The sequence below is a fragment of the Camellia sinensis genome, chromosome 3 (assembly GCF_055761805.1).
Source record: "Camellia sinensis isolate YWXY chromosome 3, ASM5576180v1, whole genome shotgun sequence".
NCBI lineage: Eukaryota > Viridiplantae > Streptophyta > Magnoliopsida > Ericales > Theaceae > Camellia > Camellia sinensis.
Window position 1 is genome coordinate 125,362,050 of NC_138963.1, and position 72,089 is coordinate 125,434,138.

Consider the following 72,089-nt stretch of genomic DNA (forward strand, 5'->3'; position numbering starts at 1 on the left):
TTCAGTACTGAGCTTATACAAGAATTAGAAGATTAAAAATTAAGATATCAATTTCTGTTATCATTAGCCTCCGGTAGATCTCTAGTACATTATAGTTTGAAAATCACACAAATAAATAGACAGATAACTATAAAACAATAAGCCTTACAACTAGCCATTTAACAACTTGAGGATTTATTAGCATAACTGTATAATTAATCAGATAATTCGCAGCCCAGCTTCAAAATAGTGGTAAACCACTAAGCCTTCGTTTGGGAAGTGGGTTGGTTTTTTGGCTTTTTAATTTTTTTAGCTATTTTAGCCTGGGCTACAAAGCTTGGTTTGGGAAGGACTTTTTGGCTTTTTAATTTTTTTTTGTGAGAAAAAAGTGTAATGATTATGGGTTGGATGTGATGTTTTGTTTATTGTGGCTAAATTAGCATATTTTATCTTTTGTGGCTAATATAGCACCAAACCTCCTTATCTTTTGTAACTCACCCTAAAAAAATGTGTACCTTATTTAGACATATCTAAATAGTAAAATATTTGTAAAAAATATTTTAAAATTTTAATAAATATACAAAAATATGAAAAATATATTAAAATTTTTGTATTTTTTAAAATATTTTTGGTATTTAAAAAATTTACAAATATTATAATTTTTAAATATATTTATGTTAAGTATATCCAAAAATTTAAAAAAATTACTTAAAATATCAAAAAAAATAAGAAAATACAAAAAATAAAAAAATAAAATTTTACGAAAAATCGGCCCTATTGTCTACGGATGAGCCGAGTCCTCTCTCTTCTCTCTATCTCTATCTCATGTAGAGATGGCAATTTAAACCCGGCCCGACGGGGACCTGATCCCCCGACCCCGAAATAAGTGATTTTTCCTCAAAAAATATCCCCGCGGGGATGGGGATGGTATTAAAAAATCACTCTCCGATCAATTTCAGGCCGGGGACGGGGATAGGCTCGTCAGCCCCGGCCCCGGCCCCGGCCCCGGCCCTGCCCCGAAATTTCCCCGATTCATCCCCGCCTCTGATGATTAATTGTATTATTAAATATATTTTGTATTATATAAATATTACATGTACTTTTGATCTCAACTCTCTCATTTCCTCTGTGTCTCTCTCTCTCACCGACCGTGCCCTCATCAGGCCAATTTCCCTCTTTGTGCCATTTTGAACATTTTAGTCCCATTTTAGGGTGTGTTTTTATCTTTATTCCCAAAATAGGGTAAAACGGTTTTTCTAATACCGTTTTTCAGAAAACGGTTTTCACAAAACCGTATTCATCGATTAAAATAATAATAAAATTTGAAAATAGAAACCGGCTTTTCTAAAGCCGTTTTTAATTAAGTTTTTAATTATTTTTAATTAATTAAAAACGGTTTTCTAATTTTTTTTTAATTTATATTTTCAACATAAATATTTTTTGTTCAATTTTTTTTTTAATAAAAACCGGTTTTAGAAAAACCATTTTTGTATTAATTTTTTTTAAATAAATATTTTATGACCAAATTTTTTTTTTAATAAAAAACGGTTTTAGAAAAGTTGTTTTTGAGAATTTTTTTTTTTTTAAAAACAGTTTTACAAAAGTCGTTTTTTGATCAAAAATATTTTTAATAAAAACCGGTTTTAGAAATGCAACTTTGCTACAGACTCCACTGGCCCCCCATTCGTCCAAATCACCAAAAAAAAAAAAAAAAAAAAATTTTTTTTTTAAACCAATGGGAAGCCTCCATTCATGACCCAGTGACCCCCACTGGGGTCTGAGGCATTTTTCTTTAGAAAAGCCATTTCATTATATACGAAACAGCTCCCTTCTTCTCCCTTACGAAAGCCGTGTTTGATCCAAACCATTTTCTTCTCCCTCTCTCAGCCTTCTTCCGACGACGAAGAGGCCGTGTTTGATCCAACCCATCTTCTTCTCCCTCTCTCAGCCGAAGAAGACCGACGACGAAGAGGCCGTGTTTGATCCAACCCATCTTCTTCTCCCTCTCTCAGCCGAAGAAGACCGGCGACGAAGAGGAAGCACACCACCGGCGGAACACCTTCATCAAACACCCACTTCAGGTTTGTATCGCATAAATGAGGGATTTCATTTTAGATTTGGGATTTTAAATTTTGAAATTAGGGTTTCAGATTTGGGATATTAAATTTCGAAATTAGGGATTCAGATTTGGGGTTTTAAATTTTGAAATTAGGGATTCAGATTTGGGATTTTAAATTTCGAAATTAGGGATTCAGCTTTGGGATTTTAAATTTCGAAATTAGGGTTGTAAACTTTTCATTCAGAATTTTTTGTATAAATCCTGCGTTGGTTGCAAACCCCTTTTCTCGTCAGTTCCATGATATAAAAATGATGTTTTTGAATAATTTTTCAAATTAATTTGATAGGTTGTGATCATATATATGAAAATAGTTTCCATGATATTTTAAAGAATTTTGTAAGATTGACGAAAACTTAGTTAATATTAGGAGCTGTAATGATGAATAAATCAATCAAATGCCTATATTTAGATGAATAGCATGATGATTCCAACCATTTCTTCCTAATAACAAGCCAATATCTTATTGAAGACCTAACAACCAACTTCAAAATGAAGTATGTCTTGAGACTTATCATACAGAATGTGATTGAAATAGAGATTCAAGGAAAAGAAAGAGAGAGAGAGCTTACATGTGCAAATGTAGTTATATAAATGTATCAAGAATAAGAGCTGCAAAAGAGAAACCCAAAGAAAGAGAAAGCTCTCTCACAGATACAAATTGGTGTGAGAAGCGAAGCAAAGATAAGCTCACAACCAATATAGGAGAGAGAAGTGCAAAGATGATTCTTCAGTTCTCTCTCTCTTTTAGAACAAAGCTCAAGATAATCAACAACAAATGACAGTTTTTCTAATTAATTTGAGAGAGAGAGAGAGAGAATCCATGTGAAAGGAAAGTGAGGTGGATTAGGATGATAGAAGAAGAGAAAGAAATGGATGGTAGAGATTGGTTTTTGTAGAAAAGAGGTAGGGGTGTTAAAGAGGGACAAGTGCACATACAAACCTATAGAGATATAGATAGATACAAAATAGTCAAAAGAGTATTATCGGCCATGTTTTATATTGATTCATTCAACTCTTTATTTGTTTCTTAGCTATTCACACATGCATCCCTACCCTATCATTACACAAATATTTCTCCTATGTTTCTGCCCAACTTTCGGATATGGTAAGAAACACTCCCCATGCAAATATGTCTCCAATCTCTCTCTCTCTCTCTCTCTCTCTAGAACTTACATATATCGCACGTCTCTCTCTCTCATCAATTGATATACGCGGCAAATACAATTCTTAACTTGAGAATTTGATGCATATCGGATACATGCTTGCTATAGAATTTTTGAAATTTAGGAAAAACAAGATAAATGTTAAAACATTAATAGACGTAATACGGCATGTCTTTAGAATCATGTGAAATTTGATCGAAATATGAAAAATGACATGGCCAACAATATTCATTGCTTCGTCATGGCATACGATGAATTTTGAACAATTTTTAATGTTTGTCTTCAATTTTGTAATTTTGCTAGTTTTGAAAATAATTGATTCACATATAACTCAATTTAAACGAATCCAATTGGGACTAGATTTTTTTTGTTCATAACATGTATTTTTCATTGTAATTTTTAGATTTGAGCTTAACGCAAATATTTTCATTTTTGATAATTTTTATAATTCCTTTGATTTAAGATTGATGAGCACATATTGTTTTTTTTAATTTATCTTTTAGCTTAATTTTTATAAATAACTGTCGCATTGGGTCGAACTCGCGACCTCCTCAAATCCAAATCCAAATCCAAATCCGAAGTGGGTTCCTTCTTCTACTATCTACTACGCTCTCCGCGCACGTTAGCATCTACCCGTTTCGTCTCTGGGTCCTTCCCTTCCTTGGCCTTTTTATCTTCTTCCTCATCGCTCTCTCTCTCTCTCACGATCCCCAAATCCACCACCATACGCTATCGCCTCTGCAGATCTGGATTCTCTTCGCTCTCTCTCTTGATGTCAAACTTCGATTTCAGCGTTCGGTCTTGAAGAGGATGCACCAATAAATCCCAAATTAATAACTTATACACTGTTTAGTCCTAAAAGTTTTCTTATAGACTGAAAGGTCCCATTACAATGTTTCAAACATCAGATTAATGTTTCGAACATTAGATTTCGAATATCAGATTAATGTTTCAAACATTAGATTGATGTGCAAATGGGACTAAATGGAGCATAAGAAAACTTTTAGGACTAAATGGTTCAACTTTTTAGAAACTAGGACTTATGGGTAAATTTTCCTTTGGGGGATGCACCAATAAATCCTAAATTAATAACTTATACACTGTTTAGTCTTAAAAGTTTTCTTATAGACTGAAAGGTCCCATTACAATGTTTCAAACATCAGATTAATGTTTCGAACATTAGATTTCGAACATCAGATTAATGTTTCGAACATTAGATTGATGTGCAAATGCGACTAAATGGAGCATAAGAAAACTTTTAGGACTAAATGGTTCAACTTTTCAGAAACTAGGACTTATAGGTAAATTTTCCTTAATCTAATGTTCGAAACATTAATCTGATGTTCGAAATCTAATGTTCGAAACATTAATCTGATGTTTGAAACATTGTAATGGGACCTTTCAGTCTATAAGAAAACTTTTAGGACTAAACAGCGTAGAAGTGATTTTGATATGATTTGTACGATTCTCGACATCAAATCAGGTATTTCACCACGATTTTGTTCAAAATGGTGTTTTTTTTGTTTTTGTTTTTTATTTTTATTTTTATTTTTATTTTTTGTGTTTTTTGTTTTATTTTTCGAGTTTTGGTTCAATTGGGAATATGATTGTTACCTTTCGATGAGAAAATTGGGGCTTTTTTTGTTCTTTGCATTGAAAGATAACAACTTGTTGGTTTCTCTCTTTTTTGTTTTGGTTTTTATCAATTTTCTGAACCATTGATTCGATTGAATTCTGAATATTTGAGGTGATTGGTGTTTTTCGAGTTTGTTCATGCTACGATTCAATCGGGGATTCGATTGGTATTCTCTAATTTCAGAAGATTAGGGTTTTCCCTTTTTTGCGTTTCATGCCAGGATCTCGGTGATTTTTTGATTTCGGTTTATGGTTCAATTGAGATTTGATTGTTGCTCTCCAATGAGAAATTTAGGGCTTTTCCTTTGTTCGTTTCGTTGAAAGATGAAAACTTGGTTGTTTCGTTTTTGGTGTTTATCAATTCTACAAACTATTATATTCAATTAGTTTCTGAATATTTGAGGTGATTGTATGTGGATGATGTTTTTCAAGTTTGTTCATGCTTATACGCTATGATTCAATTGGGGATTCGATTGGTATCCCCCGATTTCAGAAAATTAGGGTTTGCCTCTTTTTTTTTTCGTTTCATGGAAAGATTTATGTGATTTTTCGTTTTATGTCTATGGTTCAATTGGGAATGTGATTGTTACCCTCCAAGGAGAAAGTTGAGGTCTCTCTCATTCTTTTCATCAAAAGATAATAACTTGGTAGTTTCCTTTTTTGGAGTTTATCAAATTTCTGAAACATTGATTTGATTGAATTCTGAATATTTGAGGTGTGATTGTATGTGGATGGTGTTTTTCGATTTTGTTCATGCTTATACATTACGATTCAATCAGGGCTTCAATTGGTGTCCTCTAATTTCAGAAAATTAGGGTTTACCCTTTGTGTGTTTCATGGAAAGATTTTGTTGTATATTGGACGTTGATTGATTGTTTGAACATTTGATTTGAATTTTATTTTTTAATTTTATAAAGTATAGACTCTATTAAATCTGGATTTTTTTTTTTTCATTTTAGAAAAAAATACCAGAGATTTGTTGGTAAAGCACATGCCTTGAAATTTTTAGAAAGTGAAGAAGAGGATTGAATTAAATGTGGATTTTTTCTATACTAGGAAATGTTGATTTGATCAAACCTGGATTTTTTTTTTCATACTACTAAAATATCAGAGTTTTGTTGGAGAAGCAAATGACTTATAATTTATCTCGTGTAAATATTTACCCTCTGATAGGTGATGCTTGTATTGAATGTAATTACTTGTTCAATCTTTAAGCTAGAAGCCCAAAGAATTTGTTTATTGATTTTTCTCCTTTTTATGTATTTGTAATGTTGTGAAGTTATGATAAAATTGCTTGCATTTGGGTCTTTAAATATATTTGTAATCAGGCTTTCAGGTTTTGGGTTGTTGTAGGTGCTTATATCCAAACAATCTCATCTGGGATTCGAAACGGCTATGCAGGGATATGATAGAGATGTAAGCAATTTTGAAGTTCATGTTGATTTCACTCTTCTCCCTCATTATATGTATGAAATTTTGTGTATTTTTACATTGCTTTCTAATAAGTTATTTTTGTGTAGGACTATGAAGATTTGGATGAGTATGAAGAGGATGGTGAAGAGCAAGAAGAGGATGGGATTGGTGAAGGGGAATATGAAGAAGAAGAAGCTCCACAAACCACGCAGGAGGAACTGGAATACCTTGAATTGAGGCAGAGATTAAAAGAAGCTATCAGAAAGCAGATTAAAAAGGAATCTGGTTCTGGCCATGCAAATTCCCAAGAGAAAAAGAAGAAATTGCCATATGATAAGTGAGAACAATCTGCAATTTCATTAGTCTGTTATTCATTTATTTACTAGGATATAATGATATATGTTTAAATTGCATATTAATTACTTAATATACTAAAGCTTTTGTATAAAGTCTTCAATTTGAATTTTAGATGTACATGGTATAGAATCTCATTCATTATATCCATTTTTCCATGTTTTGCAGTTATGGATCCTTCTTTGGGCCTTCACAACCAGTTATTGCTCAAAGAGTAATTCAAGAAAGCAAGTCATTATTGGAAAACCACCATTTGGCACCCAAAGTGTCAAAATCCAATCATGATGTGGGTACCATAGTAAGTCTGTGGTTTTGTTATGGTTGTACATTCCTGCATGCTGCAAATATGATCTTAGCCTTATGTGCTTTGAATTCATCCCTCATTGTTATATCATCAATCCTAATGATAATCAGTAGATCGTTAATTTTAGAAATTGTGAGGATTGGCCTAAAGTTATGGTGGGAGGAAAGCACCTCGATACTCAATTTAGAGGTTAAATTCTAAGTTTTTTGTCTAAAAAAAATGTGTGATCCTTGATGGCACACCTGATACGTTGCATTGGTAGAGTTTTTATCAGTTGGCTTCTTTGCTGTCTTTTTATTATTTTATTTATATTGTTGGCTTCATATATTTTTATATTCATCGCATTTATTTGAATTAAATGGTGATTATTGAGGTGCTATTGTCCATTAAAAATTGTCTCTCGAAGGATTTTGGCAATCAGAGGATAGAAATTTCTATGGACTTCATCAATTTAGTGTCGACTGTCAAGGAGTACTCATTTTTTCATCTAGGGGGTTCTTCTTGGGATTGCAAGGTTTATAATTTTTTGTTATGGGAGTTGTGTTTCTTAACCTTTTGAGTATTGAGGTTTATACCTCGCCTTGCAGTTGCAATGTTGGATAATTAGTTTTGCTTCCTTGTTTTAACAAAATATGGTTGGCACATGATCTTGTAATCTAATATTCCCGGGGATTGGGCTGATTCCTAGTCTGTCTGTTATTTGGGCCAGCCAATGGATCCTCCCCCATATTCCCTGAACCTGCATAGTTTGTGGGGTTTGGAAGACATATAGGATGCAGATGTGCTAAAGAGATAATTTTTCATCGCTTTTAACTTCATTTTGGGATGTAGTCTAATCAATTGATGACCCCACTTGTCCATGTAGAAAAGCAAGAGCCTTGCTTCAACCACTGCTGGATCAAAAACTCAAGCTCGTAACCACCATCCTAAAGTTGTAAATCAGGTTAGTAAAAGAAATCATTTGTCGATTCTTTCCTATAACTTCAATATAGTTTCTAATTTTATTAATTTCATGGTTTTTTTTCCTACTTATTTGTGCAGTTAAAAACGAAAGTCCAGAAACTTAAGGATACGAGAGATTATTCTTTTCTATTATCTGATGATGCAGAGCTTCCAGCTCCCACAAAAGATCCTCCAATTCGAAATGTCTCTGTTCCAAATTCTGGTGTGTTGCTGCTTTACTACACCATATCTGATTGTTGATCTAAAAGCTCAAAACATACTAATTTATTGAGAAAACTTTTTAACTTTTAACTTTCTTTTTTTGTTTTTTGTGTTTTTGTTATGATGTTGAAGAGGCAAGATCAGCTCAAGTGCCACCAAAGAGCAGACAGTGGTCAACTAATACTGGTAGACTAGTTCCCAATAGTCGCGAGGAGAGGAAACCTATGTCAACAGGTAGCCAAACGCATCCTAAAACTGGGCCGCGCAAGTTAATTTCTGCCGGTAAGCCCATTCCAACATCGGTTGACTCTAGAAAACAGCTTGGAAACAATAATGGAAGCGGGCCAGGTCGGCCTCTAGGGCCAAAAGGCTTGCCTTCTAAGATGCCAGCAGCCACCACAGAGAGGAGGGTTGCTGCACCACAACGGCAGTCTTTGGACCAGAAACCTAGTGTGCACAGGCCCCCTTCTTCGAAGTTGCACTCATCTGCTCCAAAGCAAGCTTCTGTTCCAAAGCAATCCTTGGACCAGAAAAAGGAAGTTCAGGGATCTAGCAGAGGAAAGATGATGCCAAAACAGCCAGTTCCATCCTCTAAACCACAGGTCTAATCTCATTTACTTGTGCATGTACAACCGTTCCTGTATATTTTATTACCGAGATATCTCAATTTGTCACTTTTTTCCCTCCTGTCCTTGCATGAATAATGGATACCTGCAGCCATTTTCTGGTTGACATGTCCTTATATCCAGGGAAAGTTGATAACATTTTTTACAATAAAATTTGTCCTTGCTTGACTTACTGACAGATAAACAAGCAACCTGCGAAAATTCCATCTTGCCCTCCGTTGAGAGAGGACCGCCCAAAGAAGAAGCCTGTCAGACCATACGACGATGATGATGTGGATGATGATGATGATGAAGGTGGAAGAGCAATAAGCATGATTAGGAGTATGTTTAGGTAAGTAGCCTTCTGTTTTTTCTTGGAGCTTTTCAATCATGGAATCATTTCTAATGTTGGTGCGCAATAGTTTAACAAAGTTTAAATTTACCTGAATGATAGTGGGGTTTACTTATGTAGTTTGTCTTGTTGGAGATATATACATACTAACATCATTTATTATTCCATTTTTTTAAAATTTGCTTTCTTATTAATCTGGGATGGATGTAGTTGTTATTGGGTCCATTTGGACAGAAGTGGATTTCAAATCAAGGGATTTGAGCTTAATAATACTTAAATTTAGGCATGATAGTTTACTCATGAATTTTAAGATGGAGTTAAATAGCTTTATGATGATGGATTTAAAAAACTATATAAAACTAGTTATTTGAAATCATGTTAAGCTCTCTCTTTTTAGCTATAAGGATTCTACTTGTCTTCTTCCTTTAGGCATGATAAAGTATGTAAAACCCATAAATTTACGATTAAATAGCTTTATTGTGATGGATGTAAAAAACTATATAAAACTAGTTATTTGAAATCATGTTAAGATCTCTCTTTCTAGCTATAAGGATTCCACTAAAAATATATATATACTGTGCCTTCTTCCATTGTTTTTCTATTCATTTAAGCTCAAATCTCTTGATTTGAAATCCACATTTATCCAAACGGAGTTGCTACTAGACCTTGTCTTAGAGATGGCAAATCTTGCCCATACTGATAATTTGATCCAAGATAATTGAGATTCGGTTGGATGCTTTACGAAATGGCTTGGTTCTGGTTTACTCAAATCCAGTTTGATTACTAATGACTTGGGTGATACTAGGGTACATTCTCATCTTAAACAGTCATCAGTAATTTTAATAAACCAAACTAACTAAGCTTTGTATCGCAATCAAGTGGAGTTGGCTAAATCATCAATAATTTTAATGTTGGTGTATTCTTTCTTTCTTTTTTGTTTTTTGAATTTTCTTTAAACTGGATATGGCTGCTTTTTGCACCTAATCTGGGGTTGGCTTAGTTTTACTTGTTTGCTGTTCAAAAAAAGAAAGGTTCTACTTCTCTGATTTGGAGGAGTTGATTTTATACTTGTGTGACTTGGGTAGGTATAATTTCGAGGAGAGATAAATTAACTATGAAATATTATGTTTCCTTGACCTAATTTAATCAAAGTGGTGATCTTCATGGCAGGTATAATCCAAGAAAATTTGCCGACGAGGATGACGATAGTGACATGGAGGCAAACTACGAAGATATTATGAGGGAGGAGCAAAGGAGGTTAGTATGGCTTTATTGAATTTAGCATGAAATTCTTGACCATTTTGGTCTAAAATTTATTATTTTAGATATTGTGCTCTCTGGGCTTACACCATTTGCTTGAGTAGCTTTATGTGCTTGTTTAATGCTTACAACCCAGAACACAATTACCCTTTTTGTGTGCGTGCATGGCGCATTGATCATTTGACCGGTTGTCTTGATGGCTCATATATTTGTGATATCAGCGCAAGAATTGCTAGAAAAGAGGATGAAGAAGAACTCCGCAAAATAGAGGAAGAAGAGAGGAGGGAGCGTTTGAGAAAAGAGGCAAAGAAGCGTAAGCTAAGCCAACGATGATTAGCTGGTACACAAAATAAATTTTGTTTGTCGCTAATTCCTTGTTGTCTAATTAGCTGAAGTAACAAAAAGAAAAAAGGGAATTTTTTTTTTCTCCGACCATCTTTTCTTTTAACTTCTCAGAGTAGATGCTGCTGCTGAATTTTATTGAACTTTTTTCATTTGTCAGGGTGTAGGGAAAATTGTTGAAAAAGTGCCGACTATAGTTTTAATTTTTGTTATGGCCGAGGTGGTTTTTTATTTGATTTATAGATTGATTATTATCTTTTGTTCTTCGGGCAATTAAAAAGAAAAGCAAATTACTCATAAATTTTAATAATTAGATTTAATTTTCATTAAGTCTTATTATTAAAAATAAGTTTTAATAAAATCACTGTTAAAAATATTTTTTGTGACGATTTTTAACACCGTTAAAAAATTGACAATTAATAATTTTTTTGGTTACGATTTTTATAAGTTGTTAAAATTTATAATTAGTAATGTTTCTTGAGATAAATTTTTTAAATTATCGGTGAAAGTTGTCAATGAGTGAAATTTTGTGAATTATCTTTAAAATTTATAATTAGTAATATTTTTTTGTGATAATTTTTAAATTATCGTTGAAAATTAATAATTAGTGAAGTTTGTAATAGTGTGTAATGGAAAAGTGTTATTAATTATTAGAGGATTGATTTATTAGATAAAAATGTACTTATTAGGATCCTCTTCAAAAGAAAAGGCTAGAAAGAAACTTTTAAAGCTAGAAAACTTTGTGAGGCTTTCCGCCAACGCAAGTAATTTTTTATATATTAAATTATGGTTTTTAGTTTTTAGCTAGACACGAAAAACATATGAAGAGAAAAAATTCAAAACAGTAATAAAAAATTAAACCAGAGGGAGTTTTGTGCGAGTGTAAAAGAAATGTTGGTATCCAAATCAAACCTGATTTTGCTTTAGTTGTTTTGGTTGTTTTTAGGGTCGACATGGGTGTGCTGGGCTCGCCTCACATTTCGTACATTGTTTTTCGACTCTGATTCGGCTTGGAGCTTCTATTTTATTTTCAAGTTCATCCAAAAGCAAAATAAAAATTTTTGAAGTCCAGCCCACAATGTTGTTAACAAGTTTAAAATTATTGCCACAGGTCAAAGTGGCACTCAATTTCATACACTCTTGTTTGTTGTTACACTATTGGTTGAAACTGAATTGCATTACGACATGACATACGACAATTCATCTTAATCTTACGTTGAAATAAACTTCAAATATATTTATTAATTTAATTAAATTATATAGATTAAAATGAATCTTGATCTGGAATCAAACAAAGATATTAAAAAACCTTTTATGTTGTAATTTGGAATAAACTAACCCTTTTTCGTTTGGTAATTTTTAATTTTAGTTATAAAGTTAAAGAAATTATTATAAGTTATTACATTATCCTTTCTATTTTTTTTGCACATGTTTTGGTAAAAAATTAAAAAATTATTAAAATAGCATGTTTTCAAATGAAAAGTGAACAAGGCTTTTCATGTACTATCTCAACATTATTGTGTTTCTACCACAAATTAAGATTGCTTATTAAATGGTAATACCAAGCATCACTGTTATATATAATATTTACTCCAATTATAATTGCTTTTGCAGATGCTCAACGGTCCTCCACTTCAATCATAAACGATTAAGCTGTCGTTCGTAAGTTCACCATGAATTTCATTTTAATTATTTAAACGGTTCTTTTGTAAAAATCTGTGTATATTATTTATGAAAATTTAGGTCTATCTAATAATTTTAATTTCTTTATTTTATCATGTTTATTTCCAAAAAAAGAAACGAAAAGAAGAGAGAGTAATAATTGGACAAGGGGTACCTGCTGTGCTTAAGCACAGCAGGGTGTGCCGTGCATGTAAAAACGACAGAGATTTTTTTTTTTTTTTTTTATGCCCTTTTGGCGCACTGCAGTACCTGCTGTACAGCAGGCACCCCTTTCCCGTAATAATTATGTTTTTAAAATAAATTATGATTGTAATTCATTAAGTTTCATTATAATATCTTATTTGAATCAAATCTTTGAAAAAAAAAAGGCTTTGTATTTTTTTGAATATAAACACGATAAAATAAAAAGGGATAATTTGCCAATGGTTCTATTTGCCCAACTAATGTTTCATTACGTCCCACCCACTTGAAACTAGCCCAAAAAGTCTCATCCCAAGTTTAATCAAACCCCTCTCAGTTTAAGAGGGGAGAGAAATGGAAGTTGAACCGTGTTTGCTTTTGTTTTCCACCAAATAGATAGATATATGGAATATGGGGTATCTCCCCTCTCAAATTGAGAGGGGCTGAAGATTTTGCCAATCCACACTGCGATTTTGAAGATTTCTCTACAAAAGCATTCATAATCGAAACTTCTAGTCTACTTTAATTTTTTACTGCAACTAATTTCGGAGTTTCAAAAATGGCCAAAAAGAGTGAGTTACTTCCAATCACACCCTTGAGAGATTTGGACAACAATTTGGAAAGTGAAAAGAAAAATGTCATTCACCCAAAAAAAAAGAAGAAAAATGTGTGTGAAATTAGATAAAATATAGGTATATTTTATTCATATTTTACTTACTTTCTTCTTTTTTTTTTCTTTTTTTTTTTTTTTTTTTTCACTTCAAATCTCCCAACTAAGCACAGTGTTAATCTGTTGTGATTAATCATTCTTCAATATCTTCTTCTTGGTGTTGATTGTATTGTAATTGTTATTTATAATCTTTTCATTACATTGCTTATTTGTTCAGTTGTTGCTGCAAAGTTTGTTTGTTTGTTTTTTTTTTTTTTTTTTTAATTTTAAAAATTAGTTGTAGCAAGTCACACTCAATTATCAGTTTTGTATAAATAAATCTACGAAAAAAAAAAAAAAACTAAGTTTGAGTTTTCTAACAAAATAAATCTTGAATTTTTAATTTTGTTAATTTAAACTCTAATATTTTGATTTTTTTTCATTCTAAATCATTCGCTTATTTTTTTTTTAAGTAAAATCGATAGGAAATAGTATTTTAGTTATTAAATTCAATGTAAATATATATAAAATATCTAATTTATTTATTTATTTATTGAGTTTAAAAACTAAAATATTAATTTTTTTCATCGATTTTATTTAATGAAAATACACAAATAGTTTAGATTGAAAACAAATAAAAAATTTAAAATTTAAATTAATAAAATTAAAGATTCAAAATTTATTTTGTTATAAGAGTCAATTCTTATATATATATATATATATATATATATATATATATATTTATTTTTCAATACTCTGTAAAGTTACTTTACCAAAACTTATTTATTTATTTATAATTTTATATTTAATATTAATCTTATTGATAGATACGTATTAAAAATCGCCCTGCTAAAGGCCTCGAAAATTGAGGCACGAATTTGCCTCAAATTTTTTTTCTATTTTTGCTGTGTGCTGGTTTGGTTTGGTTTGGCTTGGCTTTTTTTTTTTGTGTGGAAAGGGTGGTAATGTGTACCCTAAACCCCTAAATCTTAAATCTTTAAACACTAAACCTTAAATTCTAAATCTTAAATTTTAAATATAAAACCCTAAACTCTAAATCTTAAATCCTAAACCCTATATTTTAAACCATAAAACTCTAAATTATAAATCCTAAACCCTAAACACTAAATCCTAAACCCTAACTCTAAATCCTAAACACTAAAACCTAAACTCTAAACCTTAAATTCTAAAGCCTAAATCCTAAATCTTAAATCTTAAAATCCTTTTTAAAAAATAAAAAAAAAATCAAACCAACACAGCTAAAAAAGAAAAAATTAAAATAAAAAAGACAAGATTCGAGGCATTCGAGTCCTTAATCTTTATTCTTTAAAAATATATATTTTATAAAAAATGAATATGTATAATAGAAATTATGTTATTTTTCAAAAGTAAAAAAAATAAAAAAAAATGGTAAAATAGTCCACCAACTATATGGGACTTTAGGCTAGCAAGGCCTACGCAATGAGGAGTTGTAGGTAATTAATCCTAAAATTAAAGTGGTAACAATTATTGATTCAATCTAATTTTTTTTTTATATATAATATGTATGCATAAGATTTATATATAATTTAAGAGTAAGATTTAATGTCCCGAATTAGAATCATTTTAGGGAGTTCCTGAAAATTTGTCTCGTCATTGACTTAAGAATTTCAAAATTAGGAGTGATTTGGGATGTTCTAAATAAATATAATTTTTGATTTTTTATGAAATATGGGTTAGGTATGGGTTAGGTTTGAAGTGATGTGGTAGAGAAGTGATATGACTTAAATAAGATGATGTGACTTAAATAGAATAGTGACTTTTTGAATTTTTTAATATATATCAAACAAGCCCTTAATTGATATGTTTGTAAATTGATCCAAATATCCAAATATAAAAAAAATACAAAAGCTTTATTAAAAAAAAAATAACTTGAATGATTAAAACGAGAACTATCCAATCTAGTCCAATAATGTAGGAAAACTCTAGGGTGTGGGGTGCACACCATAGGTAATTTATCACAAATTAATATAATTTTATCATAAAATTTTATAATATCAATTATAGAATGTATAATCTTGTCATAAATTAAGATAATAAAAAATATCATAATTAATTCACAAATTTATGTTATATAAAATATAAAATTTTAAATATTTTATTATATTAATTTTTGATGAAATTACCTATTTTATAATTAATATTATAAAATTTTATAAGGAGTAATAAAATATGATATGCACAGGGTGCACACCACACGATGTGCTCTCCCAATAAAAAGAGAGTTTTAATAGGTATTAATTTATCTTCTTTTTTTTTTTCACATTTTGTCTTTTATTTTACTATTTTTTTATATGTGACAGCTCATTAAAATTTTACTGTAACAATTCTAATTAGAGTTCTGCATCACCGGCCGTTTGTTAAAAAATGGGTTTGAATGTAAAGTGGTTTGATATGATGCTGATTTGAAGGTCGCTGCATTTTCTGACCAGACGGTTCAGAGAAAATAGTGCGTCTGTTTGTGGACTTCACAGGCCAGTGGTCACGTTGAGACCTAAAATTTTGTCTATAGTTTTTTTTTTTTTAATGTTTTAATTAAAAAAAAAAAAAAATAGATTCAATTATTTAGATGCGTTTAAAAAATGACATATTTATAATTTTTTCAAAAAAAATTATTAAATACGAAAAATTTTGAAAATTTTTCTCTAAAAAAACTAAACCAACATAGTGCTAGAACTATGAGTCTCTCATTATATTTTATTTATCATTTGATATTGATAAATAAATTGTGATGAAAAAAAACACACGAATATTGTTAAGATATTAGTATTGAGATTGAGGTGAAAAATATTTTGATTTCAATAAAAAGGGTTTCGTATTTTTTACATTTTGTTTTTGTCCTTTTCTTATGATCTGGAGATATTTGTCAAAGACTTTTAACTGCACGAAATAGTAAAAATTCTCAAAATATAAAGAAATTTTGAGATATGGTTGCGCTATGGGAATGGCTTCTGGCCAGTCCTTAATCGGATTAGATCGTGTTGTTGGGTTCGTAGAAGCCCATCACGAGTCTCGTTTTGATAATCTGAACCGTTCAATGTGTAGAACTCGTCGAGTACTATATGTTTGTAAAAAATCACGTTGATCGGATATTGATAGCTATGTGATCAAAACAGATTTTTATCAACCGTTAATTTATTCACCGTCTATTTTTTTTACAAAACTGATTTGATCACATAGCTATCGATATCCGATTAACGTGATTTTTTACAGGCATATAGTACTCGACGATTGCTACACATTGAACAGTTCAGATTATCAAAACGGGACCCGTGATGGATCTCCACGGGTCCAACAACACGGTCCAGTCCGATTAAGGACCGGACAGAAGCCATGCCCTTGTGGTATCTAACATAGATTGAAGACATGGTGCACGAAATTTGAGGACAGAGAATCAATTTTTGTCATATTAGAGATGTTTTTGTGGTGTTTTGGAAAGTTGGTAAAAATTTGATTTTTTAACTTTTTTTAATAACTTTTTTGACAAAAAAAATTAGGTTGTTTTCTGTAAAACAACTCGGTTTTTTGACTTAAAAAAAGCTGAAAAATCAAAAAGCTCACTTGTTACTGATGTTCCCAAAAGAATTGTCTTGAATGCTTGGATTTCTTTGTTAGGTTATCTACGTACATAAAATTTAATTATAAAATCAGAGACAATTCTCTCATATAAAGTGAGATTATATATAATTTTATAATCAGATTTTATACACTTAGAGCATCTTTAAAGGTGAATTATTTTTTTCACTAAATATACGTAAAAAATAGTTAATTTTTTCAACTTGATATGGCTTGTTCCAACGGTGCATCAAAAGGGAATGGTCATTCGGTGGGTCGACCGCCGGGTCGACCGGTAAGATACTTTTTTTTTCTTTTAACCTGTTTGAACCTTTTTACTTTGTTTGAACCTACCTATTTGAAAGGGAACCGATCGACCGGTGGGTCAACCGGCCGGACATCCGGCTAGTTGACCGGTTGACCCCGTCCAACGATATAGAACAATGAAAAGATGAAATCTAAAGCTTGTCGTCAGTTTGATAAAACTTTTGTTTCATTTTCATTTTGATATCAATTTAGTGAAACCATTGAAGTGAGAAAAAGTAATTTTTTCATCAAATTTCAAATCTGATACAAGATTGGACGCACCGTTAGAGATGGCCTTATAAATTTCTTCTTAACAGAGGAATAAAATATGAATCCGATAAAAAAGGATGGTCTCTAATATTATTCATAGAATATTTCAATAAAAAAGGGTGCCAAGAGAGATGGTCTCAACTTGGTTATATTATAGTCTATGCCTATGCTTATGGCTTTGTTTGAGAACTGGGTTAGTTTTTTTATTTTTTAATTTTTTTTAGTTTAGGTTAAAAAATCTAATTTAAGATAGATTTAAATTTTTTTTTTTATTTTTATAAAAAATAAAATAAAATAATAATTATTTAAATACGATATTTTATTTTATTAATCTTTTAACCTATTTTATTTTTTTCTTTGTCTATTTTAACCTAACTTCATATGTCAAACATTGTCTATATATGCTTACCTAGAATATTCTATGTAGAGAAAATAAAATATGAAAAAAATTTAGGAGTAATATGGAGTTTGAGTTGGCCCCCACTTATAATGTGATTTTTGTGCCTTATTTATTTTATTTTAATTTTATCACATCACTAAAACTCAAATTAAAGTTCTAAATTTAATTAGAACACTATCATTTCCCATAAAATATGAATCCGGTAAAAAATTGATGGTCTCTAATCTTATTCATATAATATATTATCCACCCAAAAAATTCATAGAATATTTGGCAAAGGCTTTTTTTAGCTTTTTTTGGTTAAAATTCACAAAATGACAAAAATAGGTTAAAATAGTCAATCAAATAAAATATCACATTTAATTCATAATCATTTTACTTTTTCTATCACAAATATCACATCCAACTACAAAAATAATCTTCCTCTCCAACATAAATATTTTAACCTATTAAAATAATCAAAAATTGAAATAACCTACTAAAATAACAACTTTCTAAACACCCACATTGTCTATATATGCTCACATAGAATACTCTCTGTAGAGGAAATAAAATATGGAAAAAAATTAGGAGCTCCAAATATAGAGACTAATGAGTTGGCCTCCACTAAACCTCTAGATGTAGAACACTAATTAGTATATCAACAATGATTCATCCCACTAAAAACATCACCACTAATAGTTCTAATGCATTAAAAAAGTAAAAAAAAAAAAAAAAATACAACTCCAAGACCAAAACATCACATCATTAATGGCGGGACCCACTGCCACCTAATTAGTGGGAGCACTAATTAGTGCTCCCAAGCATTTTTCTTAGTATATTTGGTTTGAGTTTTTTGAATTAAATTTTTTAAAAATTAAATTTTTTGATTTTCGTGTTTTTTATTTTTAGTGAATATTTTTTAAATTTTAAACATTTTTTTTTTACTTTTTTAGATGCACCTTACTTAGATGTATTTAAAAAATAAAAAAATTATAAAAAAATATTTTAAAAAATTAATAAATACATAAAAATACAAAAAAATGTACTGAATTCTAATATATATTTTTTTATATTTTTGGTATTTAATAAATTTTTAAAAGATTTTTTTTTATAATTTTTTTACTTTTTAAGTATATTTATGTTAGGTATGTCTAAAAAGAAAAAAAAAATTGTTTAAAATATTAAAAAAATTTAATAAAAACAAAAAAATATAAAAAATAAGAAATTAGAATTTTTTAAAAAGTAATTTTAAAAAAATAAAACCAAGCAAAATGAATAAGTTATCCCATCACAAAAATTCAAATTAAAACTTTAAATTTAAAACTCCACATCATTTCCCCTAAAATATGAATCCGGTAAAAAACTGATGGTCTCTAATCTTACAACAATGATACATTTCACTAATTTTGGAGCACTAATAGACCACTAATGAGGTGAAAATTCAAAATTCAAAATTCAAAAAAAAAAAAACTTAAAACCAAAACATCACATCAGTCAATAAGGCCCACTCTTTAGAACTCCTTTAATGCTCCCAATTTAAAACTCCCAAATATTTTTTCTAATCTTATTCGTAGAAAAGTTGAGATTCACACAAGACACAGATTACCAAGAGAGATTGTCTCAGTCTGGTTATAATAGCTAAGCCTATGCCTATATATGCTTATAGAGAATATTCTCTGTCATTTGGATTTGGGATTTGAAACCGTGTCTTGTTCTTCCCATTGGAGTCTGGACCAAATGCAAAGAAACTGAAATAATTTTCACCAAGTTTCTTTCTTCTAATTAAGGCTTTTGATTGTTTTGAAAAGACAGTTGAAAATTAATTTTTTTTAATTTTTTTTAAAAATATGAGAAATAATATAACACAAAATAAATTAAAAATTAAGAAGTGATTTGTAACTTACTTCCTAAAAGATCGTTGTATAGTTCTTAATAAATGAATTTATTATTTAATAAATTTTGTAAAAATTAATAATTTTTTTATTAAATATTATTAATTGTTAATTTTTAACTATATTTTGAAAATTTTATCACAAAAAATATCACTAATTATAAGTTTTAACAATATAAAAAAAATCACTAATTTTAACTTTCAACTACAGTTTAAAAAAATTGTCAAAAAAATGTCATTAATCATAAGTTTAGCGATAATTTATAAAAATTGTGATTAAAAAAATTATTAATTATCAATTTTTAGTAACATATGTAAAAAATCATCATAAAAATTATTTTTATCTATAATTTTATTAAAAATTATTTTCAATAAAACTTAATGAAAATTAAATACAACTATTAAAACTTATTAATAATTTATCCCTAAAACAACTAGTTTTGAATATTGTCTTGTAAATATATATATTATATTTTTTCCATTTTTTTTGGTTTGAGTGCTTGAACAATTTGGTTGATGCTCTGCTGATGTTTTATTTGATTCACTGTCCGTGAACACTGCCGTGGGCACAGACATAATTTTTTTTTTTATACATTAAAGGATAAATTATTAATATATCTTAATAGTTACACTTAATTTTTATCAAGTCTTATTAAAAATAAATTTTAATACAATTATCATTAAAAATAATTATTTGTGACAATTTTTTACACATATCGCTAAAAATTGATAATTAGCGACTTTTTTATCATGATTTTTATAAATTGCCGCTACTAATAATTAGTGACGTTTTTCTATGACAATTTTTTTGAACCATCTCTGAAAATTAAAAATTATTGATTTTTTTTTGTGACAATATTTTTAAACTGTCGCTAAAATTTATAATTAATAACATTTTTTGTGACAAATTTTAAACTGTTGTTAAATATTAATAATTAGTGACTTTTTTAATAGAGTATGATGAAAAATACTATTAATTATCATAGAACCTATTGAGTAATAAGTCTACTTAGTAGAACTTACACATAAGTCTCCTTAAATTGATAGGTTTTTGCTTAATCCAAAATGGCTACAAATGTTTAATTTTAAGCTTTGGGGCCTGCCCCGGAAGGTCTTAGATCATTGTCCTATTTTGTTGATGGAGGATGAGAGAGATTGGGGTCCAACTCCTTTTCGATTTCTAAATGCTTGGACCTTACATCCAAAGTTCAGATCTTTTGTGGAAAATACGTGGTTAGAAGCTAATGCGGTGGGATGGGCTGGTTTCAAATGTCTTCAGAAGCTCAAAATACTAAAACTGGCTTTGAAACAGTGGGCTAAAGAAGTCTTTGATGATGTGGAGCATAAACTTAAACAAGTTGAAGAGGAGATTCATGCACTTGATTTAAGTGCTGAAGAAAGACCATTATCTATGGTAGAGCAAGCTAGCAGAAGAGAGGCTAAAGGTGTAGCTTGGAAACTAAGTAAAATGGTGGAATGGACATGGATACAAAAATCCAGAATGAAGTGGTCAACACAAGGGGATAGGAACACAAATTTTTTTCACATTATGGCTAGCTCTAGGAGAATCAGAAACTCTCTGTGCTCAATAGCAGTCAATGGAATTGTTAAGGAGGATCCTGTGGAGGTGAGGGCTGCAGTTCAACAGCATTTTATTAACCAATTTACTGAACCATGGTGCAATAGACCAAGGCTATCTGGGTCTTTCGTATCCATTGGGGATAGAGAAGCTGTTGAGCTCTTGGAAGCTGAGTTTTCGGAAAATGAGATTGTAGCTGCAGTTAAGAGTTGTGAAGGTAACAAAGCACCTGGACCTGATGGGTTTAATCTTATGATTTTTAAAAAGTGTTGGAAGGTGATCAAGGTAGATATGTTGCAATTCATGCAAGAATTCTATCAAAATGCAAAACTGGTCAAAGGTATAAATAGTTCTTTTGTTGCTTTGATTGCGAAGAATGAGAACCCCTCTGGTCTGAATGATTACCGACCTATTAGTCTCATTGGCTCTTTGTATAAAATATTGGCAAAAGTATTAGCTAACAGAATCAAAACTGTGATGCCTAAAATTATTAGTGTTGCATAATCAGCATTCATTGGGGGCAGAAACATCTTAGATGGGGTGTTGATAGCCAATGAGATTGTGGATGGCTGGAAGAAGAATCGAAAGAGTGGCATTGTCCTAAAGTTGGACTTTGAAAGAGCTTATGATTCAATCAATTGGAATTTCTTATTTACTATGCTTTCAAATTTTGGTTTTGGGGTTAAATGGATTAGTTGGATGAGGGAGTGTGTCTCAACAGCCAGAGTTTCTATTTTGGTAAATGGTTTGCCAACCTCAGAATTTAGCCCGCAAAGGGGTCTTAGGCAAGGTGACCCTCTATCCCCCTTCCTTTTTAACATTGTGGCTGAGGGCCTGAATATCCTGCTGGAAAGAGCAAAACAGTTCGGGTTGATCAAAGGGGTAGCAGTTGGTTCAAGTGCCTTTAGGATCTCTCACTTGCAATTCGCGGACAACACAATTCTATTCTGTGAAGCTCATTGGGGGGAGGTCAATAACTTAAAGAGGATTTTGAGATGGTTTGAAGTGTTGTCCGGACTAAAAATTAACTACCACAAGAGTGTGGTGTGTGGTGTTGGGTTAATAGTTGAAGCATCCAAGGAGTTTGCTAATAAGTTCAATTGCCTTCACCAAAGTTTGCCCCTAAAGTACTTAGGACTCCCTCTAGGTGCAAACCCAAGGAGAAAGAGGACTTGGCAGCTAGTGTTAGCCAAATGCAAACAAAGACTTTCCTCTTGGAAGAGAAGATTCCTCTCCTTTGCTGGTAGGGTGACTTTGGTTAAATCTGTGTTGTCTAGCTTACGTATTTATTATTTATCTCTGTTCAAAATGCCAGCAGAGGTTGCTAAGGAATTTGTGTCTATTCAATCTAATTTTCTTTCGGGTGGGGATGGCTTTAGGAGGAAAATACATTTGGTCAAATGGAAGGAGATTTCTAAAAGCAAACAGCAGGGGGGGCCTAGGGGTTAAAAGGATTAGACTCATGAATGAGTGCCTCTTATTGAAATGGTGGTGGAGGTTTGGGGCTGAACCTAATGCTCTATGGAAACAGGTGATATATAACAAATACAATCAGGTGGGTGTAGGGTGGTGTCCATAACTTGTTGATAACCCTAGGATCTCATGTATATGGGCTAACATCTTGGGTGTTGCTAGAACCAGACCGGATCTGGTGGAATTCTTTAAAGAAAACTCTGCTCTAGTGATGGGGGATGGGAAAAACACTCTGTTCTGGAGAGGTACATGGTGTAATAATGTGTGCTTGATGGAAGTTTTCCCTAGGCTATATTCCTTGTCTTTGGAAAAGTTTGATTCTGTGTATGTGATGTACTCCAAATGAAATAGTGGGGTGGAGTGGAACCTCAATTTTAGAAGATCACTTTTTCAGTGGGAGGTGGAGGATTTGAATAGATTGAAATTGCTGCTGAGTAATGCTCTAGCCCTTAGGGAAAGTATGGCTGATGCTTTGCATTGGAAAGCAGAACCATCAGGTAACTTCACTGTGTCCTCTATTTATAAGTGGTGTGATAATTCCTTTGGTACAGTGTGTAAGGTTTCAGATCTGTTATGGAACAATGTTTCTTCACCTAGAGCTCAATTCTTTGGTTGGTTGGCATAGAAAGGAAGGCTAAAGACCTCCAGCTTTTTGCAACGAATTAGAGTGCTCTCTAATGAGGCCAATGTGAGTTACACTTTCTGCAATGAAGAAGTGGAGAGTGTAAATCATGTGCTTCTTCTTTGTCCTTTTGTTTGGAAGGTTTGGGCACATATGCTAAATTGGTGGTGTTTGCAGTGGGTACAACCTGGTACTGTGCATTGTCTTTTTGATTGGTGGGTTGGTACAAGGCTGAAAAAACAAGAGAGGGTGATTTGGAAGGCCATGCCTCTAGCTGTGATTTGGTCCATCTGGAAATTAAGAAATGATTGTATCTTTAAGGGCATTCATCCAAATTTTGAGGAGCTGTGTGAGGTCATTAAAGTGCGAGTTGCGATGTGGTGCAAAGATGTTGGCTCTTTCTGCTCAGGTTATTCAGTAACTGATTTTGTGAATAATTTGCAACAGATAAGGTTCTGCAGTAGGGGTGTTGGCTGAGTTAGGCATTGGTGTGTGGGCAGCTGGTTTTGCTCAGTGTGAAGCTTGTTGCTGAGAGGGCTGCTGAGATGGGAACTGCTGGGTTGTTGGGAGGTCTGCTTTGGGTCTGTTCTGTTTTGCTCTGCTTAGGTAGTGGCAGTGATCTGCTGGGATTGTTTTTGCTTGGAGCAAGCATCTTTGGACTGCTCTCTTAGCAAAGGATTGTATTTCTACTCTAAGGCATTGGAATTGGTCTGCATTGGTGAGGTCTGCTGGGTTTTTTTGTGTTTTTTTGTTTTTTTATTATTTATTTTATTTATTTTAATTTTTTTTTTGCTGCTGGGAGGGCTGCATCTCTGGAATGTGGTTTGCATTGGTGTGTGGGCAGTTGGTTTTGCTCAGTGTGAAGCTTGCTGTTGGGAGGGCTGCTGAGATAGGATCTGTTGGGTTGTTGGGAGGTCTGCTGGGATGAGAGATCTGCTGGGAGGCCTGCTTAGTGTGAGGTTGTTTCGGGCCTGTTCTGTTTTGCTCTGCTTAGGTAGTGGCAGTGATCTGTTGGGATTGTTTTTGCTTGGAACAAGCATCTCTAGTCTGCTTTCTTAGCAGAGGATTGTATTTCTACTCTAAGTGTGACACCCCTGTTCTGTATTATGCTAATTGGTCCCAAATGCCAATGTGATTATATGTTTTGATATGATTTTGTGTGCCATTATGCGAATATATATATATATATATATATATGATTTTGAAGTCTTATCTGTTCACCGTAGGAATACCTGTTTGAATAATCTGTTTTGGAAATTAAATTAAGGGCTTTATTGGCCACAGAACCCGAAATTGATTAAGCCATTGTGATTGGCATGATTTTTAGAGCCTACGGTGAAATTTAATTAAAAAATTGATTCGGGCCAGATTAAATCGATTAAATTGGTAGATTAGTGCCCAATTGCCTTATTATTATTATATTGACTTAGTGGGACTTGATGTATTTGAACACTACACCTCATTCCTCTCCTTTAGCTCATTTTGACTGATTCTTGGATTCAATTTGAGAAGGGAGAGCCGACTATAGAGAGGGAGAGAGAGGGATTGTGCAATTGTGGTCTTGAACTTGGAGGTTGGAAGTCTAATCCAAGATTTAATCATAGATTGTGAGAATCAAGCTCCTAGGTGAGTAATTCTTGGATTTTAGTTTGTAAATTTTGTGTGTTCAAGCTAATTGGGTAATCAAAAGTAAGATTGAAATGAAATTGGGTTGGTTTTGTTGGATTAAGGCTTGATATATGCATGCATGTAAGGAAATGTTTTGAAATAACATGTATAAGCTTAAAATACATGATTCATGTAGAGTTTTGGTTGAAACTCATGTCTTGATCACCATTTGTGTTGTCTAAGTTGAGAATGTGGCAATCCATCACATGCATGTACAATTTATGAAGATATGAACTTGAATGTATAAATTTATTATGTTAGAATGAGTTTGATGGGAGATTGGGGCATGCATGTGAATTATTTGTGAATTGAGCTCCATTGGGTTGTGATTTGGGGTTTACATCCTGTTAGTATAATTATATTTGAGATTTGAGTCATTGCATGCAAGATATGTTGGTTGGAAACCGAATTTGAGCTCAAGAACACATTCTGGATTTTCCAGAATTTTGAGGCCCGCTCGAGCGGAAGAAACTACGCTCGAGCGTAAATTTCGTGCTCCCAGCACTTTTTGTAGAGTTGGTTGTTCGCTCGAGCGGAATATTTCACGCTCGAGCGAGGATTTTTTGTAGACGAGCCTTCCGCTCGAGCTCCTTAATTCGCGCTCAAGCGTAATTTTGAGGTAACCAGTACTTTTGCAGGCCTCTTGGGTCCGCTCGAGCGGGTAAGTCCACGCTCGAGCGGGGACCCTGTTTTCTGAAGTTTCGTTCATGCATTCTGTGTTCTGTTTTCCGTTCTCTTTCACTTGTAAGCACTCTTAGGCATATGTTAAGCATTGCAAATGAGGAAATGAAATGTGAATTAAGCCTAAAGAGAGATATGTGAATTAAAGAACGGATTGAACTGTTAGTGACCTTTTGTGCTCATGAAATGTGTAGGGTCAAGTTCCAGGGCAAATCCACAAGCCGATCACTGTGAGTAATATCAATATTTAAAAGCTTGTGAATGTCTACTTGTTATTCCCTTATAAGCCTTATGAATTTGCTAATTGGGATCGTGGACAAAGGCTCTGATACGAATAAATGAATGGACCAGAGGTCATTTTGATAGAGATGATGGGCCAAAGGCCGTTTTGATATAAATGAACGGGCCGAAGGCCGTTTTGACATGAATGAACGGGCCGAAGGCCGTTTTGACACAGATGAATGGGCCAAAGGCCGTTTTGATATAAATGAATGGGCCGAAGGCCGTTTTGACAAGAATGAATGGGCCGAAGGCCGTTTTGACAAGAATGAATGGGCCGAAGGCCGTTTTGACGTAGATGGAAATCAGAATGGGCCAAAGGCCAATATGTTTAGAACTACAGTCACTCGATTTAAACTTTGTATAAATGTACATATGTTAAGTAGGAATATGAATTGGGCCCAAGGCCGTTTGGAGTATGTTGTTCTACATATTGCTTATATGACTTCTGTATTTGATATTATTCACTGGGCTATTGCTCACGCTCATTCATGTGTTTGTAGGTGAGCCAAGGGAAGTCCAAACCCAGCCCCAGTGAAGTCTGCTAGGAATAATCCAAGTTTTGAGGAAGTCAGCCTCACGTCTCACTCTTGAGACCCGTCCTTGCCTTTTTGCTATGTAATTATATTTTGTCTTGTCGGGAAGGACTTTATGTATATCTATAAATAGCCTGTCATAGGTTGACTCGTTTTGGATGATCCTGTCTGTAATGAATTTTGTGAAACTGTACTTTTGATGTTGGTTATTAACGTAATTGAGTATGGTTTGTTTGATGTGCATATAAGCACGGCTCTATAGACAAAGTTTTTAAATTTTTGCTTCCGTTTGGCCCCTTTACTCTGACAAGTCATCTTGTTTCGGTTTGAGGCCGTAGGTAATCACAGGATTACTGGCCGGTCATATCCTTAACCCATAGGGGCGGGTTCGGGATGTGACAGAGTGGTATCAGAGCACGAGTTAATAACTCACACACTTGTCCAAAAAGAGCAATAAGCGTCTAGATGAGATCTAGGGTGCATTCATAAACACGAATTTAGAAGCATTGATTATATGCTTAAATGTTTTGATATGAACAATTATATGTGTAAGTTGTGAATTACTTGCATTACAAACTATCTGGGAATATGTGCTTCTTAGTATATGCACACTTGTGAATCTTTTGTGTAAAACATAATGCAAGTCTAATCAGATGGTGAGAACCAGAGGTGATGAGTTAGAGGAATCTTCTACTACCAGACTGGACAGAATGGAAAGACTGATCCAAGAAATGGCAGAAGCTTTGAGACAGCAACAGGAGTGGCAACAACAGTGGTAGCAACCACACCTGCCACCTCCACCTCCGGCACCACCTGTGCCAGATCATCAGAATGATGACCGGATTATAGCTCTCACTAAGGAATTCAAGAAAATGAAACCACCACAGTTTCACGGGGGATTAGATCCGTTGAAAGCCGAAGCGTGGGTTCTCGGCATTGAGAAATTATTTGAAGTGTTCCCCTGTTCGGAGACTCAGAAAGTGCTTCTAGCCACTTTTATGCTAGAAGACGAGGCAAGAAGATGATGGATGTTGATGCGAGAAAATCATAGGGATGTTGACTGGGTAAAGTTTCTAGAAATATTCTATGACAAGTACTTCCCGTAGTGTGTCCGGGACAGGAAAGTGGCAGAATTCATGGAACTCAAGCAAGACAGCATGACTGTAGCTGAGTATGAGGCCAAATTCACTGAATTGGCCAGGTTTGCACCACATGTAATTGACACGGACCATAAGAAGGCAAGACATTTTGAAGGTGGGCTCCGCAATGACATCCTAGAGAGGGTGAATGTCCTGAAATTGGAAACCTACATTGGGGTGCTTGATAGAGCCATCATATCAGAGGCTAACATAGCCAGACAAGCTAAGCCAGTAATAGAGTGGAAAGGCAACAAAAGACAAGGCTTCTTTTCGAAGAAGAAATTTCTGAAAAAGCAAAACACGGGCTCCTCAAATACTTCGAGTTCTTCCCGAGACACAGCTCCCATGTGCAATATTTGTAGCAAAAGGCACCGTGGAGCCTGTTACCGTGCATTAGGAGCCTGTTTTAAATGTGAAAAGCAAGGGCACATAGCCCGAGAATGTAATCAGAACAGTGGGAAGCTCGCAGCTAGTTCAACTGCATCAGTTCCAAAGCCGGGAAATACTTTGAGATCTGCTACTACTGGGGACACAGTGAGACAGGGGAGAGTCTTTGCACTTGTTCCGGGCGATACATGGAATGCCAATGCCGTTGTTTCAGGTACTATTTCAATATGTAATTAGGATGCCTTTATATTAATTGATTCTGGATCAACGCACTCATTTGTGACATATACGTTTGCATCTAGACTGAATAGACCCCTAGAGCTATTGCCATATTTGTTATGTGTGTCTGCTCCATCGGGGGAATCTGTGTTATGTGATTATATATATATCGGTTTTGTGACATGCATATCGAGGATGCTACCCTATATGTAGATTTGTTACCCTTGAACTTTAGACATTTCGATGTAATTTTGGGCATGGATTGGTTGACCAAGTATTGTGCCACCATAGACTGTATGACAAAAAGGGTTGTATTTAACCTACCAGAACGGAAAGAGATTGTGTTTGTGGGTAATGGGGTAGTGCCTCCACCATATTTGATATCCGCAATGAAAGCATGTAAACTGATTAGGAAAGGGTGCCAGGGTTATTTGTGCTATGTGTTGTCTGAACAATCTGAGAATGTTGAATTGAATAATATTCCTATTGTTAGAGAATTTCCGGATGTGTTTCCGAATGAATTACCAGGGGAATTGGTAGACAGGGAGATCGAGTTTACCATTGAAACTATGCCAGGCACCCAGCCTATTTCTAAGGCTCCCTACAGAATGGCTACTGCCGAAATGAAAGAATTAAAGGAACAGTTGCAAGACCTTCTTGATAAAGGGTTTATCCAGCCTAGCACTTCGCCTTGGGGTGCACCAGTGTTATTTGTAAAGAAAAAGGATGGTACCTTGCGCCTGTGCATTGATTACCGGGAGTTGAACAAGGTAACGATAAAGAACAAATATCCCTTACCCCGTATTGACGATTTATTTGACCAGTTGCAGGGATCCCAAGTGTTTTCTAAGATTGATTTAAGATCCGGGTATCATCAGCTGAAAGTTAAGGCGGAGGATGTTGAGAAAACCGCATTCAGAACAAGGTATGGTCATTTTGAGTTTCTTGTTATGCCGTTTGGAGTGACTAATGCTCCGGCAGCATTTATGGACTTAATGAATAGAGTTTTTAAAACCTACCTTGATGAGTTTGTTGTAGTCTTCATCGATGATATTTTGATATACTCTAAAGATAGACTTGAACATGAACATCGTTTGAGGACTGTTTTACAAATACTTCGGGAAAGAAAACTATTTGCTAAATTAAAGAAATGTGAGTTTTGGTTGGATGAGGTTATTTTCTTAGGGCACGTGATCAACAAGGAAGGAATTTCAGTGGACCCGCAGAAGATAGAGGCAATTGTGAATTGGCCTACACCGACCAATGTGACAGAAGTTCGCAGTTTCATGGGCTTAGCTGGGTACTACAGGAGGTTTGTGAAGGACTTTTCGAAATTAGCAGTACCTCTTACCCAATTGACACGTAAAGGACAACCATTTGAGTGGAATAGTGAAAGAAAATCAGCCTTTCAGGAATTGAAGACAAGATTGACCACTGCACCAATTTTGACACTACCTTCAGGTATGGAAAATTTTGTGATTTTCAGTGATGCATCTTATAAGGGTTTGGGTTGTGTGTTAATGCAGAACGGAAAGGTTATTGCTTACGCCTCCCGACAGTTGAGGCCACACGAGAAGAACTATCCAACGCACGACCTAGAACTGGCCGCAGTTGTTTTTGCCTTGAAGATTTGGCGGCATTATCTGTATGGAGCGAAATGCGAAGTTTACATGGATCATAAGAGCCTGAAATACTTCTTCACGCAGAAAGAGTTGAATATGCGTCAGAGAAGATGGTTGGAACTGATAAAAGACTACGATCTGGAGATTCAGTATCACCCCGGGAAAGCCAACACAGTAGCTGATGCATTAAGCAGAAAATCAACGGGGAGTATGGCTTGGTTACTTACCGAACGGAAAGAGATCTTGCAAGATTTTGAGAAGTTTGAAATCGAAGTGGTAATGAATGAACAGGGCGGATTGATAGCCGCTATTACAGCCGAGCCGGTGGTCATTAATGAAATCCAACGGAAACAGAAAGAGGATGAGTCCCTCAAAAAGGTGATTAACGAATTTGAGGCAAGCCCGAAAGCAGAATTCAGTATTGAGAACGAAATGTTGAAATTTCGGAACCGAATATGTGTCCCAGACATTCCGGAACTAAAGAAGAGGATTTTAGATGAAGCCCACAGGTCCGTATTTGCTATGCATCCGGGTAACAATAAAATGTATCGGGATTTGAAACAAACCTATTGGTGGCCCAAAATGAAGAAAGAGATTGCAGAATATGTGTTCAAGTGCCTACAGTGTCAGCAAGTTAAGGCTGAACATCAGAAACCAGGCGGCCTACTTTAACCTCTCCCTATTCCTGAATGGAAGTGGGAACATGTGACTATGGATTTTGTTGTTGGCCTACCTCGGACTTCTCGAGGTATGGATTCTGTTTGGGTTGTAGTTGATAGACTGACTAAGTTTGCACATTTTCTGCCTGTCAAAACTACATTTACTGCTTATAGGTTGGCTACCATCTATGTTGATGAGATTGTCCGTTTACATGGAGTTCCAGTGTCTATTGTATCGGATAGAGATCCGAAATTTGTGTCTAGATTGTGGAAGAGTTTGCAGGAAGTTATGGGAACAGAACTGAGGTTTAGTACTGCATTTCACCCACAGACAGACGGGTAATCAGAACGAACGATTCAAACGTTGGAAGATATGCTTCGCATGTGTGCTTTGGATTTTCAGGGGAGTTGAGAAGATTATTTACCACTTGCAGAATTTGCTTATAATAACAGCTTCCACTCCAGCATCGGTATGGCACCATACGAGGCTTTGTATGGTAGGAGGTGTAGATCACCTATCTGTTGGACAGAGGTCGGGGATAGAGCTTTACTTGGGCCAGAAATTGTACAAGACACTTCTGAGAAAATCAAGACTATTTGTCAAAGGCTCAAAACAGCTCAGGACCGACAAAATAATTATGCAGACATACGAAGAAGACCTCTTGAGTATGAGGTTGGTGACCATGTGTTCATCCGTATTTCTCCGATGAAAGGCCAAGTCAGATTTGGGAAAAAGGGCAAATTGTCGCCCCGTTACATTGGGCCGTTCCAGATTTTGGAGAAACTCGGTCCAGTTGCTTATAGAATTGCCTTGCCACCGGGATTTGAGCAAATCCATAATGTGTTTCGTGTGTCAATGTTGAGGGGTTACCTTCGAGACCCGTTGCATGTGATTGATTATCACCAGGTCGCTATTGGCGAAAATATGGAATATACAGAATGGCTGGAAAGAATTGTTGACCGACAAGTGAAAGAATTGAGAAACAAGTCCATCCCAATGGTGAAAGTAGAATGGAAGGAACACTATGGGACGGATGCTACGTGGGAAAAAGATGAGAAAATGCAACTACGCTATCCACATTTGTTTTCCGACGAAGGTAAATTAAGTTTGGAGGACCAAACTTCCTAAAGGGGGGAAGACTGTGACACCCCTGTTCTGTATTATGCTAATTGGTCCCAAATGCCAATGTGATTATATGTTTTGATATGATTTTGTGTGCCATTATGCGAATATATATATATATATATATATATGATTTTGAAGTCTTATCTGTTCACCGTAGGAATACCTGTCTGAATAATCTGTTTTGGAAATTAAATTAAGGGCCTTATCGGCCACAGAACCTGAAATTGATTAAGCCATTGTGATTGGCATGATTTTTAGAGCCTACGGTGAAATTTAATTGAAAAATTGATTCGGGCCAGATTAAATCGATTAAATTGGTAGATTAGTGCCCAATTGCCTTATTATTATTATATTGACTTAGTGGGACTTGATGTATTTGAACACTACACCTCATTCCTCTCCTTTAGCTCATTTTGACTGATTCTTGGATTCAATTTGAGAAGGGAGAGCCGACTATAGAGAGGGAGAGAGAGGGATTGTGCAATTGTGGTCTTGAACTTGGAGGTTGGAAGTCTAATCTAAGATTTAATCATAGATTGTGAGAATCAAGCTCCTAGGTGAGTAATTCTTAGATTTTAGTTTGTAAATTTTGTGTGTTCAAGCTAATTGGGTAATCAAAAGTAAGATTGAAATGAAATTGGGTTGGTTTTGTTGGATTAAGGCTTGATATATGCATGCATGTAAGGAAATGTTTTGAAATAACATGTATAAGCTTAAAATACATGATTCATGTAGAGTTTTGGTTGAAACTCATGTCTTGATCACCATTTGTGTTGTCTAAGTTGAGAATGTGGCAATCCATCACATGCATGTACAATTTATGAAGATATGAACTTGAATGTATAAATTTATTATGTTAGAATGAGTTTGATGGGAGATTGGGGCATGCATGTGAATTATTTGTGAATTGAGCTCCATTGGGTTGTGATTTGGGGTTTACATCCTGTTAGTATAATTATATTTGAGATTTGAGTCATTGCATGCAAGATATGTTGGTTGGAAACCGAATTTGAGCTCAAGAACACATTCTGGGTTTTCCAGAATTTTGAGGCCCGCTCGAGCGTAAATTTCGTGCTCCCAGCACTTTTTACAGAGTTGGTTGTTCGCTCGAGCGGAATATTTCACGCTCGAGCGGGGATCTTTTGTAGACGAGCCTTCCGCTCGAGCTCCCTAATTCGCGCTCAAGCGTAATTTTGAGGTAACCAGTACTTTTGCAGGCCTCTTGGGTCCGCTCGAGCGGGTAAGTCCACGCTCGAGCGGGGACCCTGTTTTCTGAAGTTTCGTTCATGCATTCTGTGTTCTGTTTTCCATTCTCTTTCACTTGTAAGCACTCTTAGGCATATGTTAAGCATTGCAAATGAGCAAATGAAATGTGAATTAAGCCTAAAGAGAGATATGTGAATTAAAGAACGGATTGAACTGTTAGTGACCTTTTGTGCTCATGAAATGTGTAGGGTCAAGTTCCAGGGCAAATCCACAAGCCGATCACTGTGAGTAATATCAATATTTAAAAGCTTGTGAATGTCTACTTGTTATTCCCTTATAAGCCTTATGAATTTGCTAATTGGGATCATGGACAAAGGCTCTGATACGAATAAATGAATGGACCAGAGGTCGTTTTGATAGAGATGATGGGCCAAAGGCCGTTTTGATATAAATGAACGGGCCAAAGGCCGTTTTGACATGAATGAACGGGCCGAAGGCCGTTTTGACATGAATGAGTGGGCCGAAGGCCGTTTTGACACAGATGAATGGGCCAAAGGCCGTTTTGATATAAATGAATGGGCCGAAGGCCGTTTTGACAAGAATGAATGGGCCGAAGGCCGTTTTGACATAAATGAATGGGCCGAAGGCCGTTTTGACATAGATGGAAATCAGAATGGGCCAAAGGCCAATATGTTTAGAACTATAGTCACTCGATTTAAACTTTGTATAAATGTACATATGTTAAGTAGGAATATGAATTGGGCCCAAGGCCGTTTGGAGTATGTTGTTCTACATATTGCTTATATGACTTCTGTATTTGATATTATTCACTGGGCTATTGCTCACGCTCATTCATGTGTTTGTAGGTGAGCCAAGAGAAGTCCAAACCCAGCCCCGGTGAAGTCTGCTAGGAATAATCCAAGTTTTGAGGAAGTCAGCCTTACGTCTCACTCTTGAGACCCGTCATTGCCTTTTTGCTATGTAATTATATTTTGTCTTGTCGGGAAGGACTTTATGTATATCTATAAATAGCCTGTCATAGGTTGACTCGTTTTGGATGATCCTGTCTGTAATGAATTTTGTGAAACTGTACTTTTGATGTGGGTTATTAACGTAACTGAGTATGGTCTGTTTAATGTGCATATATGCACGGCTCTATGGACAAAGTTTTTAAATTTTTGCTTCCGTTTGGCCCCTTTACTCTGACAAGTCATCTTGTTTCGGTTTGAGACCGTAGGTAATCACAGGATTACTGGCCGGTCATGTCCTTAACCCATAGGGGCGGGTTCGGGATGTGACACTAAGGCATCAGATTGGGTTTGGGAGGTGTATGCTTTGGTCAGTGGCCTGCATATTGCTCTGGTTTTGCATTGGGGTGAGGTCTGGGATCTGAGTATGCACTGGACTCTGTTGGAAGCTGTGGGTTCTGTATGCACTGGACTGATGCAGAGGGAGTTTTGTGTGTTGGTTATGAGAATGGTCTACTGCTAGGCCAGCTGCTGTGATGGTGTATGTAGGTGGACTATTGCAGTATTGCAGTGGGAGCCTGTCTGCAGAGGGGAGTTTGTCTTGGTGGATTGTTTTTGGTTTTTTCTATGTATTCTTGTGGTTGTTTTCTCTTCAACCTTGTGGTGTGCTGGCAAATGATTGGGCCATCCTCCCGGTGCCAACCTAGTTGGGATCGTGAGGTTTGCTTTGATGCCTTTTGCACTGCCTCTTCCTTTTTTGATGTAATTTCATATTGACAATTTTCATCAATAAAGGGTTTTTTTTGCTGTTCAAAAAAAAAAAAAATAAAAAATATGAAGGGTTAAGAAGGCGCATTCTCAAGTATGTCAATATCTAAATCAATTAGTTTTAAGGTTAACTCAATATCTTTTAACTAATTTATAATCAAAACCTTAATGGAGTAAATTTGATTATCACAAAAAATATCTCCCTTCATTACCTTCAATTCAATATAATATCAATCAATTATATATGGATAATAATAATCTCATCACCACAATCAATGTTCTCAAATTTTTTAAAATGTATCACTTCTAGACTGAATATATAGAAAGTACTTTAATATTTTAAAATTTCAATGATACATAGGCAATTCCTATAATTCCACAAAATTATGCTGCGAATAAACTTTAGTAATATTCTTTGATTTATCAGAATGTATCACTATACCTTTGGGCTGAATATATATGATACAATCAACATCTTTAAAGTTCAATATAATCTTAATTAATTATACATGGGCAATAATTATAATCTCACAACAATGGATTGCAAATAAACTTTAACAATATTGTTAGATGTTTCAGAATGTATTATCATATAAATACCTTTGGACTAAATATAAAAGACACATTCTAACACCTATAAGCAAGTCAACTAGTAAGAATGATTTATCAAAAACTATCTCCTTGGGGTAAATAAATTTTTCAAAATCAATAAAATTTCCCTTACTAGCGATTCACATTACCTCTAAAATTAACACACACAATTAACCCCCTTTAATAGGTAATTGAGTGATATAATATTAGAAGAGCTTTCCAGAATCCTTATTGGTAAATCACTTTAAATCTCAATAAATTCACATCTTCGGCAGTATCACTCACATTGATTCAAAAATCTTTTAAGTGGGACTATATCAAATAATAAATATTTGTTCATTTTTAAAACTTTATTTAACAAATATGAGATTACATATGATTGTCAAGTTTTGTTGTTGCATACTAGCAAATCACAACTTTAATTAGGCATTAATTGTCGTATAATGACAAATGAAAATTAACATAAAATTGAATTATTGCATTACATTGTCATGTAAATTAAAATATGATTATCCACAATTAAACAACCGTTTAATTCAATCAAGTAATAAACATATGTCCAATTAAATAAATATTATCCCATCAATTTGTTTAGACTTGTAAACAATATACACTGGGAAAATATGCACCACCCATATCAAAATTAAAAATAGAATAAGACCATTACAGAAAAAGCACAAAACACATAGCAACATCACTGGTTTACAGTCCAAACTTAGGACAAAACATAATTATAATATTATATAACATCACAACTTCTATCAAATATGAGCCAAATAGGGTCTTGTTCACGTCTAATTTTCATAAAATTCTGAGATTCGGATTTTATTTATTTTTATTTTTTATTTTAACGTTGTGATTCCGAAGTAATTCTCAACAATGAACAGTATGTATATGTAAGAATATTGAAAAGGTTTGGTCGCCCATTACCAGGAAAAACGTTTTAGTAACAAAAAAATTAATTTATTCCTTCTCATTGTATAATTTTTTTTTTTTTTACAGAAATAATCTGTCATGATTTTGATTTTAGTATAAACTTGTGCTGATACCATATGTAAGAATATAGGATCTATATATTAGAAATTAAAACATTATGAGTATAATTAACTATTAACTTAGATACATACCGTTTGATTTGGCCACTTTGTTGAGTTTTGCTTCCTTGAATTCACGTCGGAAAACCTTAGCACCAGCTTTTCCCCTCTTTCTCCTAATCTTTATATTTACTTTTCAATAGGACTGGCAACCCTTTAATCCACATATATATAGATATATGTAAATCCTAATAGGATAGGAGAGATGACTAAGCCTAAATAAAACAATTATTGGACTCTCCCATTAAGGAACCCAAATAACTTAAAATAGGCCTTACACCTCCATATCACATTTCAACATATAAAATGATAAACACACTAAGATGGGCCATGACTCAAAACTTTATGGATCACAATAATAATTTTGGAGTTATATCACTTAATTTGTCTGAATCACTTTCAACTCTTTTTTCACAAACCAAACAAAATATAATCAATGACAGCCTAATTAACAACAAATTTTTACAATTTCAACTATTTCAAACTTATATTACAGATTCGATCACATCATCCGAGCCAGCGACTTCTCACCGGGATGATAGAGAAGGGGTTCGAGCTCCAACCCAAAAAAAAAAAAAAAAAAAGAACGGACCGAAGGGTCTTCACACATAGATAATTATATTACATGCATAGAATTAACCACAAAACTAACCACACAATAGCACTCACAAGCCTATTGTTAGTTTTGTTGTTCATTCTCTTATCTCTAACATTTCTTCATCTTGAAACACCATAAATGAAAACCATAAGACCACAAAATAGAATTTCAAACCTGACGCAACACAACACAACACAACACAAGTAATTTGATCATAAAGTGTTTCAGACTTTGAGTTCATCTTGTGAAGTAAGTTTTGGGTGAGAAGAGACGTCGAGGCGAAAACATCCCCATGTACCTTGGTGAAGCAAGCCCATCAATGGACCTATAATTGGGCATGATGAACCCTTCTCTGTCTTCATGGGGGAGAGGAGTGGAGGCACGGCGCCCGTTGAAGGTGCCATACTTGACCAACTTCCCAATCCATGACATCTTCTTGGGGGATTCCCTATGTGCTCCGGTCATCTTCTCACTCAAGTACTCCTTCACCGCGTGCAAGCCATGCTCAAACACTTCCATTGGTGGTGAAATTAGAGGGTTCCCTTCCACACTGAGCTTTTGGAGCTTCCTGAGGCAACCGAGGGAGTCGGGTAGTGTTGTGATTTTATTGTAGCTAATGTCCAATTCAACGAGGGACATGAGGAGACCGACCGAGTATGGGATGGTGGCCAGGTACTGGAAGTTTTGGCTGATGTTAAGAACTTGGAGGTTGACTAGGTTTTCCATGTCTTCAGGGAGTGCCCTGAGGCAATTGAGACGGGCGTCGAGTACGTGAAGGTTAGTGAGGTAGCTGATGGAGCGAGGGAGGAACATGAGCTTGTTTGAGTTCACTGACAGCTTCTTTAGGTTCACTAGCTCAAAACCTATGGTGTCTGGTAACTTTGCTAACTTGTTGAAGTTTGCGTTCAGATCTTCTAGTGACCTGTTATTGTTGTACAAGTCGGATCACAAATGGTAATTGAAAACAATCATTCAACTACTTATTATGACTTTTATTTTGGAGCAATGCTATACATCCTGCAATTTTTTTCTCCAAAACTTCCCTCAAAGATATGGCAAACAATGGCAAACAATACCAACCAATCAACTCCTTCAAATTGTTTACCACATCAGTACGGAGAAGTTTGGGGGATTGAGCATTTTTCTTTAGAGAAAAACTAAGCATCATGAAAAAAAACTTTTATGAAAATGATCATGAAAGAATTATGACTCTTGGATTACCTTGATTAGTGTGTGGTGCTTTATTTTAAGTGTAATCCAAGAGTCATAAATCTTTTATGATTATTTTCATGAAAGTTTTTTCATGATACCTAGTATTGCTCTTTTCTTTATTCCCAGACTTACTTATCCAGAAATTACTCAGAATTATCATTTTATGATTCAGATTTATTCTACATATAAACCTTACACTACACAAATTCAATCTCCACTACAAAACCATTCACCCAAAAAAATATGGGTCGATAAGTTTAGATTCCTAAACTCAGAATATCTCTTTTTTTTATATAATTTTCTAAATGTTTTTTAGGGGCATAAAATTTCATACAAACAAATGTATATACTTTTGAGAAATATGAGAACCAAATCAATAAGTAAATCTTCCTTCTCACATGTCACTTGCAAGTTGCATGTTACTATAGCCATAAATAGAGTCAAATTTTATAAATTCCTCAATTTGGTTAGATAGATAATACAAAAAGGTGCAAGAAAAACAAAAAAAATAATATAATTTTTTTTTTTATGTTTGTTTAGATACAGAGTCCTAGAAAATATATAGGAAAATTAGCTTCCTCTACAACTCAAAATTAGCTTTTTAGTTAAGCTAACAATTTCTTACAAAATATATAGGGAAATTTATTTTTTTTTCCCTCTAATCTTTCCTTTTTGTCCATGTTTCTCTCTATAACTCCCTATTATGTAGTGATTATATTTTTTTCTCATCATTCTCTGACAAAATTTTTCATCTAGTCAAATGCAAGCAAGAAAATAAATTTTCATTTATTTTTCTTTTTGACTTTCTATCATTTTCATTCTCTATCATACGTTTCCTTCTAAACAAACAAAACCTTCAGAAATAAAATTTACCTAAAATTTTCACTCAAAATTCTTTTATGAACATGTAGTTCAAATTCATTATATACATATATATTACAATACACCAATTCAATCACAACTACACTCATTTTCAACTATAGTTTTTTTCATTAGATCAAACCTAACCAAATTCAAATACTCTCTCTCTCTCTCTCTCACACCGAAAGTTCAATTTTCTTTGAGATTTTCTCTGTACAAACACTGAAACATGGCCTAAAGAGATCACAAAACCCACCTAATCCGATTCAAATTCAGTTGGCCTAAAAGGTACAAAGCAATAAAAATAAGGGTAAGTTACACTAACTTTTTTGGTGATTTGGACAACAAAAATGATTCACCCAAAAAATTTGAGTTTGTCCAAATCTTCCGAATTTGTGCATTCTGGTCGACCACTTGACAATCACTAGGACGACCGGTGCAACCGTTGTCTACTACATTTATCATCCTTGTCAACCGCGACTGTCACCCTTATTACCGAATGACCAACCGGACGACCAACATACACAAATACGAGTAATTCAGGCAAATCAAAATTCGGTGGATGGAACATTGCTCTTTGGATAAAATACATGAGAAATTCTATGGTTACACATCCCTTTTGGGGTGTTTACCATATGTACATTTGGTTACGATATTCGTGTCTTTCATTATGATTTATTGTATTGTTAGTTATGACACACAGTGATGTTAGTTATGTTCCATGAGTTGTTTAGTTATACTTTATGTAATATTTGGTTATAACTCAATTTTTTATTTTTTATTTTAATTATGACTTCCTATGGTATTAAGTTATGCCATTTGTGAGTTTGAATCAAACTCACAAATGACATAATAACTTGCATATGGTACACAATGCATTGAATTCACAAATTTGACATAGTAATTTGAATTATCTTAATATTTTAATTTACATAACACCTAACCTTCTTTTTCATCAATTATGTATTCATTAGTCAAATAGATGAAAAATAATATTTTTTCATTTCATTTAGGGCCTTCCTAACAAATACCCCTAAAGTACAAGTGAAAGACAAAATATTGTAACACAGTTTTCACTAACTTCATGATCAATGTATTTTTATTTAAATCAATACACTTTTTCATATTATTATATATTTTCAAAAGACTTTTTATATATTTCCCAACATTAAACAATGTTTATAGGGCACCTATTAGCATTTTTCTTTCATTTATGCTAAAATATATGTGTAGTATTATTTATTATTGTGTTTTTACACTATTTGTATTAGTTTCTATTACTTTAGTTTTATTAAGTAATTATATTAAATTTGTGAGACATAAATCTCTGATCGGTTAAGTTTTTAGAATTTAAGTTTTCATAAAAAAAAAATTAAATAAAAATAGAGGCTTCGTTTGGGAAGAATGCGTTGGGTGGGTTTGGGGCTATTTTAGCCACAAAAAGACAAAATAGGTATTTTAGTCCAATAAGACAAAATATCACATCTAATCCATAATTATTATATTCTTTTTCTCACAAAAAGTCAAAAAAGTCAAAAAAATCCTTCCCAAACGAGACGTTTTAGCCCCAAGCAAAAATAGCCAAAAAGTCAACCAACTTCCCAAACAAACCCTCCGCTAGTTTGAAAAACATACATACAAGAAAAGAAATAAAAGTTTTCAAAAAAAATAGAAACTAGTTTGAAAAGCATAAACACTAAAAAAAATTAATTTTGAACTTTCTGAAATCATTTCAACTCAAAAAGATAAAATAATGATTTTTTTTTTTTTTTTTTTTAAAGTTTTCACCAAGTTAATTTTTTTTTTTTTAAATTTTAAAACTAAGCCAAATTAAACCTTATTATATTTTTTTTAGGGAGAGGCTTCCTACTGTTGGGCTTGTGGAGCCCACCACGGGTTCCGTTTCGATAATTCGAACAGTTCAATGTGTAAAACTCGTCGAATACTTCACGCTTGCAAAAAATTGGATTTATCGGATTTTGGTAGCCCCTTGATCAGAACACATTTTTGTTAATAATTTGTTTTTAAAATCATATTTACCATTAATAAAAATGTGTTTCGATTAAGGAGCTATCAATATCCGATCAACATGACTTTTTTGCAAACACAAAATACTCGACGAATTTTACACATTAAATGATTCAAATTATTAAAATGGAACCTGTGATGAACTCCATAGACCCAATAACACGCTCCAATTCGCTGTATAGACTAGAGAGAAACCGCTCCCTTTTTTAACACTTTAGAGATAGTCAATCTAATTTTTCCTAAAATTATTTAATCTGTGATACATTTATTGAAATAGATAATTTAATGCTGGTCGCATGTGACTGAATTTTCCACAATAAGGGACCGTGCTATAGTTTCGAAGTTTCAACTTCCAAGGTCACCCCCACATCCACACCCGGTAAGAAAATGTATGAAATTTTAAGTTTATGTTTGATTGGAGAATTTAATAAGAAAAATAGAAAGAAAAAAGGAAATGTAATTTTATTTTTTATTTGGTTATAATAGAAAATATAAGGCAAAAGAAAATAAGATGGAAATGCAATCACACTTTTTGTTTTTTGGGTTCACTTAATCTCTATTCTTTTTCCATTTCTTAACTCAACCAAATATAACTTGAAATTTTAATCTTATAAATTATTTTTCCTTCACTTTTCCCTTTTATTTCTTTCATCATATCATTTTTTAAGCTTGTCGTCTCAACTTGATAGAGCGTTTGGGATTGAACTCGGTAATCTGAAAAGTTCACTTACTAGTATTCATTGAGTAAAATATTCATGTAAAAAATTAAGATTGATTGAATATCGGTAGTTATTTGTTTCAATCATATTTATATTTCAAAAATAAATGGTTACTCTTGAAATTATAATTGTCGGTCATTCAATTTTTTAAAATAAATGTAACTTAAACATATAGTTATTGATATTTAAGCATCTTAATTTTTTGAGTAAAGATTCTACTCAATGAGTCTTAAAAAGTGAATAATTCAGATCATCGATACCGACTCCAAAATAAACCCACCTAGTCTAAACGCTCTCTCAAGTTGATAACTTGATAACCAACCTGAGAGAATTCAAGCTCATCTCTAAAATAGTTCTTTCAATTGACTCACAGATAATAATGTCATATGACAAGTACCAATTTTTAACCAGTTACACACTCGATCATTTAATTCTTTTATCATATCATTATAAATAAATTTGTAGGTCTAAAATTGTGAGTTATTAACATTTCTTTATAACAACATATCAATGCTTTCATTTGTGGCAAGTCTTTTGATAGGGATTTTATGGCTAGTCCTATGTAATAGACTTAAATACTTATAGATCATGTATACCTTTTTTTAATGTACAAATAATTATTAAAATGCTTATTGTTCCATAATATTTTTTGCGGATAGCGATAGATGAAAAAATCAACAAGACTTAGAGATAAATAAGTTTGTTCAATAAAACCAGCCTATAAATCTCCTACAATAATGGTTGTGGGTTATTTTCATTTAGTATTAAAGGGAATAAAACATTTTTTTTTTTTTTTCTGATATTTTGTTAAACCCATTAACAAACAAACTGTGACGGGGGACATCCATAATTTCTCAAATAAGGACGAAATCTTGTTTGGATTAAGAAATTTGTATAGAGGTTGATTGTGGACAGAGTATTATTTACACCAGTAGTTGAGTTGGTTTGTGACCTAGGAGCTTTTTTCACATTCTAACCATGAGGCGTACATGGATTTTGCAAATATAACATCCATAATTGTAAAACACATGAAAATTAATTTATTTACTTTCCTTTAGGTATATTGTTTTGAAATATAGTTTAATTAGGCATCGTTTGGCAACATCACTTTTCAGTCTAAAAATGAAAAAGTCACTAAAAAAATCCAAAAGCCAACAACTTATACCAAATGTTATGTCTAGTATTATCATTATAAATCTAAATCTCTATTTGTTTGTTTGCTTTTGCTTTGGATTGTTAATCTAAATCTCAGTTTTAGTAAACGAATTTTACCAAATTATAACTAATATAAAGATTGAAGATTGTAATGGGCTTAGTAAGAACATCTATGACAATACACAAGTATTCTTTATATGACCTAGTCTATTTTCTTTCTTGCTTTCTTTCTTTTTGTTATATATATTTTCTTTTGCATTTATGTCAATCTCAAAAATCAAGATACCATTTTAATTATTTTATTAAAAAATGTAAGGACTAGAAATTACCGATGCATAAAAATTTTAAATTTAATCTCAAAGCTTCGTAAGCCGTAAAAATGGGAAAACAAACCTGCAGTTTTCAATAGTTTTTGGGAGTGATTCAAGAAGGTTGCCGGACACATTCAAAACCTTGAGCTTTGACAAACATCCAATTGAGTTTGGAAGAGATTTAAGCTGATTTGAGTGCACATCCAACACTATCAGATTAAGCAATCTTGCTGTCAGAGATTCTGGTATGCTCTGCAAAATTTCCACCCCACCCCCCAACCAAAATATGATTAGTACATACTACATTACCAAATACTGGTAGTATCTCAAAAGAAAAATATTTGTAAGCTCAAAAATGAAAATATTTGTTCTTGTTTCATTTTAAAACCCAACACCCTTAAATTACCAGTAGGTCACATTTTTTAGGATTATTACCCATTAAGTCCTATTAACAAATTCATCAATTAATAAATTTATTAGTCAGGATTTGTAAGTAAATAAGCCTAATTAATAGGACTGATTGATAAGTAACTCATTTGTATATGACTTAAGTTTCTCATTCATAAGCTTTGAAATCGTATTACAAATTAACCTCTTTATTATATCCAACTATTAGGTTAGCTAACAGATTACGACTATTAATTATCTTTATACCAATTTTACGCTCAATCCATCTTCTCTCTATTAGGGGTTGTGTGGTGCAGTTTGAGGATAAAATTATAACCAAACCATGGATGATGAATTGACAAATTTGCTACCTGTAATCAAATCGCGACTTGGGTGGTTTCAACTTGTTTGTTGATTGGATAATAATTTTAAACAATTATCAAGAATTAATAATATATAGTACTAATTTATATAATATTTTTCATAAATGCTTTTTTTTTAGGGTAAATATTTTGTATTGTAAATACTTTTTTTTTAATGTGTGCTGTATTTACTACATTTGTGAGCTGTATTTTTTTAAATATATAATTTTTTTAATTTTAAATATATAATTTTTATTTTTTCATTTTAAATGTTTTATTTTATAATTGTTTTAATTTTTTTCAATATTTTAATATTTCATAAATTTTTTTGAATATTTTATTATTTATTTTTTAAGTATTCAATTTATTTTTTAAAATTTTTAAAATTTTGGGTTGCCCATATATATCTAAATCATAACAAATTATTTGGTCAATACTTAAAAAAATAACAAAATATATTTTTCAAAAAAATAAAAAATATTTTTCTTTAAAAATAAAAAATATATATTTTCTGAAAAAATATTATTTCAAAGAATAAAAAATAAAAAATAATTTTAAATATTAAAATAAAAAATTAATTTCTTATAAATTTTCTTTTTTGGTTCTAAAAATAGATTTTTGAAAAATAAAATTTGAATTTTGTGTTTTGAAAAAAATTTTGAATTGAGTTTTGAAAAGAGTTTAAATATTTTTAGTAACTTTTCGGTTTTTTAACTATTATTGGTAGTTTCCAAACTTACCCTTAGTTGACCTAAAAATAGAATAAATAAAAATAATTTCACCAAAGATTAATATATATATATATATATATATATGTTTGACTTTTTATTTAGGATTTTTGGTTTAAGATCACTAGTAATATATATATTTTTTTAAACAACACAATTTTGTATATTAGTTTAGGTCCTCAAATACATGGTGACAAAATTCTATAACTTTTTAAATTCATTTGAAAATTTCAAAATTCTATAACTTTTGATCTAGATATTTGTTTCTTATAAAATTTTTATTTTTTTGAATCGTTTTATCAAAATCTGTAAAACAATATCCATGATGAATACGAAATTCAAAAAAGAAAAAAAAAATTGACGAAATTTCACTAACCTAAGACAAGTTAGTGAAATTTCGATAACCAAATCAGTGACTAACCCAGGTTAATGAAATTTCGATGACCAAGTCAATGAAATTTTGGTGACCTAGGTTAGTTAATGAAATTTCGATGACTACGTTAGTCAATTAGTGAAATTTTATTAATTTTTTTCTTCAAAATTTCATATTATGTGTTTGAAAGATCTTGTCAATGAGATTATGAAAATATAAATTTTATAAAACACGTAAATAAAAAAATTATTAAGCTTTGAAGTTTTAAAACCATTTAGACGATGTAAAAGGTGGGATAAGCGACCTGAGCTGCTAAAATGAGAAATCTTAACTAGAAAAGAAAATCAGCTTAGACCTCTCTTACAACCCAAGCTTTATAGAGGATGTATTGCTAATTTTTCATTTTTATTTTTGTTTTTTAGCAACTTGTACTGAATTTTTAAATTTATTTTATTTTTTTACTTTTTATATCATTCTTGATTAACCGACGAGAAAAATAAATTTTTTCAGACAAATTAGGAAAACAAACAAATCACTAAAAGCAAAGAATTCGAAACAAATGTTAACTATTCCGAAATTCACAATAACCCCCCTTCACTTTCGGAAGAATAAAAGGAAAAGAAATCCCACCACTCAAGTAAAAGATGAGCAAAAGTGGATGTTTGGCAATAAATTTTTTTTTTTAATTTTATTTACTTTTAGTATATCTTTAAATAAAAATAAATAAACAAATAAACTTCTAGTTCCTTATCTAAAAATTAAACAACATACCATTTTTTTTTTTTTTTTGTGATGGACTTAATTTTGTTTTTTTTTGGGGTTCTAACAATAAAATAAAAAAATAATTTGTCAAACCCGCCACTAAATTAGCATGAGTTACTCTGAATATATATATATATATATATATAAGCAATTCTTTTATGCTGTGTTTGGTTGGGGGATTTGGAGAGCGATTTAGAAAGGGAAATGGAAAAGGTAGGTGAAATGTGAATAAATCATGCCTATATTTCACATATTTTCACACACCTTTTCCATTTCCCTTTCCAAATCCCTCCCCAAATCCCTCAACCAAACACGCCATTAAAGTTGTTAAGTAATAATAACAAGGAATAATTACAAAGAAAATCCTATAACTTGACTCATGTAATAAAACAAATTTAATTTTTTTTATCAATTTAAATCACAATCGTTTGATTTGTTTAAATCTAAACATTCTGTCTATTTTGCCAAGTAAAATCAATGTAAAAATATATATTTTGGCTATTGAACTAAATGAAAATGATATTTTAAACCTTTTAGGTAGGTCTATATTGAATTTAATGGTTAAAATACTATTTTTCTATCAGTTTTATTGAATGAAAATAGACATATGGTTTAGATTATAAAAAAAAATTAAATTTAAATTGACAAAATTAAAACTTAAGATTTATTTTATTACAAGGACTAAGGGGTGGTTTGAAATGATTTAAATAAGTATATTTTTTGACTTTTTATGAAATATAGGTTGGGTATGGATTGGGTTTGAAGTGATGTGTTAGAGAGGTGATGTTACTTAAATAATGATATGACTTAAATAAGATAGTGATTTTTTGACTTTTTTAGATCATGCCAAACAAGGTATAAATCTTTATTTATTTATTTATTTATTTATTTGTCTTTGTAATTACCCATAACAACAATAATAATTAACAAAAATCTCAATTATTAATTATTAATGAGTGAGTAAAAGATATATACCTGAAGATTGTTATTGGAGATGTCAAGTTTGCAGATGGTACCAATATTGAGAGAAGGGTTGGGAAGAGAGTCCAAATCCATCCCACTTAAATCCACAATATCAAGCCTGTCTTCCTCCTCCTCTGGTATCCCAATTCCTGTTCCTATTCCTTTCCTCTCCTCCGGTGACCTCACTTTCACTTCCATCCTCTTTTTCTCCTGCTGCACCAAATTATGCTGTGGCTGTGGATAGATCATGTTTAGATACAAAACCCAAAAGATGAGAAACAGAGAGAGAGATAGAGACACAAACAAGAATATATATATATATATATATATATGTAGAGAGAGAGAGAGAGAGAGAGAGAGAGAGTATTTTTTTACCTTAAGACTTGATGATAATGTTTGTGGCGTTGTGTTTGTGTTGGACCCAAAATTTTTTTGACCTTAAGACTTGATGATAATGTGTGTGGCGCTGTGTTTGTGTTGATGTGACCCATGATATATGCTAGCTAGAGACTAGAGAGAGGGAGAAAGACAGAGAGAGAGGAGGTTGGGATTGACGTACGGAGGGTTATTAGAGAGGACACGTAGGCATGACGAAAGTGGGAAGTACAAAGCCGTATTCAAAGGGGGTTACGTTACCAACTGTCCTCCTCCTCACCCAGCCACCCACCTCCCTCCCTAAGTCAACTCTCATTTCCCCATTGTTTTTCAGGTTTTTTTGCCTGCCAGCCATGCCCACGCCCGCCCGCCCGCCAGCCCGCCAATCACGCCCACCTATTCATTATTTTATTTTATTTTTCAACAATGATAGAGACTATTAATTTTGGAGTTCTAAAAAGACCACTAATGACATAGCACTCAATAAAAAAAGAAAAAAAAAACAATATCAAGACCAAAATATCAAATCATTCATGGTAGGACCCACTGCCACATCATTAATGATAACACTAATTAGTGCTCCCACTCATTTTCCTTTATTTTTTTAGGTAAAATACTCTTTATACCTTTATGTTGGAGCGTTATTTCATTTTTGCCTTTAAATTATATATTTTTCCACTTTGGTATTTGGTGTAATGAACCAGGAAAGTTAATAGAAAATATTTTACATGATAAACAGAAAATAAGCATATATGGATAAAAAAAAAAAATTTCTTTTTAAAAGGAGAAATACATTTTTTATGTCACTACACTATTACTATCATTCTCACCTCTATCACTACACTCCCATCACCACGGGCATTGCCATCATCATCACCGCTATTACCATCACTGCCACCCCACCACCATGCCACCACGTCCACTTTTATTTCACCACCACCACTAAATATAAAAAATAAAAATAAAAATTTATTCCTATAACTAACTTCTATTCAAAATTTACTCAGTTAACTGCTAAACTATATAAAAAATATATTATTATATTGAAGTTTAGATTTGTATTAGAGGTGTGAGTTAAAATAATAAAATATTTTTATACCACATGTTTGTCAGTATGTCATTTTCTATCTAATTTGAAGACATAAACTATTTTTTAGAATAAATTGAAAAAAACTTAAAATATTAAATACCAAAATGAGAACATATGAGAAAATAGCGGAACTTAAAAGGTGCAAAGTGTAATTAACTCTTAGTTTTTAGACTATAAAATAACTATGTGTAATAATTCAATAGGATTGGATTGTCTCCAGTGGGGCAGCCTATCTAGACCGTTCAATCCGATCCATTTAGGGCCCACTTTGGATCCGTCTCGATAATTCAAATCGTTGAATATGTAAAAAACGTCGAGTGCTTCATTCTTAAAAAAAATCACATTGATCGGATATCGATAGCCACTTGATCAATTCACATTTTTGTCAACAACTTTTTAAAAAATCATATTTACCATTGACAGAAATGTGTATTGATCAAATGACTATCAATATCCGATTAACATGATTGTTTGTAGGAATGAAATATTCGATGAGTTTTATACATTGAACGGTTCAGATTATCAATTTAGGATCCGTGATGGGCCCACGAAGATTCAACAATATGATCTAATTCAATTAGAACTGAAAACAAACCTATGCCTAATTCAATAATGGTGGTTTGCCGTTTGGGAATTTTAGTTGTATACAAAAAGTTATTTAGAGAACCTTTGACAATATATTAATTTAATTAAAAATTTTAAAAATATATATACATTAAAAAATTTAAAAAATCATGTAAAAATGTAAATTTCTTTTTTATTCTTTTTAATTTTTGCATAAAAGTCAAAAAATTATTAACAAATATTTTAATTTTTTCATTTTATATTTTAATTAAAAAATTAAAAAATTACTAAAAGAACTATTTCTCAAATGAAATTTTCAGTGCTTACAAGCTTTAACATATTTTTTTACATACTAAAAACTTACAATTTTTCTTTTTTGTAAATAATTTATCTTTTATGTTGAAATGTTATTTCGCTTTATTATTTTATACTATATTGGGCATATTTAATACTGCTTATAAACTATCTTTATGATTATAATTTGTTTAGATTATTAATTAGAAATAAATGGTATATCTATTTAGTACAACTTTTGATAATTGTAAAAATAGTTGAACTTGTTTGGTCAAAAAAACATCTCACACAAGTTTTCTTTGGCTTCATTTGATTAGAAATAAATGAATGATGGAAAGTAAAAATGGTAGAAAGTAAAGTAAAAGAAAAGAAAAATAAAATAAAATATATTTTCTCATACGAATTTGATTAGGATGAAAATTTTGCAATAAAATAGGAATTTTAATTATAAGTAACTAGTTTTACAATAAATTTAAATTTTATTGTATTTTGTTATATTTTTTGCAAGAAGCTGAAAGTTTAGTTACCATACTATTATTAATTGAATAAGAAAATTATCTTTCTTATAATTTCCATCACTTTCATGCTAAACAAACTTACATTTTTATTTTATTTTATTTTCACTTTTTATCATTTTCATCCTAACCAAAATGAGCCTTTGGTTTTGTTTGTTTTTTGTTTTTGTTTTGTTTTTTTTTTGTTGGGTGCAAATATCTAGAATAGCCTCAAACTTTATAAGACAAAAGATATGAGCCTCTACTGTCAATACATACTCAGGGATTTCAAAGAAAAAATAAAAAACAAAATAAAAAACAAAAAATCACTAATTACACAAAAATATATATTAATTTTCCAGCTACATAAGTTAAAAATGTCGAGTAAATTATATTTAAAATTGCGATCAAACACCAATAATCACCTATTTTACACAAATAAGTTAACTTGTTATTATAAATACTAATAAATAGCAACGTCGTTGCATTCTCTCAACTTGTCAACTTGAGGGAGTGTTTAGACTTGATAGACTCATATTGAGACCGATTTCAGTAATCTGAACCGTTCACTTTTTAGAATTCGTTGATTAAAATATTCGTGCGAAAAATAAGATTATTGGACATTGGTAACTATGTGTTTGAATTATAATTGTTTTTAAAAAATAGAAGATAAATATAATTTCAAAAATAATAATCTATTTTTTGTAATATAAATTTTATTCAAACATATAGCTACCGATATCTGATTATTTTGATTTTTTGCATGAATTTCAACTTAATGAGTTCTACAAAGTGAACGGCTAGGATCTCTAAAATCGGTTTCAAAATGAATCTACTAAACTTAAACGCTCTCTCAAGTTGAGATAACCAGCATAAGAGAAACCAAACCATTAGTGGATTTAGTTAGTTTAATGAGTCTTATCATTTGTAATTTTGTAATTTAAAAATGAAAAAATTTATAATATACACATCTTTTTAGGGTGTGTACCATATGCTCAGTTATAACTTTTTTGATTTTTAATTATAACTTATTGTGATTTTGGTTATTATTCAGTTATGGCTTGCTGTGATGTTTGTTATAACTTAGTTATAACCTATCATAGTTGTTATTTTGATTATGACGAAAGAGGCCTTTTATTATGTCTTAAATAGTGTTTGGTTATGACCCTTAATTATGAACCTTGATTATAAATTATTAAGATTATTATTAGGGAAAATAACCGATAAGTTCTACTAATCCTTTTTTTTTAAAAAAAAAACTATAAAAAAAAAGAAAGAAAAGAAAAAAAACACAAAGACGTTACAAATTTTATTTTAGGACACTTCAGTCATAATTTAAATAAATTGTTTCAAAATAATTCAAAATCGAATAATTCTTTTTTCACACACTAAATCCCTAAAGACATACATTTAATGAATACTCTCTCAGTATGCACATAGAAAACAAAAAATATTCTTAGTACACATCTCTTTCTTTCAATAATTCCCTCATCTTATATTTTTCAAACCTTAAATTGTTTTTCATCCGCCCACTCTTTCTCTACCAAAAAATTTGCAATGTCATTGCAAATTACAGCCACTCTCTGCCCTTTACGGGCACCGCCCTCCACGTCCTGCTCCAGCTTAGATCCCCATAATATACTCTTTGTTGCCCACTATTCTTTCAAGGCCCTAACTTTTGCGTCCCTCTCTATCGCTAGCCTGGCTTTTACAAATCTTTTTGGAGGATAATCGTTACTGTATTTAAATTAATTAAATTTTATTATGTATTAAATAATAATCAGAATAAAAAAAATAAAGAAAAAGAGAAAATTTGTTTGATTACAAAAATCAAACTCGAAATAAAAATAAAAATAAATAAATAAAAACAAATTTTATTTTGTTACAAAAATAAAATTAAAATTTGATTTAAATAAATAATAAAACACTGAAAATAAATTAAATAACTTACTTGATTTAATTTCTTCGAATTATAATCTGATCAAGTCCAGTGTTTGACACTGTGTCCTTAAGACAGATTCGTCCTCTCTACGGTGCTTTTAGAAATTGGACGTCTATCTCCTAGGATGAAATGATCTACTACAAACAATAGCAGCACTACAAATTGTTTGCCTTACGAACATACTAAGTGTTTACACTTTTTCTTTCAGAAAATAAATGCAGCAAAATGCAGAGATTTATATCAGAAAATGGAGTATGAAAATTGGAGTTAAATCCAAATGGGAGGCTAGTCTATTTATAGATATAAAGGTGTCTATTGGTTTTGAATTGAACAGGTATGAAACCTGTTGGTTTTGAATTCAAACAGATTTGAATCTGTTGGGTTATATTTCAAACAGATGAAGGGCCCTGTTTGGGTGTGCAATAATACCGGACTGGTTTATTTCGGGAGGGGCCCTGTTTGGATGTACCGTAAAACCAAACCAGTTTAATTTTGAATTATGGATTTTATTTTACCACAAAATAAAATTAAATTCAAATATTTTTGGTCCAAAAAGATTAGTATTGGGTCGAACAAGCCCAACCCAACCTCACACTACGCACCCGCGCCCAAGCCCAGGCCCAGCCCAGCCCAACCCGCCCGCCCGACCGGCCGGACGGACGGCGGCGGCGGCGGCATGCGCGCACGTGTGTGGTGATTTTTGGGTCTAATGGGTCTAGCCCATTTTGCCCATAACCTCTCCCTCTAAAACACTTGGGTACCCCTTGGGGCACACTCCAAGTACCAAACCCAAGCCTTATAAACCCATTCAAAACCTCTCACCAAATCAATGTGGGACAAGCCATTTTACAACCTTAAGGAATTTCCACCAAAACTCTATTTCCATGGAGCACACTTTGGCTTCAATTTCCCATTCACTCGGTAATGGTTTTGAGCAACCAAATATACCACGTGAATCACAACGCGGCATAGAACGCGCTACCACTTTGACCCGTGAAAATCGACGCACGGGGCTCACCTAAAAAATAGACCGAACTTAGGAAAAAATTCTGGTTTTATCTAGAATTTTATAACCATTTTCAACAATCCTCCACATGAATGGAATTTGATGACAACGGAAATGCAACAATATGCAGATTTTATCGAAAGAGTATAAGTCGAAAATATCTTACATCAGGATAGGTAGTTTTCGGCCTTGAACCTTCCCTAGTGATAACCTATCGGACTTACTGGCTAACCAATGGACGCGATGCCTTGAATTGTTCAGTCGTTTGTGTAAGGTAAGACAATAGATTTCACACAAAATATCTTCTAACACATCCTGGTTCTCACTGTTGTGTTCATTTTGGCCTTGAACGCGCCTGGTTTTCATAAGTGTTTCTAGAGAATTTAGCCTCTTCGTTCTCATAGAACCGGCCCCAGTTCAACACTCATATAGGTGATTCTTATTTTGAGTATCTCCTTATACTCGTCTTGATTTATGCCTCAATCAAGATATAAGTAATCATTAAAAGCAAAGCTTATCCTTATACCCCTGCATACAACATATGTTGCAGATATCATTCTCACCATAGGAATGGGTAGGGAATTTTTAATCCCTTGGTGATTTCTGGTGAGCCATACATAACTTAGTTGTTCCTTTGAACTTAGTTCTTGGGATCTCCAGTCATATAAGTAGGGTTACCATTATGACAACTCTTATGTAATAGGCTTTAATCTCATCCCCTTCGATGAACTATACACTAACTCTTTTGTCAAACCTTTTGTTAACGGATCCGCAATATTCTCTTTAGATTTTATATAATCTATTGAGATTATTCCGTTTGACAACAATTGCCTTACGGTATTATGTCGACGACGAATATGTCGTGACTTACCGTTATACATATGATTCTGTGCCCTACCTATTGCAGATTGACTATCACAATGAATGCAAATAGCTGGCACATGTTTTGGCCACATTGGAATGTCTTCTAAGAAGTGATGAAGCCATTCTACTTCTTCTCCAGCTTTGTCCAAAGCAATGAACTCGGATTCCATTGTGGATCGTGCGATGCAAGTTTGTTTCGTGGATTTCCAAGAAACAGCATCGCCTCCTAAAGTAAAGACATATCCACTTGTGGATTTTGAATCTTTAGTATCCGATATCCAATTTGCATCACAATAACCTTCAAGTACTGCTGGATATCGAGTAAAGTTCAAACCAAGATCATGGGTGAATCTTAGATATCTAAGAACTCGAATGATCGCTTTCCAATGGTCTTCTCCGGGGTTACTAGTATACCTACTCAATTTACTGATAGCATAAGCTATATCAGGATGAGTACAATTCATTAGGTACATTAGGCTTCCAATGATTTGGGAGTATTTTAACTGAGACACGGCATCACCTTTATTTTTCGATAAATAAAGACCGATGTCTACAGGTGTTCTAGCTAAATTTAAATCATCCTTGATAAATTTATCAAGAATTTTCTCAATATAATGAGATTGAGATAATGCATATCCGTTAGATGTTTTAGTAATTTTCATTCCTAATATTATATCTGCGACCCCCATATCTTTCATATCAAATCTTTTGTTAAGCATTTGCTTAGTTGATTTGATCATGTTTTGACTGCTTCCAATGATAAGCATGTCATCCACATAAAGACAACCTATGACATACCTTGGTCAGTATTTTTAACATAGACGCATTTGTTACATTCGTTTATCTTAAACCCATTAGTAAGCATTGCATGATCAAATTTTTCATGCCATTGCTTAGGTGCTTGTTTTAATCCATAATGGGATTTTACAAGTCGACAAACTTTCTTTTCTTGCCCTGATACTACAAACCCTTCGGGTTGCTCCATATAAATCTCTTCATTTAGATCACCGTTTAAGAAAGCTGTCTTAACATCCATTTGATGTATTTCTAATTTAAACAACGCTGCTATAGAAATAAGCATGCGAATGGATGTTATTCTTGTCACAAGGGAATATGTGTCAAAATAGTCCAGACCTTCCTTTTGTCTGTAACCTTTAACTACAAGTCTTGCTTTATACTTGTCAATTGAACCATCTGCTTTCATTTTTCTCTTGAATATCCATTTATATCCAAGAGGTTTAGAACCTGGTGGAAGATCCACCAATTCCCAAGTATGATTTTGCATAATGGATTCAATTTCATTATTAACAGCCTCTTTCCACAAAGGTGCTTCAGGACCTGTCATTGCTGCCTTAAAGCTTTGAGGTTCATTTTCTAACAGGTATGTCAGAAAATCTGGACCAAAGGATTTTGATGTTCTCGCTCTCTTACTTCGTCTTGTTTCATCATCAGTTAAATCCTATTGGTCAAGACTATTACTAGTCTCTTGTGTTTAATTATCATTAGTCTCTTGACTTTGTGTACAATCATAAGTTTTTTTTTGTGAACTTAATTCCTGTCCTTTCTTGTAAGGAAAGACATGTTCAAAAAACACAGCATGCCTTGACTCTATAATAGTGTTCACGTTTATATCAGGTATTTCTGATTTATAAGTATGAAACCGATATGCACTACTATTCTGAGCATAACCAATAAACACACAATCTACTGTTTTTGGTCCAATCTTAGTCTTTTTAGGAACAGGAACTTCAACTTTTTTCAAACACCCCCACACTTTTAAGTATTTGTAGGAAGCGGTCGACCTTTCCACAATTCATAAGGAGTGTTGTTGGTTTTCTTGTGGGGTATTCTATTAAGAACATAATTAACAGACAATATTGCTTCCCCCCACAAGTTTTGTGGTAAGCCTGAACTTAGTAACATGGCATTCATCATTTCTTTGAGGGTTTTATTCTTCCTTTCAGCAATTCCATTTTGCTGTGGAGAATAAGGGGCTGTAGTTTGGTGAATAAGGCCATGTTGTGCACAAAATTCATTTAATGGTGCATCATATTCACCACCCCTATCACTTCTAACCATTTTAATGGTTTTACCAAGTTGATTTTCAACTTCTGTTTTGTAGAGTTTAAACATTTCTAAGGCTTCATCTTTATTTCTAAGTAAATAAACATAACAATATCTAGTGCAATCATCGATAAATGTTATGAAATACTTTTTGCCTCCTCTAGTTTGAATAAATTTTAGATCACATACATCAATATGAATTAATTCTAGAGGTTCGGTTTTTCTTTCAACCGATTTAAATGGAGCCTTAGTTAGTTTCGCTTCTACACAAATTTCACATTTATGATTATGATTAATTTCAAACTTTGGTATATAATCTAAACCAATTAATCTACGCAAAGCATCAAAATTCACATGTCCTAATCTACCATGCCATAAATTTGACTCAAGAATACAACCAAAAGATGTGTTATCCTTATTCATAGCAATTTTTGGTACAACTGCCATTACATTCAACTTAAAGAGACCATCACTCATGTATCCCTTACCAACATACATACCACTCTTTGTTAATACAAATTTATCAGACTCAAAGACAAGCCTAGAACCATTTTTACTTAACAAATAACCAGAAACTAAATTCTTCCGGATGTCAGGTACATGCAGTACGTTATTGAGGGTCAGTTTTTTCCCTGATGTCATCTTCAAGATACCTTTTCCTTGTCCAACCACAGTAGAAGTAGAAGAATTTTTCATGAAAAGTTGTTCACCATTGGCAGCCTCATTGTAGGTAGTGAACATCTTCTTGTCCGCACATATGTGACGAGTTGCTTCAGTGTCAACCCACCACTCTTTGAGATTTCCAACCAAGCTAGCCTCAGACACCACAGCAGAGAGGTTGATGTCATTCACTCCGTCAGAGATGTAATCCAATTCTGTTACATTGGCTTGATTGGTGGTCTTCTTACTTGTACTTCCATGATCCTTCTTAGGGCGGCGGCAGTCAGAAGCTCGATGTCCAGTCTTGCCACAGTTGTAGCATTTTCTTTTGAACTTCTTGTTGCCATTGTTGTCGCCTTGTTTAGGACCATCTCCAGTAAACTTCCTCTTTTTGTTATGTGGTTTATGAACTTGTTCAACCACATTAGCCTTGGACTCAATGTGATATTTCCCATTCCTCTTTTCAGCCTTTCGGTTATCTTCTTCAATTCTTAATCTTACAATCAACTTATCCATGGTCATCTCTTTGCGTTTATGTTTTAAATAATTTTTGAAATCTTTCCAAGCTGGTGGTAACTTTTCCACTAAAGCAGCGACTTGGAATGACTCGCTAAGAGACATACCTTCTGAATGAATATCATGCAAAATTATTTGAAAACTTTGAACTTGAGAAATTACCGTTTGGGAGTCTATCATAACAAAGTCCATAAATTTACCGACGACAAATTTCTTCGTGCCAGCATCCTCTGTCATGCATTTCTTCTCCAAAGAATCCCACAATTCTTTTGCTGACTTCAAAGGACTGTATACATTATATAGCATGTTGTCAAGGCCATTGAGGATGTAGTTTCTGCATAGGAAATCTGAATGTTTCCAAGCATCTACAGCGGCAACAACTTGGCGATCACTTTCACCCTCTTTAAGTGCTGGAGCCTCTTCATGGAGAAACCGGGCCAAATTAAGAGTTGTAAGATAGAACAACATCTTCTGCTGCCATCTCTTAAACTCGGTACCGTTAAATTTTTCCGATTTTTCTCCATGATTGATTGGTACATGAACATGGTTCTGGATCGGTGTTGGTGTAACAATAGGAGTACCACTACCAGATGCAGTTTCAGTTGCAGTAGCCATAATCTCTGATTACAAAAATCAGAAAAAATTAAAACACAAATTAATTTTCTAGTTACTAAAACCAGAATATAAATTATAACACAAGATAATTTTATTTTCCTTATTACTAAAACTAGAAAAATAAAATATCACAATAATTTTCTGTAACACAAATTAATATTCTGCAATTGCTAATGACACCAGTATATTACTACTAGTTGTCAAAGAAAAGAGACAGTATATTACTACTATCTGTCAAATAGCATAAACACTATTTGTTTTTCCAACCAGAATATGTCTTTATGAAATTACAGAAAATTAAATACAATGACGATTCCAAAAACGGATCTGTCTTAAGATTGTAGGACAATATTCACTGTATTTAAATTAATTAAATTCTGTTGTGTACTAAACAACAACCAGAATAAAAAGAAATAAAGGAAATGAGAGAATTTGTTTGATTACAAAAATCAAACTCGAAATAAAAATAAAAATAAATAAATAAAAACAGATTTTATTTTGTTACAAAAACAAAATTAAAATCTGATTTAAATAAATAATAAAACACTAAAAATAAATTAAATAACTTACTTGATTTAATTTCTTCGAATTATAATCTGATCAAGTCCAGTGTTTGACATTGTGTCCTTAAGATAGATTCGTCTTCTCCACGGTGTTTTCAGAAATTGGACGTCTATCTCCCAGGATGAAATGATCTACTACAAACAATAGCAGCACTACAAATTGTTTTCCTTACGAACACACTAAGTGTTTATACTCTTTCTTTCAGAAAATAAATGCAACAAAATGCCGAGATTTATATCAGAAAATGGAGTACGAAAATTGGAGTTAAATCCAAATGGGAGGCTAGTTTATTTATAGATGTAAAGGTGGCTATTGGTTTTGAATTGAACAGGTATGAAACCTATTGGTTTTGAATTCAAACAGATTTGAATCTGTTGGGTTATATTTCAAACAGATAACAAAACGGGAAGGGCCCTGTTTGGGTGTGCAATAATACCGGACTGGTTTATTTCGGGAGGGACCCTGTTTGGATGTACCGTAAAACCAAACCAGTTTAATTTTGAATTATAGATTTTATTTTACTAAAAAATAAAATTAAATTCAAATGTTTTTGGCCCAAAAAGATTAGTATTGGGCCGAACAAGCCCAACCCGCCCGCCCAGACGGGCGGCGGCGGCGCGTGCATGTGTGGTGATTTTTGGGTCCAATGGGTTTGGCCCATTTTGCCCATAACCTCTCCCTCTAAAACACTTGGGTACCGCTTGGGGCACACCCCAAGTACCAAACCCAAGCCTTATAAACCCATTCAAAACCTCCCACCTAATCAATGTGGGACAAGCCATTTTACAACCTTAAGGAATTTCCACCAAAACTCTATTTCCATGGAGCACACTTTGGCTTCAATTTCCCATTCACTCAGTAATGGTTTTGCGCAACCAAATATACCACGTGTGTGACAACCCTCATTTTGACTCAGCCATGCTTGCATATATTCTTGTAAGATCTTGTCTCGTGATGCTGCAAATCTTGGTTGTCTTGTTTTGTCTTGCTTTGTTTAAAGTATTGCTTGCATGATTTTGGTTCCTTGCTTGGTGTGTAGCCGAGGTAATCTTGAGCCTAGTTCACCTCTGAACCTTTGTACTTAAAACTGTTTTGGAACCATTTGGTTGATCCCATCTTCACCTCGGGCTTGTTGCCGAGATGTTTTGCAGTTAGTGATCCTTGTCCATTGGGCAGGTATGGCCTAGACTGAGGTGTGGCACACTCCGGCCAAGGTGTGGCACAGCTTAGTCAAGTGTCGTTCTCCCTAGCCGATGTCTTTGTTACCCTGTTGCCGAAGCTTTAACTTTAGCCGATGTCACTACTTGCCGATGTGTTTTGCCCTAGCTTGCTGCATACGCCTTGTAATAGACTTGTCTTATCAATCAGTCACCTTTTGGGGTTGAACCAACCCGGAAGCGCCACGTGTCTGAGCTGAAGGTTAAGTCAGCCGGCAGGCCTGTGAACATATCATTCTTTTGTATCATTTTGTTGCAAGTTTTGTTCTTGAAGAGAGAGAAGCTCTAGAAGAGGGAGAAGGAGTTTTAGAGTGAGAGAGTAGAGTTCTGAGTTGATTTTTGGAGTTTGAACCGTTAGATTCGAGCTTTGAGGTAAGAATCTTAATCTACTCTGGTTGTTGTTGTTGATTATCTACCTGCATTGCATGATCGAATTTGTTTTGCATGTCATGCATCGATTTGAAGTCGGTTCCGGGAGAGAAAAAAATAGTATTCATGTATTCTTGAAGAAAGTCTCGTTTTGATTCGAAAGTTTGGAACAGGAGCCATGTTTTGTGTCTGTTCTTGCATGATCTTCTTGTATGGGTACCCAGGTCCATGTTTTGAACTCATGGCATGAAATCTCAGATTTTTGTAACAAGTTATGATCTTGCATTCATCTTCTTCATGATCATGTTCATCATGTTCTTCATGTTCTTCAAAGGGAAACCCAGGTTTTCCCGACTTTGCTTTTGAACGATGCCATCGGGACCACACCTCGGCAAGGAGGTGTAGGACCTCAGCAAAGACCTGGTTGGTACCCAGTGTGTTTTCATGAGACGGAAGCAGTGTTTAAACTCCCAGCATGTTTTGCTTTGTTATTGACTTGGATCTGGTGAGAATGCCGGGATCATTTGCATGCATGTAAAGCTTGTTTTGAGAATATGATTGCCATGTGATTGTAGGTCCTTGATCTTTGCTTTGAGCCTTCACCCGAGGAGATCTATGTGAGTGGTATTTTTAATAAAGCTATGTTATACTGTTTTGATAAATCTTGCTTTGCTTTGTTTTGACGAAAGTATTTGTTAAGCATGAATGAATAGCTCTGTTTTGATGTATCAAGTATAAGCTTTGTTTTGATGTCATCCTTGAAAAGTCCCTTGTACTGGAGGACTCTAAACTTTCGCAGTACCAAGTATACAAGTCCCTTGTGCTGGAGGACTCTAAACTTTCGCAGCACTAAGTACAAAAGGATACGGTCCTTTCCTGGAAAGACTATTGTGTTAAAGCGGGCTACGGGCCTAAGTAACACCAAGCCATTGTGTTAAAAAGAGCTACGGGCTTAAGTAACACAAGTCCCTTGTGCTGGGGGACTATAAACTTTCGCAGTACCTTTGACTAATCGATTACGGATCGTACAATCTTTGTTTTACCGCTGACGGTTTACCGCGCGGATTTGTTTGTTCGGAAAGCTTGATTTGTGTTTCGCCGATGCCAGTAAGCATCCCTTGAGACTTGTAAGATTTGATAGATGAATACGGTTCATCTCTTGTTTTGATACAGTTTTGATGTGTTTTGCTCGGAAAGGATCTCGGCTAACATTCGTATGGTCTTGACATGTTTTGTTTTGAAAGACTTCGGCTATATTCATGCAAAACCTTTATTACTAGTACCATTCACTGAGTATTCAAGCTCACCCTCTCTATATATATGTAGGTGATGAGCAGGACGGCGGCGACGCCTAGATGTGTTTTGCAAAGCTTGTTTTGGATTCTTATCATGTCGGCTTGACTTGTTCTATGTCGAAAAAATTTGTGTTACGTCGGCGAATCTTGAAGATTATGCTTCTTTGGCTTGTAATCATTGTATTTGCACATGTCGGCTGTAGAAGCCTTTTGATCAAGATTCTGATATGTATTTCGTTATTATTAACCGATGTGAAACTATGTCATGTATGTCTTTACATTTGATCTATGCACGGCTCTTATGGACCACTTGTATTTTGATTTATTGCTTCCGCATTTGTGAGCCCCATCTATATTATACTCTGATTGTGTTTAATTTTGAAAGTTGGCCTTCGGTAATTTCGGATTACTGGCCATCACGGCACCAAACTACTAGGGGCGGTTTGGGGTCGTGACAGAATGGTATCAGAGCACAAGTTCCTCAATATACGTTATTCACACACTTTGAGTCTTAAAGAGCATAGGATTTCCCTTAGAAAAATGTTAGGATTGCATCATAGTGCTTGTTATTTGAACGAGGTGTACATTGTCTTGACATGCCTATTTGTTACTTGCCTACGTGGTTATTTGCTTATTTGTTTTAAAGTCACACTTTGCATGCTCATAGCATTATGAGGAGAGGTAGACCTCCAATTGGCCGGAATCAGCCCGAAGACAGATTGGACAGACTGGAAAGATTGGTTGAAGGTTTGGCCCGTGAGTTGAGGCAAACAAGACAGCAGTACGCTAGTGTTACGTCGACTCAGGCCGAGCAGACCAATGGCCGAAATGTAGTTCCGCCTCCACCTCCTCCAGTGCCGCAAGTTCATCCGCAGCCAGCCTTATATGGGGATGGCACTATAGCTTTGATCAAGGAGTTCAAGAAAATGAAACCACCGAGATTCTCTGGGGGTATAGAGCTGATGAAGGCTGAGGCATGGGTTTTGGAAATGGAAAAGTTGTTCGAGATCTTTCCTAGCACCGACGCTCAGAAGGTGACATTGGTAGCATTCACGTTAGATGATGACGCTCGCAGATGGTGGATGATGGTTCGAGAAAGCAATCCAAACTTGACCTGGACCCGATTCTTGGAGTTGTTCTACAACAAACACTTTCCCCTAAGTGTTCGAAACCGCAAGGCTACCGAATTTCAGACTTTGACGCAAGGCAATCGAACAGTGGCGGAATACAACCGCGCTTTTACTAAATTGGCGAGGTTTGCACCTCACATAGCCAACGATGAGTACATGAAGGCTAGGAAGTTCGAGAGTGGGCTTCGCGGACCGATTCAAGACTGGGTCAACTTGCACAATATGCCGACTTACGCCGAAGTGTTGGACAAAGCCATTCTGGACGAAGCTAACTTGAATCGATACCAGAGCTCGGGGGAGAACCAGCGAAAGAGACAGAACTATGACAATCGCCGGGCACAGCTGGGTACCAAGAAGAAGACGAACATGGGCAGTACTGGTAACCTAGGGCAGGAAGGTAATGCTAAACCGACGTGTTCGGATTGTGGGAAGCAACATTTCGGGGTCTGTCGTCGGACGTCTGGAGCTTGTTATGAATGTGGCGAAATGGGTCATTATGTGAGAGATTGCCCTAAGGCAAAGGCTGATAACAACAAGAAAGGTAAGAATATCTCGGGTTCCGTCCAGAAGGGTAATGTTGGAAAAGGACAGACGAGGCAGGGCAGAGTATTTACGCTAGTACCAGGAGACACTCAGAATGCTGAGACAGTGATGTCAGGTATGCTCCTAATTTGCTCCCAAGATGCTTATGTGTTGATTGATTTGGGTTCTACGCATTCGTTTGTATCTACTAAGTTTGCCGAGAAAATTAATAGAGAACTAGAGCCCCTCGATTATGTGTTATCTGTGTCTACTCCATCTGGGAGATCTATGATTGTTGTGTCCATTTATAGAGCATGTGTTGTGGTGATTGAGAATGTTGAATTGTTAGTGGATTTAATGCCTCTGGACATAACTCATTTTGATGTTATACTGGGAATGGATTGGTTAGTCGCAAATCATGCATCTATTAATTGTGTTTCGAAAAGTGTCACACTGAAACCACCAAACCTAGCCGAGGTTATTTTCCAGGGTAAAGGGATAGTGCCCCCACCTTACTTGATTTCGTCCATTAAGGCCTATAAGTTAATTCAGAAAGGGTGTCGAGGCTACTTGTGTAGTATACTGAGTGATCAGAATGGAAATGTTAATTTAGCCGACATCCTAGTTGTTAATGAATTCCCTGACGTCTTCCCAAACGAATTGCCTGGCCACTTAGCCGATAGAGAGATAGAGTTTACCATTGATATCATGTCAGGAACACAGCCGATCTCCAAAACGCCCTATAGGATGGCCCCTGCTGAACTTAGAGAACTGAAACTATAGTTACAAGAATTATTGGATAAGGGATTTATTAGGCCGAGGACTTCACCATGGGGAGCACCTGTTTTATTTGTTAAGAAAAAGGATGGCACACTCCGTCTTTGTATCGATTACAGAGAACTTAATAAGGTCACTATTAAGAACAAGTACCCATTACCTAGGATTGATGATTTGCTTGATCAATTACAAGGAGCACGAGTCTTTTCTAAGATTGACCTTAGGTCGGGTTACCACCAGCTTAAAGTTAAGGCCGAGGACGTTGAGAAGACTGCTTTTCGGACAAGATATGGCCACTACGAGTTTTTAGTAATGCCTTTTGGGGTGACCAATGCCCCTGCTGCATTTATGGATTTAATGAACAGAGTCTTCAAGCCATATTTAGATGAGTTTGTAGTTGTCTTCATTGACGATATATTGATCTACTCCAAGAGCAAAGCTGAACATGAAGATCATTTGAAACTTGCCTTACAGATTTTGAGAGACCGGAAACTGTATGCTAAGTTTAACAAGTGTGAGTTTTGGCTTCCTACTATCTCATTCTTGGGTCATGTGATTAATGAAGAGGGTATCTCGGTTGATCCTAGCAAAATTGAAGCCGTAGTAAATTGGCCGAGGCCGACTAATGTGTCCGAGATTCGTAGTTTTCTGGGTTTGGCAGGTTATTACAGGAAGTTTGCGAAGGATTTCTCAAGGATTGCAATTCCATTAACGCAATTGACTAAGAAGGGAACACTGTATGAATGGACTGAAGATCGGGAGTCAGCTTTCCAGGAATTGAAGACGAGGTTAGTTACAGCACCAGTACTCGTACTTCTATCAGGTAATGAAGAGTTTCATATTTATAGTGATGCATCGCATAAGGGTTTGGGTTGTGTGTTGATGCAAAAGGGTAAGGTCATAGCATATGCATCTCGTCAATTGAAGCCACATGAAAGGAACTACCCTACCCATGATTTGGAGCTAATAGTCGTCGTATTTGCTTTAAAGATTTGGCGTCACTACTTGTATGGAGCTTCTTATCAGGTTTTTACAGATCATAAGAATTTAAAGTATCTGTTCACTCAGAAAGAATTGAATTTGAGACAGAGAAGGTGGCTTGAGTTGCTGAAAGACTATGATATGCAAATTCAATATTACCCAGGTAAGGCTAACAGCGTGGCCGACGCTTTGAGCAGGAAGTCAGATGGAAATTTGGCGTGTTTGACCATGATAGCAGTGGAGCCGACTATTGTTGATGAGGCAAAGACAAGACAGATGGAGGATAAATTCTTTAAGAAAGTAGGCGAAGAGATTGTCACAAGGCCGAGATCAGGGTATACCCTCGAAAATCAAGTGCTCAAGTTTAAAGGAAGGTTATGTGTGGCCGACATCCCAGAGTTGAAGAGGAGAATTTTGCAGGAAGCTCACAGTTCCAAATTTGCTATTCATCCGGGGAACACTAAGATGTATCAGGATGTGAAACAGACGTTTTGGTGGCCAAATATGAGAAGAGAAATAGCTGAATTTGTGTCCCAGTGTTTGCATTGTCAACAAGTGAAAGCAGAACATCAAAGACCGGCAGGACTCCTTCAACCTTTACCGATTCCTGAGTGGAAATGGGAACACATCTCCATGGATTTTGTGATTGGTTTGCCGAAGACGCAGAAAGGTATGGATTCGATTTGGGTTGTTGTTGATAGATTAACTAAGTCAGCACACTTTTTACCTGTTAAGACTACCTTCAATGCCGATCAACTTGCCTTGTTATATGTGAACGAGATTGTCAGACTTCATGGAGTGCCGATGTCAATTGTGTCAGACCGAGATCCTAAATTTGTTTCTAGATTTTGGCAGAGTCTACAGAGGGCTTTCGGAGCCGAGCTGAGGTTTAGTACAGCTTTTCATCCCCAGACGGATGGGCAGACAGAGAGGACAATTCAGACACTTGAAGATATGCTTAGGCTTTGTGTATTGGACTTCCTAGGAAGTTGGGGAGCGCACTTGCCCTTAGTGGAATTCGCTTACAACAACAGTTATCAAGCTAGCATTGGCATGGCGCTGTATGAAGCTTTGTACGGAAGAAAGTGTAGGTCGCCGATATGTTGGACCGAAATTGGAGACAGAGCTCTGCTTGGTCCCGAATTGATTCAAGTAACAACAGAGAAGATTAAACTTATCCAACAGAGGATTAAAACTGCCTAGAGCCGACAAAAGAGCTACGTCGACCAGAGAAGGAATGAGTTAGAATTCGAAGTTGGGGATCATGTATTCCTGAAAGTTTCACCAATGAAAGGAGTTTCCAGATTTGGGAAGAAAGGTAAGTTAGCACCTCGTTATATTGGGCCATTTGAAATTCTTGACAAGGTTAACTCCGTTGCCTACAGACTTGCTTTGCCACCCGAATTAAGCCAAGTCCATAATGTGTTTCATGTTTCGATGTTAAGAAAGTATATTCGGGACCCACTGCATGTGATTGACTATTCTGGGACTAAAGTTAATGAGAATTTAGACTATGAAGAGAAGCCGATGTGTATTATCGACAGACAAGTTAGGCAGTTGAGAAACAAGTCGATACCAATGGTAAAGGTGGAATGGAAAGAGCATTACGGCAAGGATGCCACCTGGGAAATGGAAGAGGAGATGAGAATTCGACATCCAGAATTGTTCTTGGAACAAGGTAACCTAAGTTTGGGGACCAAAATTTTTTTAAGGGGGGGTAGGATGTGACAACCCTCATTTTGACTCAGCCATGCTTGCATATATTCTTGTAAGATCTTGTCTCGTGATGCTGCAAATCTTGGTTGTCTTGTTTTGTCTTGCTTTGTTTAAAGTATTGCTTGCATGATTTTGGTTCCTTGCTTGGTGTGTAGTCGAGATAATCTTGAGCCTAGTTCACCTCTGAACCTTTGTACTTAGAACTGTTTTGGAACCATTTGGTTGATCCCACCTTCACCTCGGGCTTGTTGCCGAGATGTTTTGCACTTAGCGATCCTTGTCCATGGGGCAGGTATGGCCTAGACCGAGGTGTGGCACACCCCGGCCAAGGTGTGGCACAGCTTAGTCAAATGTCGTCCTCCCTAGTCGATGTCTTTGTTACCCTGTTGCCGAAGCTTTAACTTTAGCCGATGCCACTACTTGCCGATGTGTCTTGCCCTAGCTTGCTGCATACGCCTTGTAATAGACTTGTCTTATCAATCAGTCACCTTTTGGGGTTGAACCAACCCGGAAGCGCCACGTGTCTGAGTTGAAGGTTAAGTCAGCCGGCAGGCCTGTGAACATATCATTCTTTTGTATCATTTTGTTGCAAGTTTTGTTCTTGAAGAGAGAGAAGCTCTAGAAGAGGGAGAAGGAGTTTTAGAGTGAGAGAGTAGAGTTCCGAGTTGATCTTTGGAGTTTGAACCGTTAGATTCGAGCTTTGAGGTAAGAATCTTAATCTACTCTGGTTGTTGTTGTTGATTATCTAGCTACATTGCATGATCGAATTTGTTTTGCATGTCATGCATCGATTTGAAGTCGGTTCCGGGAGAGAAAAAAATAGTATTCATGTGTTCTTGAAGAAAGTCTCGTTTTGATCCGAAAGTTTGGAACATGAGCCATGTTTTGTGTCTGTTCTTGCATGATCTTCTTGTATGGGTACCTAGGTCCATGTTTTGAACTCATGGCATGAAATCTCAGATTTTTGTAACAAGTTATGATCTTGCATTCATCTTCTTCATGATCATGTTCATCATGTTCTTCATGTTCTTTAAAGGGAAACCCAGGTTTTCCCGACTTTGCTTTTGAATGAGGCCATCGGGACCACACCTCGGCAAGGAGGTGTAGGACCTCGGCAAAGACCTGGTTGGTACCCAGTGTGTTTTCATGAGACGGAAGCAGTGTTTAAACTCCCAGCATGTTTTGCTTTGTTATTGACTTGGATCTGGTGAGAATGCCTGGATCATTTGCATGCATGTAAATCTTGTTTTGAGAATATGATTGCCATGTGATTGTAGGTCTTTGATCTTTGCTTTGAGCCTACACCCAAGGAGATCTATGTGAGTGGTATTTTTAATAAAGGTATGTTATACTGTTTTGATAAATCTTGCTTTGCTTTGTTTTGACGAAAGTATTTGTTAAGCATGAATGAATAGCTCTGTTTTGATGTATCAAGTATAAGCTTTGTTTTGATGTCATCCTTGAAGAGTCCCTTGTACTGGAGGACTCTAAACTTTCGCAGTACCAAGTATACAAGTCCCTTGTGCTGGAGGACTCTAAACTTTCGCAGCACTAAGTACAAAAGGATACGGTCCTTTCTTGGAAAGACTATTGTGTTAAAGCGGGCTATGGGCCTAAGTAACACCAAGCCATCGTGTTAAAAAGAGCTACGGGCTTAAGTAACACAAGTCCCTTGTGCTGGAAGACTATAAACTTTCGCAGTACCTTTGACTAATCGATTACGGATCGTACAATCTTTGTTTTACCGCTGAAGGTTTACCGTGCGGATTTGTTTGTTCGGAAAGCTTGATTTGTGTTTCGCCGATGCCAGTAAGCATCCCTTGAGACTTGTAAGATTTGATAGATGAATACAGTTCATCTCTTGTTTTGATACAGTTTTGATGTGTTTTGCTCGGAAAGTATCTCGGCTAACATTCGTATGGTCTTGACATGTTTTGTTTTGAAAAACTTCGGCTATATTCATGTAAAACCTTTATTACTAGTACTATTCACTGAGTATCCAAGCTCACCCTCTCTATATATATGTAGGTGATGAGCAGGACGGCGGCGACGCCTAGATGTGTTTTGCAAAGCTTGTTTTGGATTCTTATCATGTCGGCTTGACTTGTTCTATGTCGGAAAAATTTGTGTTACGTTGGCGAATCTTGAAGATTATGCTTCTTTGGCTTGTAATCATTGTATTTGCACATGTCGGCTGTAGAAGCCTTTTGATCAAGATTCTGATATGTATTTCGTTATTATTAACCGATGTGAAACTATGTCATGTATGTCTTTACATTTGATCTTTGCACGGCTCTTATGGACCACTTGTATTTTGATTTATTGCTTCCGCATTTGTGAGCCCCATCTGTATTATACTCTGATTATGTAATAACCCACGTTCATGTCTTAGTCATGTTCATGTACATTGCGTGATTTTGTCTTGTTAAGCTTGCATTTGCAGACTTTGACTTGTTTTGCCTAAGTAAAGGTGCCTGTCTTGTTTTGTGCTTATGAGATTTGCCTAAGTGTTGTATGCATGTTTTGTTCCTTCCTTGCTATGCCAAGCCTAGGTCATGCCAAGCCGAGGTCATCTTAAGCCTAGGTCACACCTTTGAACCTCTTACACCTTGGACCATCTTGGAACCGCTTTTGTGACCTCCACCATCACCTAGGCATATTGGCCGAGGTGTTATCACCTAGGCATCCGAGATCCTTAATCCTTGCACCTAGTGATCTTGTTCTGGGACTGGAATGACCTAGACCGAGGTGTGGCACATCTAGGCCGAGGTGTGGCACAGCTAGGTCAAGTGTTATCCTTCCTAGCCGAGGTCATTGGAACCTTACTTGCCGAAGCTTTGTCCTAAGCCGAGATCATTACTTGCCGGAGTTCCCTTGCCATCTAGCTTGTTGAGTACGCCTTGTCAGGGCCTTGTCTTGTCAATCTATCACCTTTTTGAAGAGAACCAACCAACCGTTGCCACGTGTCCGAGCTGAGAGTTAAGTCAGCCGGCAGAGAGAGAAACCCCTCATTTGTTGTATCTTGTTTTGAAGAGTAGAGAGAGAAGCTCTAGAAGGGGGAGAGGAGTTCTTGAGGAAGAGTAGATTTGCAAGCTTGATCCCTAGAGATCGAACCGTTAGATTCGTGTTCTAAGGTTAGATTCTTGATCTGCTCATGTTGTTCTTTATGTTCATGTTATTGCATTGCATGATTGAATATGATTTGTAAGCCATGCATTGCTTTGAAGTTCGGTTTTAGAAAGAGAAAATGGTTTTCATGTGTTCTTCAAGAAAAGTCATGTTTTGATCCGAAAGCTCATGCCAAGATCCATGTTTTTGTGTTTGTTTCCACATGATTTTCAAGTATGGGTACCCAGGTCCATGTTTTCGAACTCATGTCATGAAATCCCAGATCTCGTAATAACAAGTTATGATTTTAGCATTCATGTTCTTCATGTTCTTCATGCTCATGTTCTTCATGTTCTTCAAGGAGGAAACCCAGATTTCCAGGCTTCATTTCCCTAGGTGTGATCACCGAGACCACTCTTGCCTAGATCACACACCTTGGTCTACCTTGCATGATCACTTGCACGTTAGTTTATCTTGCATGCACACCTAGGCTAACCACTGCACACCTAGGCCAACCATGGTACACCCATGCCGGCACCTTGTAACACCTCGGCAGACAGCTGCATACTGAAGCCTAGGTAACCACACCTCGGCCAAGAGGTGTGGGACCTCGGCCAAGACCTCCTGAGTTCACCCAGCTAGGTCGTTTTAGCCTAGATCATCTCTGTGCATCCATTCCAGGACCTGGTTGGTACCCAGCATGTTTTCCCTAGGTGTTTTCAGCATGTTTTCCCTAGATCATTTGCATTCATGTGAAGCTTGTTTTTAAGAGTGCATTCAATAGACTTTGACATGTGTTTGTAGGACTTGGACCTTTGCCTTGATCCCGACGTCCCAAGAACTAGGTGAGTGGTATTTCTAATAAAGATATGTTCTTAAGGTTTTGATAAAGCTTTGCTTTGGTTTGATAAAAGTATTTGTGAAGCATGAATGATATCCCTATTATATATATCAAGTATAAGCTTTGTTTTGAATGACAAGTTATCAAGTATAAGCTTTGTTTTAATGTCAATCTTTGAAAGTCCGTACGTGCCAGGGGACTTTAAGCATTAGTGGCACAAGTCCGTACGTGCTAGGGGACTTTAAGCATTAGTAGCACACATGTTAAGCAAACAAGTTTTGAAGGACCAAGGTTATGCCGAGGTTATGTTATAAGTTTTGACGCATGTTAAGTATGTAAGTTTTGCAAGATTAAGTTTGATGAACAAAGATTTATCTCATGTTTTGTACAAGCTATGATAGGTATGGTTTTGACAAGATATATTATGTATTGTTTTGAAAGACCTCGGGAATCATTCATGTAACCCCTTTATTACTTGTACCATTCACTGAGTATCCAAGCTCACCCTCCCTATGTATATATGTAGGTAACAAGCAAGAAGTCGGCTACGCCGAGATGTGTGTTTTGCAAGATGTTTTGGATGCATGTTATGTCGGCAATGTTTATGTCGGCAATCCGAAGATTATATTTCTTAACTTGCATTTCATGTATTTTGTTTATGTCGGCTTGTGAAAGCCCTTTGTAAGATGTAATATGTATTTTTGTACTTGGCTTTAATTGTGTTCAAGTTGTAAAGCTCTGTAAAGATGTATGCCATTCCATTTGACTTATGCACTGCTCTTATGGACCACTTGTATTTTAGATTATTGCTTCCGCACTTGTGAGCCCCTATATCTATACTCTGATTATGTGTGAATTTTGAAAGTTGGCCTTCGGTAATTACGGATTACTGGCCATCACGGCACCAAACTACTAGGGGCGGTTTGGGGTCGTGACAGAATGGTATCTGTCACGCCCCCAAACCGCCCCTAGTAGTTTGGTGCCGTGATGGCCAGTAACCCGAGGTTACCGAAGGCCGTCTTACAAAAATCACACACAATCAGAGTAGGAAATATGGGGCTTACAAGAGCGGAAGCAAAATATACGTATAAACTGAGTTGTCCATGAGAGCCGTGCATAAGTCCAATGGAATGCCGTACATCAAACATCTTTACAAGTCTTACAATTTTAGATACAACAAAATGGAACACAAAATACATCCTGACCAAAAGGCTTCTCAAGCCGACATATGCCAAAACAAACAAAGAAAACATAAGCCGAGAAGCATAATCTTCAAGACGATGCAAAACGCAAATCCAAAACATGTCGGCAAAGCACCCAAAACACATCGGCAATCACGTCTAGGCCTCAATGCCTTCTTGTTCATCACCTACATATATATAGAGAGGGTGAGCTTGGATACTCAGTGAATGATACTAGAAATAAAGGTTTTGCATGATTGATATCCAAGATTTCTTTCAAAACTATACATAGCATACTTTTCGATCAAGAGGGAAATCAAGTTCATTTGCCGGCTTTCATGTTCCTTGGATGTTAATAACATCTACTTAGTTCAAGGGGTGATGACATATCAAGACAAGAGTTTCAAGACAAGCTGTGCTGCGAAAGTTTAGAGTCCTCTAGCACTAAGGACTGTCAAGACAAGCTGTGCTGCGAAAGTTTAGAGTCCTCTAGCACTAAGGACTGTCAAGACAAGCTGTGCTGCGAAAGTTTAGAGTCCTCTAGCACTAAGGACTGTCAAGACAAGCTGTGCTGCGAAAGTTTAGAGTCCTCTAGCACTAAGGACTGTCAAGACAAGCTGTGCTGCGAAAGTTTAGAGTCCTCTAGCACTAAGGACTGTCAAGACAAGCTGTGCTGCGAAAGTTTAGAGTCCTCTAGCACTAAGGACTGTCAAGACAAGCTGTGCTGCGAAAGTTTAGAGTCCTCTAGCACTAAGGACTGTCAAGACAAGTCATCAAAACAAGATAGCATTTGATATACAAAATAGGGATAGTCATTCATGCTAGATCAAGTACTTTTCAAAACAAGGCAAGACGAGATTTATGAAAGCAAGTGTAACATAGCTTTATTAAAAATACCACTCACATCGTTTCTTCACACGTCGGGGTCGAGACAAGCCCAAGTCCTACACACATGGCAAAGCCTATTGAATGCGCTTTCAAACGAGTCTCTCATATACACAAATGTTTTCGGAAAACATGCTGGGCACCAACCAGGTCTAGGCCGAGGTTCCACACCTCCTTGCCGAGGTGTGTTCCCGAGGGCCACATGCAAGGAAAAGAGGTCGGGAAACTCTAGGTTCCCCTCTGCTGATGAACATGAAGAACATGAGTGTGAAAACATGAAAAATACGAATGTTTGATC

At 34.6% G+C, this 72,089-nt stretch overlaps 2 protein-coding genes across 12 annotated transcripts; one reads left to right on the forward strand and one right to left on the reverse strand.

Moving 5' to 3' along the window:
- Positions 1–1,744: 1,744 nt before the first annotated feature.
- LOC114319232 (uncharacterized) lies at positions 1,745–12,460 on the forward strand. Of its 10 annotated transcripts, none has more exons than XM_082920675.1 (11): positions 1,745–2,060; positions 6,250–6,312; positions 6,417–6,646; positions 6,832–6,961; positions 7,833–7,910; positions 8,009–8,132; positions 8,264–8,733; positions 8,937–9,088; positions 10,259–10,345; positions 10,570–10,688; positions 12,305–12,460. In XM_082920675.1, exons 2-10 carry the CDS (start codon positions 6,292–6,294, stop codon positions 10,679–10,681), a joined length of 1,404 nt encoding a protein of 467 aa, XP_082776801.1. In that variant the 5' UTR covers positions 1,745–2,060; positions 6,250–6,291; the 3' UTR covers positions 10,682–10,688; positions 12,305–12,460. The 10 variants fall into 10 exon arrangements, with proteins under 10 accessions (XP_082776801.1, XP_082776799.1, XP_082776808.1 ...); XM_082920682.1 differs by having other exon boundaries at positions 1,757–2,060; positions 6,233–6,312; positions 6,832–6,949; XM_082920680.1 differs by having other exon boundaries at positions 1,764–2,060; positions 6,832–6,949.
- Positions 12,461–36,706: 24,246 nt separating this feature from the next.
- LOC114289447 (plant intracellular Ras-group-related LRR protein 6) lies at positions 36,707–47,243 on the reverse strand. Of its 2 annotated transcripts, XM_028233176.2 has the most exons (4): positions 47,097–47,243; positions 46,734–46,955; positions 43,229–43,398; positions 36,707–37,782 (listed from the first exon to the last, which is right to left on the reverse strand). In XM_028233176.2, exons 2-4 carry the CDS (start codon positions 46,917–46,919, stop codon positions 37,098–37,100), a joined length of 1,041 nt encoding a protein of 346 aa, XP_028088977.1. In that variant the 5' UTR covers positions 46,920–46,955; positions 47,097–47,243; the 3' UTR covers positions 36,707–37,097. The 2 variants fall into 2 exon arrangements, with proteins under 2 accessions (XP_028088977.1, XP_028088976.2); XM_028233175.2 differs by lacking the exon at positions 47,097–47,243 and having other exon boundaries at positions 46,734–47,086.
- Between the last annotated feature and the right edge of the window lie 24,846 nt (positions 47,244–72,089).

Bases quoted from the DNA above. Each gene is read 5' to 3' on its own strand.
- LOC114319232 (XM_082920675.1), top strand. From the start codon at position 6,292: ATGCAGGGATATGATAGAGAT. The intron at 6,647-6,831 runs GTGAGAACAATC...CATGTTTTGCAG, and splicing joins AAGAAATTGCCATATGATAA to TTATGGATCCTTCTTTGGGC. The intron at 6,962-7,832 runs GTAAGTCTGTGG...TTGTCCATGTAG, and splicing joins ATCATGATGTGGGTACCATA to AAAAGCAAGAGCCTTGCTTC.
- LOC114289447 (XM_028233175.2), bottom strand. From the start codon at position 46,970: ATGATCTATCCACAGCCACAGCATAATTTGGTGCAGCAGGAGAAAAAG. The intron at 43,399-46,733 runs GTATATATCTTT...GAAATTTTGCAG, and splicing joins TCTCCAATAACAATCTTCAG to AGCATACCAGAATCTCTGAC. The intron at 37,783-43,228 runs GTTTGTTTTCCC...CAACAATAACAG, and splicing joins AAAACTATTGAAAACTGCAG to GTCACTAGAAGATCTGAACG.